The sequence below is a fragment of the Haematobia irritans genome, chromosome 3, assembly GCF_050003625.1.
Source record: "Haematobia irritans isolate KBUSLIRL chromosome 3, ASM5000362v1, whole genome shotgun sequence".
Classification (NCBI taxonomy): domain Eukaryota; kingdom Metazoa; phylum Arthropoda; class Insecta; order Diptera; family Muscidae; genus Haematobia; species Haematobia irritans.
Genome location: NC_134399.1, coordinates 97,258,914 through 97,328,097, shown reverse-complemented (window position 1 = coordinate 97,328,097; position 69,184 = coordinate 97,258,914). Strand labels below are relative to the sequence as shown.

Sequence of the window (69,184 nt, the reverse complement as noted above, 5' to 3'; positions counted from 1 at the left end):
TCTCAATTCAAAAAGAGCGATTTTCTACATGTCTTGTTGACAGTTCCCAAGTGTTGTAAAGCGTGAAATATGACTGTCATAATTGACATGCTAAACTAGTGATGTAGAGTTTTGCACCGCAACAGACAATATGTGCAAAAATTCATTGAAATCGGTTCAGATTTAAATATATCTCCCATATATATGTATCGACCGATTTTCCAAAATTTGGTTATAATAGCCTTATTTATTAACCGATCTTACTCAAGTTTAGCACAAAGTAATATCAAAAAAATCCGCAAAATATCATGTAAATCGGTTCAGATTTAGACATAGCTCTCATATATGTGTATCGTCCGATTTTGAAAATGTTGTCCCTAATAACCCTACTTTGAACCATAGTGGCCTCATTTATTAACCGATATTAGGCAAATTTAACTCAAGTAAATCTTCTTTAATATAAATCAAACAAATACAAAAAACAAAACAAAATATTATCCGCATTGATTTAGATTTAGCTCCCACATATAGGTATCGCCCAATTTTTAAAAATTTACCACTAATAGCCCTATTTTTGACTTTAATAGCCTTATTTATTAACCGATCTTACTTAAGTTTAAGCAAAAATTAACCCTCTTTGGTATCATTTAAACTTACCAAATATTATACTTGCATACACAAGGACGTGGGTTCAATTTCTGCTTCGACCGGACACCAAAAAGTTTTTCAGCGGTAATGCTGATGACATTTCTGAGGGTTTCAAACCTTCTCTAAGTGGTTTTACTGCAATGTGGAACGCCGTTCGGACTCGGCTATAAAAAGGAGGTCCCTTGTCATTGAGCTTAACATGGAATCGGGCAGCACTCAGTGATAAGAGAGAAGTTCACCAATGTGATATCACAATGGGCTGAATAGTCTAAGTGACCCTGATACATCGGGATGCCACCTAACCTAACCTATTATCCAAATAGGTTCAGATTTAGATATAGCTCCCATATATATGCATCGCTCGATTTTTTTTTTTTTTTTTTTTTTGACAATAATACTCTTATTTAACGGGAAACTTCTTCAAAATTAATGAAATTGTTTTTAATTTGTTATCTTTTTACATTCGGACACAAAGCAAAAAAGCGTTCAAAAATAGGAAATGTTTTTAAACACATTATTTTAAAGATGTTTTTTTACTTGAAACATAGCTTAATTTTTACTTCAAATCGTGTAAAAATTTGGAAATTTCGTAAAGGACTTTGATAGCACATGAAGAAAACAGGAGTGAAAACGAATGAATTCAAGTTTGTTTCCTAATATCTAGGACGAAGAAATCTAATTTAAAAGAGAAGTCTGTCTTAAATTTATCATAATCTCCGCTTCTTTGGAATCAATACCAAAATCATTACTGTAAAGACAAAATCTTTGGAACTATACAACCTTTTATTGAGTGTATATTCCAAAATTGAAAATAATAATTTTGTAATTATTTCAATATCTTAGAATTTTTATTTAGCACTTCTGTTTTTCTTTCTCTTTGGTATTGTAAAAATTATATGCCTTACTGGTTCGTGTTTCTCATGTCATCTGAAATTCTTTGACAAATATGTTCTTTGTAAGTCATAATAGTTGAAAAAATGACAAAATTTTTAAAATAAAAAAATATTAGTAATCTTTATAAAAGTAACCTTTCTTTGTGACATTTTACCTCAAAGCATTCAAAATATGTTTTCTTTAGAAAATACAAAGAACAAAATATAATTACAAGAAAATGGAAAATATGTGGTAAAAGATTTTCTGACAATGAAAACGAGGACTGAGCTGTAAATATCGATAGGCAGACACATACATACATACGAGTATGTATATGTATGTACATAATACTCCCAGCCAAAAATGGCGTCGCCAAAAAAGTAGTGAAGCGTTTCTTTTTGGATCCGTAAGTGGTGATAATTTGGCTTGTCACAGGACGGATGTCCACCATTACAACAGCTGTTGCACTTAATTTGCACTACTTCGTAAGATGTAAATTTTGTGATTTTTTGCCAAATAAATAATTTTTATATTTTTTGTGATTTTTAATGCCTACTTACGTTTGTCTGAAACGTTTAACCTAGGATGGATGATTTGTACCATTTTGTTAATTCGTACTCTATTTTCAACTTGTGCTCGAAAAACTCACTGTATCAAATTTCATCAAAATCAATTAATATTTTCGACCAAAATCCTGCGGACAACAAATACATAGACAGACGGACACCGAGGACTAGATCGATTACGAGGTGATTCCGAGTAGATTGGTATATATTTTATGGGGTCTACAATCAATATTTCTGGTATGCAAATTTTTTTGCAGATCAAAATTAACCACTATGTGGTTTAGGGTAAAGTAAGGAAAGTCTAAGGTCGGGCGGGGCCGACTATATTATACCCTGCACCACTTTGTAGATCTAAATTTTCGATACCATATCAGATCCGTCAAATATGTTGGGGACTATATATAAAGGTTCGTCCCAAATACATACATTTAAATATCACTCGATCTGGAAGAATTTCATAGACTTCTACAAAATCTCTAGACTCAAAATTTAAGTCGGCTAATGCACTAGGGTGGAACACAATGTATTTGTATTTTATTGAGTTTGGTTCCTGCACAACAAGACTCAAGGTCCTATAATTTACAGTACAGGCATTTGATTGTATGCGAACAGATTTATATCATAACAAAATTTAATTTAATAAAATTAATTAAACTCAAACGAAATTTAAAATTATGGTTTAGATAAGATAAATGAGTGACACATGAGGTAAAAAGAAATGTTTTTTTACTACGAAAATAAAAAGCATAAATAAATAAAATATCAAAATTGAAAGTTAACTTAAACAGGGTCAATTAATAAACGTTTCTAGAGATTATATGAATCTTATTGCCAATTAAAATAAAATATAATTAATATAATTACACTGAAAAGAAGTGAATGGATAGTGTAGTTTACTTATTATTGTGGAACATGTCAATATTAAAGAAAATATATAAAAAGTTTGCTCTGCTTGTAATTGTCTTTATATTTAGTGCTAACATGTTCCAGAGACGAATCGCATGGATGAAGAATTGCCACTTCGATACAACATATCTGTGGCGTAGTTGGATTAAATTACCGGTTCTACCTGATGCACTAAAGCGTAATCTATTAAATAGATGATCAGGTTCCTTGTCCATAATAATCCTATGTAAAAATACTAAGACACGAATTTTCAGGTAGTTCCCCAATATTCTGGTTGAAAACGGAGTCAGATGGGCATACCTGTTGAGGCCGAAAACGTATATTATAATTGCATTAAAGGAGACATTCAATTTCCGTTTGCTCCTAGCATCACAACTAGAAAAGATTTCGCACCCATACGTCAATACCGGAATTAAGTAGGTCTTCGCCAAGAGCAGTTTGATCCTCAGTGGTAGATATCTCTGTATCTTCCAAAGAGTTCTAAGGGTGGCAAATGTCCTGCCACAGATCATGGTTATATGGTCTGACCACGTTAAAGAATCATGAAACATGATACCAAGATTCCTATACTTTCTGACAATCTCAAAATATGGCAAACATTTAAATCTGAAGCAATTTTAAGGAAACTTCGCAAAAGTTTATTTATGATTTATCGCTCGATATATATGTATTAGAAGTTTAGGAAAATTATAGTCATTTTTACAATTTTTTGACTAAGCAGTGGCGATTTTACAAGGAAAATTTTGGTATTTTGACCATTTTTGTCGAAATCAGAAAAACATATATATGGGAGCTATATCTAAATCTGAACCGATTTCAACCAAATTTGGCACGCATAGCTACAATGCTAATTCTACTCCCTGTGCAAAATTTCAACTACATCGGTGTTAAAAATTGGCCTCTGTGGTCATATGAGTGTAAATCGGGCGAAAGCTATATATGGGGGATATATCTAAGTCTGAACCGATTTCAACCAAATTTGGCACGCATAGCAACAATGCTAATTCTACTCCCTGTGCAAAATTTCAACTAACTCGGGGCAAAAAATTGGCCTCTGTGGTCATATGAGTGTAAATCGGACGAAAACTATATATGGGAGCTATATCTAAATCTGAACCGATTTAAATTTGGCACACATAGGTTAGGTCAGGTTAGGTTAGGTTATGTGGCAGCCCGATGTATCAGGCTCACTTAGACTATTCAGTCCATTGTGATACCACAGTGGTGAACTTACATAGCTATAATGCTAATTCTAATCCCTGCCCAAAATTTCAACTAAATCGGAGTAAAAGATTGGCCACTGTGGTCATATGAACGATATATATGGGAGCTATATCTAAATCTGAACTGATTTCAATAAAATTTGGCACACTTGACTACACTACTAATTGTACTCCTAGTGCAAAATTTCAACCAAATTGGGGTAAAACTCTGGCTTCTGGGACCGTATTAGTCCATATCGGGCGAAAGATATATATGGGAGCTATATCTAAATCTAAAGCGATTTCAATAAAATTTGGCACACTTGAGTATAGTACTAATTGTTCTTCTTGTGCAAAATTTTAAGCAAATTAGGGTAAAACTCTGGCTTCTGGGGCCATATAAGTCCATATCGGGCGTAATATATATATGGGAGCTATATCTAAATCTGAACCGATTTCTTCCAAAATCAATAGGGTTCTATTCTGAGCCAAAACACATACTTTTGCCAAATTTGAAATCGATCGGACTAAAACTGCGCCCTAGACTTTGATTACAAAAATGTGTTCACGGACAGACGGACATGGCTATATCGACTCAGGGCTATAGCGACTGAACATTTTTGCCAAAGACACCATGTGTCTAGCTCGTCTCCTTCTGGGTGTTGAAAACATATGCACTAACTTATAAAACCCTGCTCCACAGTGTGGCGCAGGGTATAAAAAGCCCCAAATGAATAATACACTTGTGTACACTTTAATGGTACTATAAGAAATTACTTTGTGTTAAAATTGAAGATGATTGGTTAGTAAATAAGCGTAATATAAGCCATTTGAAAAATTTATCTGATTTGTTCCAATTTCAAAAGTGATCGTCATTGTGCTCGAAAAACACACTATACCAAATTTTATCAAACTCAATTAACATTTTCGACCAAAATCCTGCGGACAACAAATACATAGACAGACAAACGGACGGACACTAAGGACTAGATCGACTACGAGGTGATTCCGAGTGGATTGGTATATATTTTATGAGGTCTAAAATTAATATTTCTGGTAGGCACATTTTTATCAGATCAAAGTTAACCACTATGTGGTTTAGGGTATAAAAAAGCCCCAAATGAATAATAGCCATAAAATAGATAATTGTTAAATTTCAACAAAATATGTTTTTCTAAAGTAATAATACAAATAAACAATTCCAAAATGCAAGATTGTTCAAACCGAACTGACAAATATGTTATAAATATATTCGAAAACCAACTCAAAGGCCATAAATAATTTGTCAATTTTAAATGTAAAGAGGCCAAACTTGGAAGATTAATAGTTCCATGTCTTTACTTTAAAGAAACGGCATCTATGGCTCGGAATCAATACTAAAATTATTAAGGGAAGCTAAAAAAAATGGATTCTAAAGCAAAAACCTTCTTTCTATGTATTTTTATGTGTTTGTAATCAAAGCATGAAATCGCCTCAGATATATTTAGTTCTTAGCAAATTTGAATGGTTTTGAATTAGAACGAATGTGATTGGCTACAAAGTGGTGAAGCGTATACTATTATCGGCCCCATTCGATTTTCTTCACTTGTTTTGTTATTATAAATTTTTAATAAACTGCCAGACTTGCCCTCGTAAATGCGTACTGATGTGGCCTCCTTCATGTAGCCGAATCACATGTCAAAAGTTAAATAGATCCAGTAGAGTTACCACAGAAACTCACACATATGACATTTGGCTTAATCTAAATATGCTAATTTTAACGAAATATGAAAAAGTTTTAAAACATCACAAACAATATTCATTTTGCTCACAAAGTGTTCTCCAAATGGATGATAGATATTGTAATTGAAATAATAGGTATAGGTTAAAAATATTCACGCTGCGAAGTACAATTGAAAAAAAGCATGTCCGGTTCCAAAGATTTTGTCTTAACGCTAAAAAATTTGGTATTGATTCCAACCCAAAGTAGCGAAGAATACAAGTAAGGATACTTTTAAACCTTTCACTACCACAATAAACTAATATTAAAAACTTTATTTTTATACCCTCCACCATAGGATGGGGGTATATTAACTTTGTCATTCCGTTTGTAACACATCGAAATATTGCTCTAAGACCCCATAAAGTACATATATTCTGGGTCGTGGTGAAATTCTGAGTCGATCTAAGCATGTCCGTCCGTCCGTCTGTTGAAATCACGCTAACTTCCGAACGAAACAAGCTATCTACTTCAAACTTGGCACAAGTAGTTGTTATTGATGTAGGTCGGATGGTATTGAAAATGGGCCATATCGGTCCACTTTTACGTATAGCCCCCATATAAAGGGACCCTCAGATTTGGCTTGTGGAGCCTCTAACAGAAGCATATTTCATCCGATCCGTCTGAAATTTGGTACATGGTGTTGGTATATGATCTCTAATAACCACGCAAAAATTGGTCTACATTGGTCCATAATTATATATAGCCCCCATATAAACCGATCCCCAGATTTGGATTTCGGAGCCTTTAAGAGAAGCAAATTTCATCCGATCCGGCAGAAATTTGGTACATTTTGTTACTATATGGTCTTCAACAACCATGCAAAAATTGGTCCATATCGGTCCATATTTATATATAGCCCCCATATAAACCGATCCCTAGATTTGGTTTGTGGAGCCTCTAACAGAAGCATATTTCATCCGATCCGGCTGAAATTTGGTACATGGTGTTGGTATATGGTCTCTAACAACCACGCAAAAATTGGTCCACATCGGTCCATAATTATATATAGCCCCCATATAAACCGATCCCCAGGTTTGGCTTTCGGAGCCTTTAAGAGAAGCAAATTTCATCCGATCCGGCAGAAATTTGGTACATTTTGTTACTATATGGTCTTCAACAACCATGCAAAAATTGGTCCATATCGGTCTATAATTATATATAGCCCCCATATAAACCAATCCCCAGATTTGGCTTACGGAGCCTCTAAGAGAAGCAAATTTCATCCTATCCGGCTGAAATTTGGTACATAATGTTGGTATATGGTCTCTAACAACCATGCAAAAATTAGTCCACATCGGTCCATAATTATATATAGCCCCCATATAAAACGTTCTCCAGATTTGACCTCCGGAGCCTCTTGTAGGAGCAACAACCATGCCAAAATTGGTCCATATCGGTCTATAGTTATATATAGCCGATCTACAATCACACAAAAATTGGTCCATATCGGTCATAATCATGATTGCCACTCGAGCCAAAAATGATTTACCAAAATTTTATTTCTATAGAAAATTTTGTCAAAATTTTATTTCTACAGAAAATTTTGTTAAAATTTTATTTCCATAGAAAATTTTGTCAACATTTTATTTCTATAGAAAATTTTGTTAAAATTTTATTTCTATAGAAAATTTTGTCAAACTGAATTATATACGTATTTGATCGATCTTTTTTGATTTAATATAACCACGTATGGACTTACATATAATTTAGAAGTCGGTGTTAGGAGGTTTTAAGATACCTTGCAATCGGCAAGCGTTACCGCAACTTAAGTAATTCGATTGTGGATGGCAGTGTTTAGAAGAAATTTCTACGCAATCCATGGTGGAGGGTACATAAGCTTCGGCCTGGCTGAACTTACGGCCGTACATACTTGTTTCTTCTGTTTTTACTTGTACTAACAACATTTAGAACTAAAATTGTCATTTTGAGAACCTACCTCAATTACTTCAAGAGCTATATGAGCTTATTCTGAAAACTTGATTCTTGAATTGTGACCAAATGGCCTTACGAAAATAAGCGCTATTTAGCCTATAATATCTTTCACATTGTGAGAATAAAATACAAAAAAGACCCTAAAAGTATCAACTATAGTTTTTGTATAAATGTCCATTTACTAGAAACATACAGTAGAAAAATTGTATCACAGTTTCGTATTTTTTCGTTTATTGTTAAAGAAGTTAATAAAAATTTATTTTAGTGCTCCCCATTATCGAAAATATTTATAGCTTATTTAGATTAAAGCCTCTACTTTAAAATAACATCAAGAAATATATCGATACTAAGTGGAAAATAGAATTTGGTGTCTTTTACGAATGTCCTTCTAAGTGGACATCGGTAGTGAAAGGGTTAAGACACAATTCTCTTTTAAACTTGAGGTTTAAAAATTTTAATTTTTCGCTTTCTCAGCTTTTTTTCTTCATATGCTATCAAAGTCCTTTAAAAACGAGTTAACGACAACTTTATTTTCCAAATTAAGACTCGACTTCCAGTAGAAATTATGTTATGTTTCAAGTAAAAAACCTCTTTAAAATAAAGATTTGAAAAACATGTCCTATATTTGAACGAATTTTTGCTTTGCAGTCAAGATGCAAAAAGACAACAAATTTAAAGACAATTAAATTTTAAATTATAACCATTTTTAAGTCAAATCACTTAATTATAAAGACAATACGACTTAATTGAAAAGTTTATCGACTTTTGGACAAGGAAAAAAACTTTATATTAGAGAAATGCATCTTCTATGCTAAGCAAAATTTGCATTCGCATTTTAAAGACATGAAATCTTTGACCTCACGACAAACAGATTTACTAAACAAACAAATTTACTAAAAATGCATCTGTGAACTTTACACCTTAAAGAGTTGGCCTACAAGTCAAAGAAAATAACAGGAAGAACATCGAAACATGCTTCTTTTACTTGTACACTTTATACATTTGCTTTCGTCAATTGTTCTAATAACGAACAAGAAATACAGGGACAGACGGATGGACACCAAAGGCTAGATCGACACTGTGTCGATCGGTATATATTTAATAATTATGTTGATTCAAATAAATATTTCATGTATTTTTTATACCCCCCACCATAGGATTGTGGGTATATTAACTTTGTCATTCCTTTTGTAACACATCGAAATATTGCTCTAAGACCCCATAAAGTGTATATATATATATATATAAAAGCAAATGTGATTGTCGTCTAAAATTCAGTATTTATTTCCTGTAACCTGCACTTGGAAAAAAAGTGATTGTCTGAAATCATCTAAAATTAAGTATTTATTTCCTGCAGCCTGCACTTAGAAAAAGGTGAACTCTCTATTTCACTACAGCCAATTTCACTTTATTTTTGGAGAAAGTTTCCTTTACTCCAATAATTTTTTTGCGTACGTTAAAAGCCGAGGAAAAAATTATACACAAATTAAGCAAAAAGATTTACTGATTTCTCACAATATTGTTCGTTATTTCTTAAAGTTGTAAATTTAACTTCAAATGGGTTCATCATGAACTTCGTATGTCACTAAAGATATTCTTGCACTTTTGAACACCAAGTTTTTCCTCCAAACTGCAAAATTTTCTTTAAACAAAAAAAAAAAAGTGAAAAAAGTTAATAATGTCTAATAAATTTTCTTGAATTTGTCGAAAAATATTTATTTATTTTTGTGACATCGGCGTGAAACCAGCGTTTGTAATACTATTTTGTTTAAATTTAAAAATATTCAAAATTTTCTAAAATTAACCGAACTTGTTTTCCTGGTTGGTTTACTGTTTCTTCAGTGTGATAGTGAAGTTAAACCTGATATTAGGATACTATTACTAAAACTTTACTGAGGCGGAAATTTACAGTGAATCAGCCATAATTCACAGTTGAGCGTTCTCGAAAATCGGGACTTATAGGGGAAGATATATAAAAAAATTAATGCTTGACTCCGACAGTGCCAAAGCCATTACAGTGAAGCCAGATTTTGTAGCTTCGTAATGTTTCATTGGGCGAAAATTATGGTGAATATTTTCGTCGATTATTAGTGAAGCAAGTTCCTATAATTTCAAGTTTGCACAAACTCGGTGCTGAGTCAAATTAAGTTGCACATACAAATAATAATATATATACAAAAGGTAGTAAACTGTGTTTTGGACTAAATGGTGTTCTATTTTTGCAATTTCCATGTTGCGTGGTTAAATTAACGAAGTAGAATGGACATTTTCGAAATTTGACTACCATTAACAAATTCTTCCTGCTCAGAAGACAAAAATTAATTGAAAGTGAATATAAAGTCAATAGCGACAGTCATTTCTACTTTCCTAGAGTTATATGAAATGCTTCCTGTAGCTAGCATTGGACTTAGTTGTCATTGACATTTCATAACCAACTTGAATTCATACAACTTATTGTGGCAATCTGTGGAATTAAAAAAAGTAAAAAGTATTTGAAGAATTGAACTGTGAAAATTTCTTAAGGCTCATTCACAGTGTGTTTAAAATCTACTAAAAGCGGATTTGGAATTCCCCTTTTATATGGCGTATGACAGTTGAAATCTAGTTAAAGTGGATTTTGGAAGTGTAAGTTGTATGAGATTTTAAAGACACTTCAAGACTAGATTAAGACGAAGTGATATTGTTGCGGTACACGTAGCTAAAACTTGGAAATTTGTACTGGGCACAATTGGAAGCAACGGTGATACATTAGTGGTCGTATACGGCCAGTCGTTGGGGTTTTAAGTTTTTCTCATTTACTGATATGCAAATACACTGTCCATGATACATGTTAATTTCAAAGTTATTCTTGTAATACCAAACGTTATACACATTTCATTTCTGGATTTCGTGTTTTCTTGATTTCAGAAACATATAATTTAATTTGGAAGAAAAGGAATCAAATAATATTTAAAATAAAATATATAGACTACACTGAGAAAATTGCAACAATTTTGAAATTTTCAAAGGAGGTAATAGAAATTATAATTTATTACCATCGAATTTTTTAGTGAAAATTTCATATGATTTATTCAGAGAAAAAGATGTTTTCTTACATTCGACAATTCTAATGTTTTTATGGTAACGATATCATTTCTGATCACAAGTTCAAACAATAAGTAAAGCTTGTTTTTAAGAAATATTTGTATTCAGTTACGCTAGTCTGATAACGATTTCACAATTAAATAGTACGATACATCTACGCTGTTTATGGAAATATTTTCATACAATTTGTCAACCATATCATTGCTCTTGTATTTCTGAATTTGGATTGAATTTTGTCAAGAACCGTTATATACTTAACGAATTGAGTCGAAGGTGCACTGCATGACTTGTGTACGTATATGTTTGTTTACTGCTATTTTAATTTTCATTGATATTGCTCTCGTGAGTTGTTTCTGTAACAATTTGGATACAATAACACCTTATTTCATTGCGTGAGAGAGGAAAACGCTCTTTAAGTGATATCTTTAAAGAGATTGCCCTACATTAACAAGTTAATTTGTCTGAATTTGTACTCCTTTGGAGTTGAACGTTACTGTAAGGAATTTAAATGTAAAGAATTTCACATTTCTGAGTACTGTAAAAGATTTAACATTCCCGAGTAATCTGAGTTAACATTAACTGTTACGTGATCTGGGTATAAGGCACAAATATTGTCAACTGATTTGATCTGACAATTTCCATTTTTTTACATTTCTGTAAACTTCTTTATACACATTTTACTGCTAAGTGAAAGTGACTTGGAAACCATATCCAACTGTCAGGGTTTATTTGTGTATATTGAATTTTAACAACTTTTCGGGCTTAAACCATGTCATCTCAAAGATTTATTTTCTTTTCGGACCAGCTGGTCACTTTCTGTGCAAACTTTACAACCATCGACGTAGCAGATCACACGAGCTCTAGTCTTCAAGTTGAGCTAGATGATTTAGAACGTCGGTGGATTATTTTGACTCAGGTTTATGAGACCGAAATGACTACAAATGAGAAAATCTCGGCCACTGAAAGGGAGATCCACTCCAAATTCAATGAATCATGTAAGTCGTACAAGGCATGTAAGACCTCTATACTGGACTTAATGGGAATTGAGCGGAGAAAAATGGAAATGTCTTCGCAATCTGTTGAGCGGAGGGAAATATCACCTTCCGAAGAAACTGGGTTTTCCGTGAAGGTTCCTCCTTGCGACACTGAAATTTTCAGCGGCGGATATGACAACTGGCCTAGCTTCAGAGACATGTTCTCTGCTATTTATATGAAACATCCGAAGCTGTCAGCCGCCCAAAAACTATTCCATTTGAGGTCGAAAACTCGCGGTGAGGCTAATCGAATTGTCAAACAGTTTGCCCTTACTGATGATAATTTCAGCCTAGCATGGGATGCACTCCGACATCGTTATGAGAACAAACGGATTCTCATTAACCATCAACTGAGAAGAATTTTTGAGACTGAACGTGTAACATCGGAGAAAGGAAAGGCTTTGCGAAACCTCCAATACACGATAAATAACTGTATTTCGGTTCTAAAGACTTACAATATTTCAGTAATGTCCTGGGATCCTATTTTAGTTTACTGGGTTTCATCAAGACTTCCCGATGAAACATTAACGGCCTGGGAGAATTCACTGACTGACCATAAGAAAATGCCTTCATGGAGTCAATTGGATGAATTTATTTCAAATCGGCTCGATATGTTGGAATCCATTTCCGATATGAGGAAGCCGTCTGGTCCTCAACCTGTTACGCAAAAATCTCAGACTTATTACACTAGAACTGAACAGAAGTATAAACCCTGTAAAGTTTGTAAGCAGAACCACACCATTCGCGCTTGTTCTAAATTTAAGAATTGGTCTTTTCAACAAAAGCGAAAATTCGTAACTGATAATGAACTGTGTGAAAACTGCTTGGGTTATGGTCACCTTTCTGAAGACTGTCAAAGTGATAATGTGTGTCAGAAGTGTAGACAACGGCATCATACATTACTGCATCCTGATTCGGCGCAGGCTCGAAGCCAACAGGCGCCACGAACTAATGTTACAACTTTTCATGTAGAAACTGAATATGAGAATGAGCCCTCTACGTCGGCTGCTGCTTATTCTGAAATGACCCCAAATGTCCAATCAAATTTTCTTAATTCTGGGGAAGGAACAATCTTGCCCACCGCTTTAGTTGACTTGGAGCATTTGGGAATGAATATTACTGTTAGGGTCTTTATAGACCAAGGCTCTCAGGAGTCGTTCATTTCAAACAGATTGGTAAAACAATTTGGAATTCCTACCAAGAAATCCTTTACGAGGATATCTGGCCTTGGCGGCACTACCTTGGAAAATTCTTCAAGAGTTTGCCATATTGTTCTGAAATCTCGCAAAACTGACTTTAAAGTACACACTTCTGCTTTAGTAGTTTCTAACTTGAAACATTTGATGCCAAGTTCACCAACCAACATTTCTAACTGGAATGAATTGAACCGCTTTGATCTAGCTGATCCAAATTTCTATAAACCTGGTCCTATAGATATGCTGTTGGGAAGCGACATTTTTCCTTCCATCATAAAATCTGGTGTAGGGAAAAACGTAGCTGGAAGTCTTTTGGCTCAAAATACTGAATTTGGTTGGATCATAAGTGGGCCCCCAAAACCTCGAACTGTTTCAACATTTGCATCTTGGGTGAACTCCAATGAAACATTAAATGAGGACATTCGAAAGTTTTGGGAATTGGAAGAAGTTCCCACGTCGCGACCACTTTCTGATAATGACAACTGGTGTGAAGACTTCTACGTTAAAACTACCAGTCGTTTACCAAATGGTCGATATGTTGTGAGATTACCATTTCGGCAAGATTTACCTTCTGAAATAGCGCTCGGTTCTTCCAGACGAGCTGCTATGGGTCAATTCCTACGCATGGAAAAAACTTTGCAGAAATCGCCTGAATTATCTGTAGAGTATAACAAAGTTTTGTCTGAGTATCTTGAATTAGATCATATGGAGCCCACTTCAAGTTTTGAAGTCTCTAAGAATTCAAAATACTTTTCATTTTATTTACCACACCATGCTGTAGTGAAACCTGAGCGAGCCTCCACTAAGGTTAGAGTGGTATTTAATGCGTCAAAGAAAACCACTACTGGAGTTTCTTTGAACGATATCCTGCATACTGGACCCATTCTTCAAAACGATCTGATGAATGTTGTTTTACGATGGCGTTTTTTTAGATACGTTTTTAATGGTGACATCCAGAAGATGTACCGCCAAATATACGTTCATCCTGATGATAGACAATTTCAGCGAATATTGTTTAGAAATTTGTCGACTGAAACAATAAGCGATTACTGTTTGAAAACTGTAACCTTTGGAGTAAACTGTGCTCCATATTTAGCGATCAGAACGCTCCTTCAATTGAGCGAAGACGCTAAAGATACTCATCCAACTGCCTCATCCATATTGCAACACCAGATATATGTCGACGATGTTCTCTCTGGTGGTCATTCAATCGCTGAAACAAAATATTACTTGTTACAACTGATCGATTTATTGAATTCAGCTGGGTTTCCTCTTAGAAAAATTACGGCAAATAACCCTGATATTCTGCAACACTTGGCCCCCGAGGATCTTCTAAACGAAGATTTTTTAAAACTAGAGGACACAAGTGATACCAAAACATTGGGCATTCGATGGAATGCAATGACTGATTCGTTTTACTATAAGGTATCGAATATTACTATTCCTCCTGGCCCGCTAACTAAAAGAAAGATCTTGTCAATAGTCGCAAAAATTTTCGATCCTGCAGGTTGGTTATCACCAATAATTGTTGCAGCGAAAATGTTGCTTCAACAATTATGGATCGACGGGACTGACTGGGACGAGGAGATCAAATCCCACTCGTTCGAGAAATGGAACTGCTTTATTCTGAATTTTCCTGATATTGAGTCAATTAAAATTCCACGATGGCTCAATTATTCACCCGACAGACAAATTGAAATGCACGGATTCTGTGATGCTTCTGAGAAAGCATACTGTGCCTGTTTATATATCTGTACCATTTCTTCCGAAAATACCAGAACAACTCATTTGCTTGCTGCGAAAAGCAAAGTTGCCCCTTTAAAAACTGTGAGTTTACCCAGACTTGAATTATGCGCGGCTGCTCTTTTATCGAAACTGCTTAAATCTGTTTGCCAGAATATGAGCTTACGTGTTTCAGACATTTATCTCTGGTCTGACTCAACTATAACATTGGCGTGGTTAGATAAGCCACCTTTTTACTGGAAAACTTTTGTCGCCAATAAAATTACAGAAATTCTTGATAACATTGGGAATGCAACTTGGAGGCATGTCCCAACAAATGAAAATCCTGCCGATCTTGGTACTCGGGGATGTACAGCTTCGGAACTGAGTACAAATTCACTGTGGTGGCATGGCCCTGAATGGCTGTTCAAATCTGCTAAATTCTGGCCAAAATCTACCACGTTCAAAGAACCTGTATTGGAGCGAAAAATAAACAATTTTCATACTGATACACAATTGGAAGATATATTAGATCGTTTTTCATCCTTTCCAAGAGCCTTGCGAGTCTTATGCTTCATTTATCGTTTTATAAACAAATGCAAAAGAAAACCTTGTCCTACTGATTTCATTACTCATGAGGAAATCTTGTCTGTTAAATACAAGCTGGTTCGTTTGGCTCAACAAAAATATTATTCTTCTGAATACCAATCACTGGAAAATAATTTACCAATAAGTTCAAAAAGTCGCTTACTGACATTGAACCCAGCACTGGATGATAATAAACTATTGCGAGTGAATGGTCGGTTGGGTAATTCAGATCTGAGTTATAACGAACGCCATCCGATCATCTTGCCTGAAAAATCACGTTTCTGTAAATTATTTATTGATTTTACACACAAAATGCTGTTACATGCTGAACATCAGGTTATGTTGCGCTCAATTCGGCAGGAGTTCTATGTTATACGTCTAAAAAATGCGATCAGAGGTTGTATAAGACAATGCCGTATCTGTACTATATATAAGCATCGTATAAGAACTCAAATAATGGCATCCCTCCCAACTGAAAGATGTACATTTTCTTTGCCCTTTACGCACACAGGCATAGATTTTGCAGGACCTTTCGAGTTGAAATCCTCAAAACTTAGAAATGCTAAACTGATAAAAGGGTATGCTGCCATATTTGTGTGTCTTTCCACTCGAGCCGTCCACCTGGAAACCTGTTCAGAGTTGACAACTGATGCTTTCTTATCCACCTTTAGTCGTTTTGTTGGTCGCAGAGGATTCCCGAATAAAGTGTTTTCCGACAATGGAACTAATTTTGTGGGTGCTAGTCGGGCATTAACGGCTGAGTTCAAAATATTTCTGAAGAATGTCCAGAAATCTGTCTCTGATAAATATAATTTACATGGTTTCTCGTGGCAATTCATTCCTCCGCATTCCCCACATATGGGGGGCCTGTGGGAAGCAGCAGTAAAGAGCATGAAGACTCATTTACGCAAAGTGGCCTCCAACTTTAAGTTTACGTTTGAAGAATTCTCCACTCTTCTTGTTCGTATCGAAAGTGTTCTGAATTCTCGGCCACTTTCACCAATGAGTGAGAATCCAACTGATTTAGTGCCCATCACTCCTGGTCATTTACTGAGAGGAGCTGCTTTAGTCGCTGCCCCTGAAGAATATTCTGGGAATCTGACATTACTAAATAGATGGCAAAGATTGAAAGCATTGCAAATGCAATTTGCGAAGCGCTGGAAGACTGAATACATTTGTGAGCTCCAAAGGAGATACAAATGGAAATCTGTTCAACAGAATCTGAAGCCTAATGACTTTGTGGTAATCAAAGAAGACAACCTTCCTCCTAACGAATGGTGTTTAGGCAGAGTGATAAAAGTCTTCAAAGGATCAGACAGTAATGTACGCGTTGCCGAAATACGCACTCAAAACGGCATTCTGACACGTCCTTTAATCAAACTGTGCATACTTCCAATTGATCAACCTTAGCTTCTTTCACAACCGTTCACATACCTAATGAATCTTACCATTTCAGCTTAAACTCTAGTACACCAATGTGCCGCATTTGTAAGAAGCGTCACTTTATCAAACACTGCCCGCAGTTTCAAAGGATGTCTGCTGCTGAACGTCGGAATATTATTAGAGAAAAAGGATTCTGCTTTAACTGTCTGTGCACAGCCCATCAAAGGAACTTTTGTCCATCACGGAGCAAATGTTTAGTTTGCAACAAAAACCACCACACGATGGTTCATGTGGATAATACTCAACAACAGACTTCCCAAAACTCTTCTAATGTTTCCCGATCAAGATCCTTGAGAAGTGCTCGAAACCTAACCATGAGTCGCAGATGTAATAACAACAGTATTCGTCCACCAAGAAGTTCCAGTGTACCTCATCGACGTCAAAAGTACCTTCATGAAAGACTGAGCCGCCGCTTATCCTCCCATGTATTTGTACCTACGGCACTTGCTCGCGTTGTCACATCCAAGGGACCATCGAAAGTTCGGCTTCTTATGAGCAGCGGAGAGGCTCAGACTGTTGTCTTGAAAAAATGTGTTACTCGTTTAAATCTAAGTACTACCATTCGAGATCATAAAGAGTACTGTACGATCAACTTGGAATCTTACCACGATCCGCAAGTAAAAATCCAAATTATAGCCTTGGTTAAACCTCAGTTCAACACCACTTTACCAAAACCCACGTCAGAGCCTTCATTGAGGACGATTTTCGATCATATTACCGATCTTGCTGACCCTCACTTTTTCAATCCAACTAACATTGAAATAATCATAGCGAACGATCAACTGTCTGGGATATTAAGACCTGGAATGATTCAAACGTCATCACAGATGCCAATTCTTCAAAGCAGTATTTTTGGCTGGACTGTTTCAGGATCATGTCGTTACTAACATTGCAATCCTGCAAGGCGGGCGGCATGTTAAACCCAGTTTAACAGTTGCGTTTTTTTTGTCCTTTCTATCTAAATGTAGAAATAATTTTATGAATTAATGAATTGAAATCCACTTGTATATTTCTGAATTAACTAACTTTAAGCTTAACGTATTCCTCAATATTAATTTGAATTTGTTCATATTGGCAATGCTGTAAGCCCTTCAACCAAGAAAAGCTTTATTTATTAGTACTATAAGCCTATTTGTCTCGCTTCAACTTTCTTTTTAACTCCCTTTTTTTCTAAACTCTAATGGTTAATTGTACGCTTACATGGTTCTATTCGTTCACTTTGAATTCTGTCCTCCAGCCGGTAAGCAGCTCAACACACCAATAAATTGTACATTATATGAAATCTGAAACCTGCCATTCTTTTCTTTTGTTCTTGTTTCTTTATTGGTATCTTTTACATTTTCCTGAGCTGAACTAAATTACATACAGTCCACTTGCAGAAGGTCGATCAGGAAATTGTACAATATATATATATATATATATATATATATATATATATATATATATATATATATATATATATATATATATATATATATATATATATATATATATATATATATATATATATATATATATATATATATATATATATATATATATATATATATATATATATATATATATATATATATATATATATATATTCTGGGTCGTGGTGAAATTCTGAGTCGATCTAAGCGTGTCCGTCCGTCCGCTTGTTGAAATCATGCTAACTTCCGAACGAAACTTGAAACTTGGCACTAGTAGTTGTTATTGATGTAGGTCGGATGGTATTGCAAATTGCCATATCGGATCACTTTTACGTATAGGCCCCATATAAACGGGCCCCCAGAAATGCCTTGCGGAGCCTATAAGAGAAGCAAATTGCATCCCATCTGGCTGAAATTTAGTACATGGTGTTAGTATATGGTCTCTAACCAACATGCAAAAATTGGTTCATATTGGCCCATAATTATATATAGCACCCATATAAACCGATCCCATGACTTGGCTTGCGGATCCTCTAACAGAATCATATTTCATCCGATCTGGCTGCAATTTGGTACATGGTGTAAGTATATGGTATCCAAAAACTAAGCAAAAATTGGTCCATATAGCCCCCATATAAACCGATCCCCAGATTTAGATTGCGGAGCCTCAAAAAGAAGCAAATTTCATCCTATCCAGCTGATATTTGGTACATGGTGTTGGTATGTGGTCTCTAATTACCATGCAGAAATTGGTCAATATCGGTCCATAATTATATATAGCCCTCATATATACCCATCCCCATATTTGATCTCCGGAGCCTATTGGAGGAGCAAAATTCATCCGATCCGGTTGAAACTTATATATTCTGGGTCGTAGTGAAATTCTGAGTCTATCTGAGCATGTCCGTTCGTCCGTCCGTCTGTTGAAATCACGCTAACTTACGAAAGAAACAATCTATCGACTTGAAACTTGGCACAAGTAGTTGTTATTGATGTAGGTCGGATGGTATTGCAAATGGGCCATATGGGTCCACTTTTACGTATAGCCCCCATATGAACCGATCCCCCGATTTGGCTTGCGGAGCCTCAAAGAGAAGCAAATTTCATCCGATACGGCTGAAATTTGGTACATGGTGTAAATATATGGTCTCTAAAAACCATCCAAAAATTGGTCCACATCGGTCAATAATTATATATAGCCCCGATATAAACCGATCCCCAGATTTGGCTTGCGGATTCTCTAAGAGAGGCAAATTTCATCCGATCCGGTGTTAGTATATGGTCTCTAATGACCATGCAAAAATTGGTCTACATCGGTCCATATTTATATATAGCCCCCATATAAACCGATCACCAGATTTGACCTCCGGAGCCTATTGGAAGACCAAAATTGATCGGATTCGGTTGAAATTTCGTACGTGATGTTAATATATGGTATCCAACACCATGCAGGAATTGGTTCATATCAGTCCATAATTATATATAGCCCCCACATAAACCGATCCCCAGATTTGACCTCCGGTGCCTTTTGGAAAAGCAAAATTCATCCGAAATGGTTGAAATTTGGTACGTGGTGGTAGTATATGATATTTAACTATCATGCCAAAAGTGGTCCATATCAGTCCATAATCATATATAGCCCTCCATATAAACCGATCCCGAGATTTGGTTTTGGAGGCTCTTGGAAGAGCAAATTTAATCCGAGTCAGTTGAAATTTGGTACATTGTGCTAGTATATGGCCGTTAACAATCATGCCTAACTAGGTCCATATCGGTCTATAGTTATATATAGCCCTCAGATAAATCGATCCCCAAAAATTGGTCCATATTAAGCTCGTAATTATAGCCCCCATATAAGCGACCCCCATATCTAAATTCTGGCCCTCTACGTGCCGTGCAAAAAGTCCATATCGATTCGTATTTATTTGTAAACTTAACTATACATAACTTTTTTGTCTAATATATACCACTTATGGACTAACTCACAATTTAGAAAACGACGTTAAGAAATTTTAAGATACCACAATCCAAGTAATTCGATTGTGGTTGACAGTCTTTCGTAAAAGTTTCTACGCAATCCATGGTGGAGGGTACATAAGATTCGGCCTGGTCGAACTTACGGCCGTATATACTTATTTTGTTTAATATATACCCCGTATGGACTAACTTACAATTGAGAACATGGTGTTAAGAAGTTTTAACCCTGGACAGTCATCCTTCGTCAAAATGACGACGCGCAATTTCATTTTCGATTTAAAATGCATTTTAGTCGTTTGGGAAATCATAAATTTAAGTTATACTAATTCAACCATTTTACGAATTTTTGTTTTATACTAATTAAAAACAAATTGAACAAGAAAATAAACACAATTTTGGTTCTCATTTTTGCTTACGATGTAAATTATAGCGTCTTGAAATAAGCCGTAGTCAAAATGACGAAGGATGACGTTAGTGTATAAAAAATAAGGATGACTTTCCAGGGTTAAGATACTTTGCCATCGGCAAGTTTTACCGCAACGCAAGTAGTTCGATTGTGGATGACAGTCTTTAGTACAAGTTTCTGTGCAATCCATGGTGGAGGGTACTTAAGATTCGGCCTGGCCGAACTTACGGCCGAGTATACTTTTTTCAATCAATAAATTAATTAATACAATTAACTTTTTATTCAAGATAGAAACCTTAAGTTAATTATATAATATATATCAAAATTGAAAATTTTTAAATGTTTAATCAAACTCGGAAGACTTAGTCAGTGAAAAAAAAGTGATGGATTTTTTTTTTAATTTTTAAATAAAAATTTATTTCAAACAACACATTTTTTAATTAAACTAAAAACACAAAGTCAGATAAGAAGGCAGTTGAAAATAGTTACGTTTTTAATTCAAAAAATTAATTTCGTTTCGTTTTCAATTAAATTTTTAATTTAACAAATAAAAAATTAATTGAAATTTTCAAATTAAATCAATTCATGTTATAATTACATATTTTTTATTCCCCATTAAAACTGTGATTGATACTATCATTTTCGTGATGGAAGACATATCAACTAAAAAGTTAATTGGATAAATTCATTTCGTGATTGAATTAGAATTGTTTTTGTGTGAATGTTTTAGAGTTTTACGCAATCCATGGTGAAGGGTACGTCAGATTCGGCCTGGCCGAACTTACGGCCGTTCATATACTTGTTCTTATTGTTCCTATACGAGTGCAGTTCGGAAACTTCTTAGCCGAGCACAAAAAGCGCAGAAAAAATTAAGTGTTTTGGAAACTTCCATCTCTGTTATGAACACATGTTAACCCTCTAATGCATAAATTTTTTTGCCAGCTGATTAAATATTCAATGTTTGCGACACAAAAGCAAGAAATCGAAACAAGAAAAATGTATACGGTAAAATTCAGTATATACTGCAAAGCCTCTTGAACAGTTTTAACTAAGTTTTCTTTTTATTTTAAACTTTTTTATTGTCTTAAGACATGTTTTACTAAAAGCTTCCTGATTTAACGAAGCCCGCCTAAAGGCGGGATTGCGCATTAGAGGATTAAATTTTGTTTCGATCAGGCAACTCCTTCATATAGAAGCAGGTGTTCACAAAAGACGCATCCGCAATTTTCTTACAACGGAAAAATTAGAAATGCGTGATGTCATTAAATATTTACATAAAAAAGGTTTATGGGGACAAGAAATTCATAATGATATGGTGAATATATTAGGTGAAAGTGCTCCTTCATATGCAATAGTAAAAAGTTGGGTTGCTGAATTTAAACGTTGTCGTACAAGCATTGAAGATGAACCACGTAGTGGACTTCCAAAAACAGCAACAACAACAGAAATTGTAGCCAAAGTGCATGATATGGTATTAAATGATCGACGAATAAAAGTGCGTGAAATTGCTAATGTCATGGGCATCTCAAATGATCGAGTCCATTTAATTTTGCATGAAGAACTACAGATGAAAAAGCTTTCTGCAAGATGGGTGCCACATTTGTTAACAGTCGATCAAAAACGCATAAGAATGAATATTTCTCAAGCATGTTTGGATCGTTTTAAGCGAAATAAAATGGATTTTAAGCGTCGTTTCATAACTGTTGATGAGACATGGATCCACCACTATACTCCAGAGACAAAAGAACAATCCAAACAATGGACTGAAGCTGGAAAAGTGCCCCAAAAAAGGCAAAAAGGTTATGGCAACGGTTTTTTGGAACTTAAAGGTGTTTTATTGATTGGGAGCCACCGTGGTGCAATGGTTAGCATGCCCGCCTTGCATACACAAAGTCGTGGGTTCGATTCCTGCTTCGACCGAACACCAACAAATTTTTCAGCGGTGGATTATCCCACCTCAGCAATACTGGTGACATTTCTGAGGGTTTCAAAACTTCTCTATGTGGTTTCACTGCAATGTGGAAAGCCGTTCGGACTCGGCTATAAAAAGGTGGTCCGTTGTCATTGAGCTTAACATGGAATCGGGCAGCTCTCAGTGATAAGAGAGAAGTTCACCAATGTGGTATCACAATGGACTGAATAGTCTAAGTGAGCCTGATACATCGGGCTGCCACCTAACCTAACCTATTGATTGACTATCTGCAAAAAGGTAAAACAATAAATTCAGATTAATATTGCAAATTTTTAGATCAATTAAATGTACAAATTCGAGAAAAACGTCCTGGCTTACAACACAAAAAAATAATTTTTCATCGAGACAACGCACTAGCGCACAAGAGGGTTTCAACAATGGCTAAAATCAACGAATTAAAGTACGAGTTGCTTGACCACCCACCTTATTCTTCTGATTCAGTTCCAAGTGGCTTTTACTTGTTCCCAAATCTAAAAAAAATCCTTGCTTGCAAGCGTTTTGCTGCAATTACAGTTGTAAACCACTATTTTGAAGACCTTGAAGAAAACTATTTTAATCAAGGGATAGAATTGCTAGAAAAGCGTTGGACTAGGTGTATTGAAGTTTCAGGAGATTATATTGAAAAATAAAAATATTTTTGAAAAACTAGCTATTCTCTTTCATTGGTAGTCTAAGAAGTTTCCGAACCGCCCTCGTATCTCTTTAAAAAACACTCTTTACCTGTTGTAGTTTGCATATCCCTCCGTTTAGGTTTTCTTTAAAGGTATGCCGGAATAAATAAAGAATTTCAAAATTACGAACAAAGTATTAGAATTTTAAACAAGCATTAATGATTAGATATAATAGTTGATAATTTATTTTTCGTCATTCCAAATACCCAACTACTTTTGACCTAACAAAAACTTAAGCAAAAATTATATATTGTGTGGTGTCCTTTCTGGTTCAAGCATATGAACAATGTCATGAATCCTTATGAAGGTCCATATGATATACAAAGAGAAATTGTTTAAAAATTACTTTCGAGTCACTAAAACGTATTACGACACAACTCATTTCAACTACACATTTGCCTCAACATAAACAACAAAAGAAACACCAACCACCAGTCAGCCAGCATTGAATGAGTTGACAAAACCATTATAGAACAAAAATGAAGAGGATATGTGCTTGTAAGGCGTCTAATGCCCAAGAAAAGATGTATTTGTATAGAACTCCATTGTGTGCGTATGTGTGCGGGTGCACCCCTTGGTGCGTATATTTGCTTGTATTTATATGAAATGTACTCTTTTTTACTCATTGGAAAGTATGCGCTTGTATGGTTTCTTGGCCACATAACTCGGGTGCTCGTGTATATATGCAGAAGGGCAAAAGTGGAAAATGAAATGTCTAAAATATTAAAAATATTTCTCTAAAATAACCTTAGGATATCAACTGACAATAAACTTTCATCTTTTGTCATTTTATTTATTGTTCTTAACATTTGTCGTTAGCTGGCAAAAACTTCAGTGTATACTAAACCAACATGTGAAGATCATAATACATCTTTATAATCATCTTATCATATAAAATGCCGGCATTCAAACAATGACTTTCATCAGTGATGAGCAAAATTGTGCAGCAGGTAAAATTGAATTATTCAATTTTTGACTGAGATCACTTAAAATTAGGTACATTTAAACAACTATTGAAAAGACGAATAAATTCATTTGCTATTTGTTATCACGTCCATTACCACATTGGAACTCCCTATCAACATTCCGTTTGTAACACATCGATTTCCGACTATATAAAATATATTGTTGATCAGGGAGAAATTCTAAGACGATATAACGATGTCCGTCTGTCTGTTGTAACAGCTATCGCCCTGAAATTTGGTACAGATTCCTTTTTTGTATGCAGGCAAGTTAAATTCCATGATAAGACCCACACATAAAATGAACCCCCGACTTGGGTTCTAGAGCATCTCAACATCACAATATTACTTAGTTTTGTAAAAAAATTTTAAATCTAGAAATATTCAAGCCCCATAAGGTGCATCGAATATCAAGTGTGTCGGTCAATGTTTTGGTATAACCCCCATATAGAACGATCTCTCGATTTGACATCTTAAGTTTTACACACCGGAGTTTTTATCCGATCTGCCTGAATTTAAAAATCTAGAGGTATTTTAGGTCCACAAAGACCTATATCGAATTTGCTACATATTGGTCCATGTTTTGTATAGCCGAAATATAGACCGATCTCCCTATTTTATTACTATCAAGTGTGCCTGAAATTAAAAATATTTAGGAAATTTAGGTCTAATAAGTATATACGGCCGTAAGTTCGGCCTGGCCGAATCTTATGTACGAGGGCGGTTCGGAAACTTCTTAGCCTATCAATAAAACAGAATAGTTAGTTTTTCAAAAATATTTTTATTTTTCAATATAATCTCCTGAAACTCCAATACACTTAGTCCAACGCTTTTCTAGCAATTCTATCCCTTGATTAAAATAGTTTTCCCCAAGGTCTTCAACATAGTGGTTTACAACTATAATTGCATCTTCATTTGAGGTAAAACTCTTGCCAGCAGGGATTTTTTTTTAGATTTGGGAATAAGTAAAAGTCACTGGGAGCTAAATCAGAAGAATAAGGTGGGTGGTCAAGCAACTCGTACATTAATTCGTTGATTTTAGCCATTGTTAAAACACTCTTGTGCGCTGGTGCGTTGTCTTGAAGAAATATTTTTTTTGTGTTGTAAGCCAGGACGTTTTTCTCGAATTTGTACATTTAATTGATCCGAAAGGTTGCAATAGTATTCTGAATTTATTGTTTACCATTTTGCAGATAGTCAATCAATAAAATACCTTTGAAGTCCCAAAAAACCGTTGCCATAACCTTACCAGCCGATTGAATTGTTTTTGCCTTCTTTGGGGCACTTCCTCCAGCTTCAGTCCATTGTTTGGATTGGTCTTTTGTCTCTGGAGTATAGTGGTGGATGTATGTCTTATCAACAGTTATGAAACGACGCTTAAAATCCATTTTATTTCACTTAAAACGATCCAAACCAGCTTGAGAAATATTCATTCTTATGCGTTTTTGATCGACTGTTAACAAATGCGGCACCCATCTTGCACAAAGCTGTTTCATCTGTAGTTCTTCATGCAAAATTAAATGGACTCGATCATTTGAGATGCCCATGATATTAGCAATTTCACGCACTTTTATTCGTCGATCATTTAATACCATATCATGCACTTTGGCTATAATTTCTGTTGTTGTTGCTGTTTTTGGACGTCCACTACGTGGTTCATCTTCAATGCTTGTACGACGACGTTTAAATTCAGCAACCCAACTTTTTACTATTGCATATGAAGGAGCACTTTCACCTAACATATTAACCATATGAATTTTTTGTCCCGATAAAACTTTTTTATGAAAATATTTAATGACAGCACGCATTTCTAATTTTTCCATTGTAAAAATCCATTGTAAAAATCCATTGTAAAAATCCATTGTAAAAAAAAATTGCGGATGCGTCTTTTTTGAACACCTGTTTCTATATGAAGGAGTTGCCAGATCGAAACAAAATTTATGATGTGTTCATAACAGAGATGGAAGTTTCCAAAACACTTAACTTTTTGTGCTAGGCTAAGAAGTTTCCGAACTGCCCTCGTACTCTCCACCATGGATTGCGTAGAAACTTTTACTAAAGACGGTCATCCGTAATTAAATTACTTGGGTTGCGGCCCATGGCAAGGCATCTTAAAACTTCTTAACATCATCTTCTAAATTGTATGTTAGTCCATGCGAGATATATAGTAGACAAAAGAAAGGTCGATTAAATATATATTCAGTTCTTGACCGGTGCATATAGGAAAAAAATAACTACCAACCGGTATGAACTTTTGTGCTGTAATTATAGATCCAGAATTGGAATATGGGGGTCGCTTTCTATGGGGGCTATATACAATTTTGAGCACGAGTCTACCAAAAATGGCAGATTTTTACTGTTTGGTAGATTGGTAGAATTCTTGATTTTTTGAAGATTTTGCAAAATATTCCTCTACGCTATGAAATGCTTCATACATTATCTATAGAAATAAAATGTTGACGAAATTTTCTACAGAAATAAATTTTTTACAAAATTTTGTGTAGAATTTATATTTTGACAAAATTTCTTATAGATATAAAATGTTGACAAAATTTTCTAAAGAAATAAAATTTTGACATTTTCTATAGAACTAAAATTTTGAAAATATTTTCTATAGAAATAAAATTTTGGTAGATTATTTTTGGCTCGAATGGCAATCGTGATTTTTCTGTGATTGAGGATAGGTTTGTTTGGGGACTATATAATATAGATCGATACGGACCAATTTTGGCATAGTTGTTATCGGCCATACACTAGCGAGATGTACCAAATTTCAACCGGATCGGATGAATTTTGCTCCTTCAAGAGGCTCCGGAGGTCAAATCTCGGGACCGGTTTATATGGGAGCTATATATAATTATGAACCGATATGGACCAATGTGTGCATGGTTGTTCGAGACCATATACCAACACCATGTACCAAATTTCAGCTGAATCGGATGAAATTTGCTTCTCTTTGAGGCATGGCAAGCCAAATCTGGGGATCGGTATATATGGAGGCTATATATAATTATGGACCGATGTGAACCAATTTTTGCAAGGTTGTTAGATACCATATACCACCACCATGTACCAAATTTCAGCCGGATCGGATGAGACTCCGCAAGCCAAATCTGGGCATAGGTTAATATGGGGGTTATATATAATTATGGACCGATTTGGGGCAATGTTTGCATGGTTGTTAGAGACCACATACCAACATCCTGTACCAAATTTCAGCCGAATCAGATGAAATTTGCTTCTCTTTGAGGCTCCGCAAGCCAAATCTGGGGATCGGTTTATATGGGGCTACATATAATTATGGACCGATGTGGAGCAATTTTTGCATGGTTATTAGAGACCATATACCAAAACCATGTACCAAATTTCAGCCATATCGGAATGTCCTTGGTCTTCGACCGATGTGCTTCTCTGTTCAGGGCTTCAATACTGTCGCAATAGTATTCGGCATTTATTACAACCACATGATCGATGAGTACAACCGCGGAATGACCACCATCCGTTACGTTGCTTTCGTAAAGTAAGCCCATCAGTTTGGTTGGTGCGATAACTGGCAACTTGCGTGGAAGCGAAGCAACTCCTTGGCTTTTCCACTCTAACTTCTTTTGTGTATAGGTGATCTCTTGCACTTTGTAGAACTGTAATGGATTTAGTTCAAACTCATTTTGCCATTCTCGCGATATGTTTTGCTCACGAATAAATTTTAGATCACTGTAGCGTGAATTTATGATCATTTCTGGTATTGTTACCATGTGTTTTCGACCGCTTTGTGGACACGATGCAACGTTACTACACCCTCTGTAATATATACGCAGAGAAGGAATATTATCTCCGCAGACATGTTTCAACAGCAAAACTGTTATTTTTGGACGGACAATATGGAATTTTTTTTAATCCAAAGACATTATATTTATGAAGTCAAATATGAAGCAATCACCCTTGAATCGTATCACGAATAATTTTATTTCTGAATGCAATAGATCAAAATGCTCTTGTAAGCTTGTAAACAAACACATGAACCATCACAGGAATAAAACTGCCTTCAGCCATTAGACGAGAGCCCTAAAAATTATAACAACCAGAAATTGGTTGCTGTACATTGGTAGGTCTAGCAGACGCTTTCCTAAAATATTTTCATTCACTTATAAAATGCATAATATTTTTTTCAAATAATGTCACAAATATTAATTTTCTTCTGTTTGACAAATATCTTTCACAGCTACTGTAGCCAAAGGACAGACGAAACTCTCAAACGTTTGCAGTGGCAAATGTGCTTGCAAACACACTCATTAATATTTGCAAACACATACAAACATATGTTTGAAACGCACAATGTGTGTGTTATACAAATTCTTCTTTAATTAATAACTGAGCAAATAAACATGAAAATATTATGGTTTTATTAGAAAAAGTCAAACAAAAAGTTGTTGTTAGCTTTGATGTTCTAAGCAACCATTATGTACAGGGTAGCTTTTAATAGGGTTGAGTTGTGATATGGTTACAAGTTTTGAATGTTATTTAAAATGAAGACCTGCGTGTTTCACGACCTGAAGGTCTTGTCAGTTTCCGTATTATTGTAATCAAGGTACAGGTCCTATATATAATTCAACCGTTTCGAAATTGGTATGAGTCACATTTTCAGCCAAAGATAAACGCTACTGATTGCAAAAAATAAGTATATATGGCTGTAAGTTCGGCCAGGTTCAATCTTATATAGCCTCCACGAAAATACCATCTAAAATCCTTCAAATTTGTTGTGACCTATATTAAGCTTTATATTTCCATATACATATCTATATTTAAAACTGAACTGAACTCGAGCTAAAAATAATCTACCAAAATTTTACCAAAAACCTACCGAACGAAAAAATCTATGAAACATTTTATCAAAATTTTATTTCTATATAAAATTTTGTCAAATGTTATTTCTATTAAAAATTTTGACAAAATTTTATTTTTATAGAAAATTTTGTCGCCAGAATTACTGAGGTGGAATAATCCACCGCTGAAAAAACTTTTTGATGTTCGGTCGTAGCAGGAATCGAACCCACGACCTTGTGCATGCAAGACGGGCATGCTAACCATTGCACCACGGTGGCTGCCTACTTTATATAGCAAAGACTTTATATAGAAAATTTTGTCAAAATTTTATTTCTACGGAAAATTTTGTCAAAATTTTATTTCTATCTAAAATTTTGTCAAAATTTTATTTCTATATAAAATTTTTCAAAACGTTATTTCTATAGAAGATTTTGTCAAAATTTTATTTCTATAGAAAATTTGGAAATATTTTATTCCTTTAGACAAGTTTATCAATATTTTATTTCTTTTGAAAATTTTGTCAATATTTTATTTCTATAGAAAATTTTGTCAAAATTTTATTTATACAGAAAATGTTGTCAAAATTTTATTTCTATGAAACATTTTATCAAAATTTTAACCCTTGTGTATGTGATAACACCAGAAGCGATACCAGCGTGATAAGGTCCCGTGGGACCTATAATAAAAAACGGATGGTAGAGAGGTTATCCCTACGATATTTTTCGATTATTTACTATAGGTGGAGTCGTCTATGACGCACAAATTGCATATATAGATATTTGTTTGTAAATATAGTTTTCTTTAATTTTTAATAGAATACAGATATTTAAATTTTTAATTAGCATTCCAGAGCCCTGATGTTTGTCACAGGCGAGGTACCTATAAGTATCTGAATGCGTGGCATAAAAGTAGAAAAGAAATAAAAAGGCACTGGTTTAGAAGTTGAACCAAAATATTTGGGCTTTATTTAATCAATTATTGTTCGTCAAACAATATTTACCTTCGTAGAAGCGAGAGAGTCTCAAAAGTGAATGTCAAAAAGCTTGGATGTCGAAAGGCGGGGGTTGATGACATTTGACGTTAGAAAATGTCCTTATTTTCGTACCGAAAAGCAGAAAAAGTATAGACAAATTCTAACGGCGGGATTACACTTGAAAATGATTATATGATTTAACAAAAGCTAAGAAAACGGCATTTGAACTTAAACATTGCCGCCCGCCTTGCAACATCCTGCCATGTTGCAAAATTTAAAGTAATATTAATTATATGTTCAATTTAAATAATGAAAGTATACAGAATGTACATTTCAGTTAATAAAAAAAGGAGCATTTTATTTTAGTTCAATTCTGTTTTTTCTTGTTATGGTTTCCAATTCATGTTTCATTTTTTCAAAAACAAATTCATATTTACAAATGTGCTCGTCAAGCACGCGATCGTAAATGGACTCGTTAAGCCCGATCGATTTTTAAATTTCAAATAAATTTGACTCGGAAGAGCCGGGTGTCGAGGACTCGTTAAGTCGGAAGACAATGGAAGATTGTCTTACACCCAATTATATGTTGCATGGACCCGAAATAACCCACCCAAACATTGTGAGTTGGGCCCATGGGAAACCCGGGCTAGAATATGTTTGTGGCCTCATTATTTTGTGGTAGACCTCTGGACCAAGGACAATCGCTACATGTGAAGCTTGATAAAAATGCGGGTCAGCTAACTGTAGCCCGGCAAAGTGATCCTTTAGGGCAGGATTCACGGACTCCGAAGGAGAAGTTAGGTGGGTCAAATCCACAATTCTTGCCGATACCCCTAATCGTTGCGATGGGTCATGTGATGATGCGACTGAGACCTGACAGAACACTTCTGGACCCACTGCTACAGGACTTAGCCGAAGTTCCTCGGCCAATGACCGACAAATTAAACTAAGACCTGCGCAAGGGTCCAAAAGCGCCCGGACAGGAACTCGCCGATCATTCAACTCTAGCTGAATGACCATTGTCGGCCCGAGCGTAGCAACGGGCTGAATCGCCATTACGGATCGGGGAGCTGATGAAGTTGACGGCTGATAAGATCGGACAGAAGGGTCAGACGTAATATGCGGACGAATAGAGGATCTACCAGGTTTTGGAGGAACTCCGGATTTTTGTCTGGGAGCAGACTTTGTAGCAGGGCGGGACCGATCAGCGCTATTCTTTGCATGATTATGCAGCATGGTGTGATGGTCACCGTTACAGTGCTTACACCTGTGTAGACTGGGACAGTCACGAACAAAGTGTGTGGCGTCAAGGCAATTACCACAACATTTATGAAGCGCTACGGTACGCAGCCTTCGTTCAATGCGCATCGCCCTGAACTCTTTGCAATCACGTAAGTGATGCTTTGCCTTGCATATGACACATTCTCTTCTGCCACGTTGAATATTCGAACCCTGGTTCTTTCGAACTGGTGCCGAAAGGGGTGGCGAAGCCACAGATAATTCTCCTGGAGGAACTCCAGGAGCCGTCGTCAACGGATTTTTATTGGTGGAAAGGTCGGCCAGAGTGGCAGGATCAGCAGTCGTGCTGATGGTGGATACATCGGCCAGAGGTGCGATGGTTGGATCGATTTCCCGTTCCTCATCAGACATGGGGACGTCGTCCTCAAAATCAGGAAGGGTAGAGGCCATCTTTGCTATGTTTTCCATCTATGAAAATATAGAAAGATTTCGATGACGGAACGGAAAATCAAATTAACAAAATGGTCAGAATGACAAGAAACCGTAGGTCGCCTTACAACTTTCCGTCCTATAGCGATTCGAAACGCGGCCATCAAACCTAAGATTTTCACGCTAGCAAAATCCAGTGAGGACGCGAGTACAACGCAAAATGAACTTATTTTACCTCCGTAAGAGGCACAAGTTTAACTACGGGACGCCGTATAACGCCATTTTCGGTTTTAACATCCGCGACGCGGACTCGACCGTCAGTACCCGGATGAATATCAACAATACGACCTAACTTCCACGAAGTGGGGGGTAATTGCTCATGTCGAATGACAACTAAATCGTCCTTCTGCATATCCCGTTGAGGAAATTGCCATTTGTAGCGTTTATGCAAGCTCTTCAGATACTCGTCTTTCCACCGTAAACAGAACTGTTGAGTTAGAGCTTTCATCTTTCTGTATCTGTTAACAATATGCAAAGGCGATTCATCAATAACGGGCTCCGGAGGAGCGAGGATCGACGATCCAACCAAGAAATGACCTGGCGTGAGAGCCACTATATCATGCGGACTATCATTCACCGGACAAAGTGGACGAGAATTAAGGCAGGCCTCAATTCTAGCCAGAATGGTAGAAAGTTCTTCAAACGTGTATTTGAAGCCATTGGCGTGCTTTCGAAAATGAAGCTTAAAGCTCTTTACTGCGGCCTCCCAGAGACCGCCCATATGTGGAGCTCCCGCCGGAATGAATTGCCAAGACAACTGTTGATACAAATGTGCGGAGCACAACTTATCGCGGCTCTCGCGCAGCACAACCTTGAAATCCCGCTCAATTTCCCTAGATGCTCCAACGAAGTTGGTGCCGTTGTCGGAAAATATTGTTCCGGGACAACCACGGCGGGAGACAAATCGATAAAAAGCCGCCAAAAAGGATGTCGTCGACAAATCAGATGTAGCCTCTAAATGAATAGCTTTCGTAGAAAAGCAGACAAATACGCAAACATAACCTTTGGTTACCTTACAAGCGCGACCTGTAAAGGATTTGACCTCAAATGGGCCCGCGAAGTCCACACCAGTAGTGGCAAAAGGTCTAGAAAGTGTAGTACGCTCTGGTGGAAGCGCGGCCATAATCTGGGAGCAAGACCGCTTCCTGTCCAAAAGACAGCGCTTACAACCATTTATGGTCTTTCGTATCAAAGAAGTCAGGCGGGGAACCCAGTACTCAATCCTCAAAATGCGTAGCATCAATTGATTCCCCCCATGTATGGATATCAAATGGACGTACCTGGCCAAAAGAGCAGCAAACCGACTATTGTAGGGTACAATAATCGGATGACGCTCTGAATATGCCAGTGTAGGGGAACGTGCCAAGCGCCCGTTGAGCCTAAGCACGCCTGATTCATCCAAGAATGGATTAAGTGGCAACAAAGAACTTTTCGGACCAATAGGTTCCTTGCGTAACAAGGAAGCGTATTCCTCCGCATAATAAGCCTTTTGAGACAGTATAGCCAGACGTCGTCTCACGTTTTTAAGCTCCAAGCTCGTCAAAGCCGTGCTGCGATAAACGTGGTGACCCCTATGGGCAGGATGGGTCCTATGTAAAAATCGAAAGACATAAGACAGAACTCGTAAAGCCCTGTCCAAGGACGAAAATCTCTCTAACACATCCTCATAATTCGAAAAAAATGTGGTATGAACCTTGACAGCGCGCAACTCAACATCTGTATCAAGGGGGACGGAGTCCCGAATATCCCACTGAGACCGATCCTGGCGTAGCCAGTGTGGCCCATGCCACCAAAGTCGGGATCCAGCCAATTCCGAGGGGGTAACCCCCCGGCTACCCAAGTCAGCGGGATTTTCCTCAGAGCGTACATGACGCCAATTCTCACCACCTGTAATATCCTGAATCTTGCTAACACGATTGGCAACAAACGTAGTCCACGTAGATGGAGGTTTGCCGAGCCAGGAAAGGACGATCGTCGAATCCGTCCAACAAAATATTCCCTGAAGTTGTATATCAATCTCGTCGAGGATACTCTTTAGCAATTCGGAGGCCAAAACTGCTCCACACAACTCTAATCGGGGCAGAGACACAGACTTAAGCGGTGCGACTCTGGTCTTACAAGAAAGCAGATGAGTGCATATATCACCATTCGGAGTCAAAATACGAATGTATACCACCCCCGCGTATGCCTTCTCTGAGGCATCAGAAAAAACATGCAATTCTGCGCCACAATCAGGCGAATAGTTAACCCAACGCGGTATTTGAATCGAATTAACGTCGCGGTAACATTCGACAAACCTTCGCCATTCCCGTTCTGTCGTAGACAGAAGCGCATCATCCCAACCAATCTTGTCAGACCAGATCTGCTGCATTATCACCTTGGCAGTAACTATGATAGGGCCTAACCAACCTAGTGGATCAAACAGTTTCGCAATGGCAGATAAAGTATCGCGTTTCGTAAACCGAGACTTGTCCGGGAGCGGACTCATGTCAAAGTAGAATACGTCCAGCTGGGCGTTCCATCTTATACCAAGAGGCTTAGAACTGCTAGCTTCTACAAACGTGAGAAGCTCAGCATCAATCAAATGGCCCGTAGGGAGGCCCTCGAGAATGGTACGATCATTCGCAGTCCACTTTCGCAGCTCAAACTTGGCAGAAGATAGAGCGGCAATTAGCTGATCCCTAGACCTAATCGCAGTATGCAAATCATGGTAGCCCGTCAATACGTCGTCAACGTACATGCACCTCCGTAGGATGTGCGCAGCAAGAGGAAAGTCATTCTCCGTGTCGTCCGCCAATTGCAACAGTGTCCGTATGGCTAGAAATGGAGCACAATTTACTCCAAATGTTACAGTTTGTAACTCATAGTCCTGGATAATGTTTTGCGGAGAATCCCGAAATAGTATTCTCTGCAGACAGGTCTGAGACGGGTCAACTCGGATTTGGCGATACATCTGTGTGATGTCGCAATTGTACACGAATTTGTACAACCTCCATCTCAAAATGAGGAGGACCAAGTCAGTTTGTAGAGTCGGACCGACATGTAAAATGTCATTCAGGCTATTGCCGGTAGACGTCTTATTCGAGGCGTTGAAAACCACTCGAAGCTTAGTCGTCCTTTTGTCGGGGTTAATCACGGGGTGATGAGGTAGATAACAAACTGGGGCGTCTGTTGGCGTAGCCGAAACTGGCCTCATATGACCCAAATGTAAATATTCTCGTATGACGTCGTCATATACCGTCTTAATTTGTGGTTTTCGCAAGAGGGATGCCTCATTTCGAAGAAATTGTCTTAAGCAACCCGTCCTTGAATTTCCTAAATCGATTTGTCCACAGAAATCAGTTTTGAGCGGAAGTGTAACAATGTATCTTCCCTCAGAATCCCGTCTAGTCGTTCTCTTGTAATTGTCCTCGCAAAACTTATCTGATGCAGATAAGAGAGGGCGTCGGGGAATCTCCTCAAGTTCCCAAAATCGGAGAAGTGTCTCGTCAAGACCGTTTTCCTCGTGGAGGTCCACTGCAGTCGTGAAGACTGAAATATTCGAGGAAGGGATAGGACCCGTGACAACCCAGCCGAAGACTGTGTTTTGTGCTAGTAATGATCCCAAAATATTCGTTCGCGTACCCTCCAACACAATTTTCGGATAAAGATCCGCGCCCAAAAGCAGGTCAACAGGACGACAAACAAATAAATTGGGGTCAGCCAAACGTAGATTTGGCATACTAGACACAATGTCACGATCTAGAGAAAAGGATGGCAGGTTGCCGGAAATGTTCGGAAGAACATACGCTGTAGTCTCCAGTAGGAGCGACTCATCTAGTGGGGTACCAATGCAAAGTGAACAAAGTTCTCTCGACGTGATCGAAACACTTTGATTCACACCAGAAATTGTAGCCGAAGTCGAAGACGTACTCAGTCCAAGTCGGTTCCGCAATCCTTCCGTAATAAAGGATGATTCCGAAGCGGGATCTATTAAGGCCCTAGCAGGATACGTGATACCCTGGTGAACGATATTCACCATTGCAGTTCCTAATAATACATTTCCAGTACGCGAAGTGTGGAATACCTGTCTACTGGACGTCCCTGACACAATGCCTGTCGATGTAGAAGGTTCATTGGCATCCACTGGCACCGGTACGGGATTCCGTGAAACTGGTGCGGGAACGATAGGAGCAGTCCCGGGACCAGTCGATGTTTCCCTATGCAAAAGAGTGTGGTGTCTTCTACCACATTTACCGCAATCATATGCGCTGGGGCAATTAGCTGCAATATGTCTGCGGGACAGACAATTCATGCAGCACTGATGGCTCCTAATAATATTCATCCTCTCACGAACTGAAAGATTATGAAACCTAGAACACGTTCTGAGGTGATGATGTCGTCGACAGAGAACGCATAATCTGTCAGGAGAGGATTGGGAGGAAGGAGGCGTACTTGATGGGGAACGAGTCGTTTTCGCATTCGTGAAATGCGAGCGAATTCTTTTGTTGGCCGGAGGCCTGGCGTCAATGCCGCGGATATCGCGAAGACATGTCAATGTCTGGATTCTTTCCGTGAGAAAGAAGTCCAAATCTGACCAAGAAGACAAAGCAGACTTGTCCTTAATACTCTGTTCCCAAAGTGTAACAGTACATTTCGGCAACCTCTGAAGGCATAAAAAGACGAGGATGGGATCCCAATCGTCAGTGGCCACATCGTAGATGGACATTGTCGAAATGCATGTCGAGATACCACGTTGTAGTTTCTTCAGTCCTGAACTGGTCTCAGACTCCAAGACTGGCAAATCAAATAATAATTTGAGTTGGTGGTTCACCAAGAGGCGGGTATTATCATAAGTACCCTTTAGCGCCTTCCACGCAAGAGCGAAGCTTCTATGCGTGAGCGGAAACTTCGAAACCACATCGCGAGCTTCACCACTGGTTTTCTTGAGTAAATGACACAATTTTTCAATATCGCTAAGTCGGCTATTGTTAATGTATACCGCTGTGAAGAAATCTCTAAATGTCGGCCAATTGAGAAAATCGCCGTCAAAAACATCTATATCACAAGGCGGCAGATTGAGACTGTGGGAGGAACTATTGTCTCCCCTAGAGCTAACGGAAGAACTGTGTGAGTCATCGGACCTATGAGAAACATTCAAAAGTAATGTTTGGTCCTCCAACCGAGACGATTTAGCAGAATGCTTAGATGGTGCACGTAGTTCCTCCAATTTACGTTGAATCGACTCCATGACATTCAGATAACAATTATAAGCCACGTCATATTTGCTGTCAGCAGCGGCGACTGCCTCGGTTGCGTTGCTCTGTGTGGACACAAAGTCAAGACATTCGTCGAATAAGCTCTTAACTTTTTCCCACAAAGACTTAGCCTCGGAACCATGACATTCTAGTCTATAGGCGGTTAAATCATCGTCTCGCAAACTGTGAAACTTCGTTTCAAATCGGACTACTGCGTCAGTTGCTCTTGTGAAAGCAGTCAGTGGTGTAGTAGTCATTATGACCAAGTACTGTCAAAATTAAAGGGCGAAAAAATTGACACGTGATGTCCAAAACTATCGGAAAGAGTATAAATCGATCCAAAAAGCTACTTCGATTTGTCGTCGAACAAATGAAAACGCAGTTATTCCTCTCAGTGTATGCGAAAGTTGTATCGTCAACACACAATATTTTTCGCAGTGTACCGAAAGTACTAAAAATGTGAGTAAGGTAACGTGATTACCACAACAACACAAAAAATGAGATCAGAAAATTTCTCACAGTGTACGGAGTACAACCAATTTTTTACAGTGTATCGTCGATACACCAATTTCCTCACAGTGTATTGGAAATACCAGCTAAAATTAGCTCTGCAAGGTAAATTATAAGTATTTTAACTTTTTGTAAAAATTGGCGAAAAATTTCTCCAAGTGTATGAAAACACGTAAAGTTTCTTCCAGTGTATCGTAAATACAAGAAACCCTTTTTCGCGTGGCGAAATATATGCAAAATCTTTATTTGGAAAATATTACAATATTTTCCCAGTGTACCCTGTGTTCCAAAAGATTTTTGCAAGTGTATCGTGAATACAAAAAATATTTTCAGTGTATCGTAGAATACAAAGAATAATTTTTGCGTGGCGAATTATCGAAAAAATTGAAAACTTTATATATTACGAGAGAGTTTCTCTCAGTGTATATATTATCCAAAATTTCTCCCAGTGTACGTAGATACACAAAATTTGTGCAAGTGTATCGTGAATATCACTTGCCAAATGGAAAAATTACAAGACAATGAAAAGTCGTGAACTATAAATTGTAAAATGTCAACTTGACCGATTGTAGGGTGCACGGACTGTAAGATGCACACTACGAAACAGTAAGGTCCAACAACAACAATAATATATAAATAAAAAAGTTTCGTGGAAACTCAAATATGTCAGTATTACGATAATATAATATATAATAAATACTGTTATTTTATTGTTTGTATCGACCGACCGTAGGGTACACTACCACGTAACACGAACGATAATAGTAAACGACCGATATCCGTAGGAATCAACAATAAATACTTTTCTCAATTGAACCTGCAAAAAATTATTTTTATAATTTCGCGCCGTAAGCGACCCACGCTAATAAACCAACGTGTATGCAGTTCGAACGTATGTTGGATGTAACACCTGTGTGCGTACGTGTGTATAGCAAGTTGAACGGCAACTGTATAACACTTTACTATTGATGCCTATTGGCAAACCAATGCTTACAACCAATGCAATTGTTTTTGTTTTTTCTATGCAGATCGAAGATCAAAAAACCAAAAGAAAAACACAACAATGTATACGCAAACAAATGACAAAATACAGCGAAAATTAAATGCAACTTTGACGTACAATATTTGGACGAAAACAAAGTGGAATTAAACGCACTTTTCAACACTTTAATGACAATGTAACCGGGTATTAAAGACCGACGGATAATTTAATTTTTTCTCGTAGAGATTTAATGTACAACCGATATAATATACGAGTTGTAAAGCGACCGTAGGCGAGTGTTTATTTCTGTTTTATTTATATTTACACCGAAGGATATGCTCACTTTTTAATTATCACTGAAAGTACATACCTTGGTTGTTGATAATAAAAATATTTGTGTAATAAATTGAAAATGCCTCGTAGAGGATGGTGATCGTCGATCGTTTGTTGTTGTTGGTGATTGGCGTAGCCTTTGCCTTCGAAGAAGAAATAAAAAACACCGAATTAATACTTTCCAATAATTATTCGGCTCGAATGGACCAATGAATGCGTGGCATAAAAGTAGAAAAGAAATAAAAAGGCACTGGTTTAGAAGTTGAACCAAAATATTTGGGCTTTATTTAATCAATTATTGTTCGTCAAACAATATTTACCTTCGTAGAAGCGAGAGAGTCTCAAAAGTGAATGTCAAAAAGCTTGGATGTCGAAAGGCGGGGGTTGATGACATTTGACGTTAGAAAATGTCCTTATTTTCGTACCGAAAAGCAGAAAAAGTATAGACAAATTCTAACGGCGGGATTACACTTGAAAATGATTATATGATTTAACAAAAGCTAAGAAAACGGCATTTGAACTTAAACAGTATCCTTATACGTACCAAACAACAATATATTGTTTTGGTAGTTGAATGTTCTGAACAAACTGGTTTTTTGAAGCAAAAACCATACGATTTTTTTAGTGACGCTCGTTTTGTTCGCAGTATTATGTGCATAGTGTGTGCTTCAAACTTGGTCTAAATTGGGGAACATCTTGCCAAATTCCAGGAGCCTATGGGTCTGGAATATATATAGAAATATAAAAACTTAGATCGACCATGATTTGTATGAAGTTCAAATAACTTTTATTCACTATATCTTCAGAAGACATAAATTTATGTACCACTAAGCAACGAAACCAATGGAAACTTCAAAAATGACAAATTCTTCTAAATAGCGGTATTTTCTGAAAGGATGATATTGTTATTAATTATTCCAAATACAAAAATCGCAATATCTTTACACTGCTTTTTAAACTGCGCTGAAACCACTAATGCAATTAGTGGTAGGTCCCGTTGGACCTCATCACGCAGAATCGCACTAAACTTTTTAAAATACCTATAAAAACCGATTTAATGATTCAATCGCATAAAAATTTACAGTTTTCAACTTAAAACACTTTAATACAAGAAGTCATAAACAATCACGCTGCAAATCATGCAAAAGATAAAGTTATGTAGGAATAAAAAACAAAAAGGTCCAGCGGGACCACATCACGCACAGAAGGGTTAATTCTATATAAAATTTTGTCAAACGTTATTTCTATTAAAAATTTTGACAAAATTTTCTTTTTATAGAAAACTTTGTCAAAATTTACTTTTTATCAAAAATTTTGTCAAAATTTTATTTCTATAGAAAATTTTGTTATTTCTACAGAAAATTTTGACAAAATTTTTCATAGAAATAAAATTTTGACAAAATTTTATTTCTGTATAAAATTTTGTCAAAATTTTATTTCTCAGAAAATTTTGTGAAAAATTTTATTTCTATAGACAATTTTGTCAAAATTTTATTTCTATAGAAAATTTTGTCAAAATTTTATTTCTATAGAAAATTTTGTCAAAATTATATTTCCATAGAAAATTTTGTCAAAACTTTATTTCCATAGACAAGTTTGTCAATATTTTATTTCTTTAGACAAGTTTGTCAATATTTTATTTCATTAGACAAGTTTGTCAATATTTTATTTCTATAGAAATAGTTGTCAAAATTAATTTTTATAGAAAATTTTGTCAAAATTAATTTTGATAGAAAATTTTTTCAAAATTTTTTTTTATAGAAAATTTTGTTAAAAATTTTTTTATAGAAAATTTTGTTAAAATTTTTTATAGAAAATTTTGTAATTTTTTTTATAGAAAATTTTGTAAATTTTTTTTTATAGAAAATTTTGTAAACATTTTATTTCTATACCAAAATTTTGTCAAAATTTTATTTCTATAGAAAATTTTGTCAAAATTTTATTTCTATAGGAAATTTGTGAAGTGGCTCTTGGTTGGAGAGGAATATTGTACAAAATCTACCAAAACATCAAGAATTCGACCAATCTACCAAACAATACAAAATCTACCAGTAGTGGTATATTAGAATTCTACCAACTGTGGCAACCTTCATATGGGAGCTAGGTTAGTTTGGGTATAGTGGCAGCCCGATATTTCAGACTCACTTAGACTATTCGGTCCATACCACAGTGGTGAACTTCTCTCTTATCACTGAATTCTGGCCGATTCGATGTTAAGCTCAATGACAAGGGACCTCCTTTTTATAGCCGAGTCCGATGAAACCCTCAGAAATGTCACCAGCATGTGGGATAATCCACCTCTAAAAAACTTTTTGGTGTTTGGTATAAACTGGGTTTGAACCCACGACCCTATGTATGCAAGGCGGGCGTGCTAACCTGTGGCTCCATATATATCAGAGCCAAATCCGAACTGATTTGGATTTAATTCGACAAGCATAAATGAAATGTAAAATCTACTCTCTATGTCGAATACCAAGACAAATTTGTACATTTTGCTATAATATTAATTGTACTATCTCTGTGATAAATTACAGAATTTTGGGATATAAAATGTTTGCCTCTGTGGTCATATGAATTGATATCGGACGAATGATATATATGAAAGCTATACCTAAATCTGAAGATTACTACCAAATCTAGCATGCATAGTTAGAATTCTACTCCAGGTACAAACTTTCACGTAAATCACAAGAGTATACATCGTACGATAGATCTAAATCTCTCCACCGTGATAAAATCGTTAGCATACCATCCAACCTACATCAATAACCACTATTTTTTCCAAGTTTCCAGCCAATAGCTTGTTTCGTTCGGAATTTAGCGTGATTTCTACAGTGATTTTTTGAAAAAGAAAACGAACAAACAACTTTTACTTAAACTCTAAAAAAACAAAAAAAGTGCACACATATAAGGAAATAATTATAACTTAAGAAAGGACAAAAAAAAAACACAACAACATCGCCCAAAATGCATATTTTCCTTGGGCATTTCTCTCCGTTTGGTGTATTCATTCGTAGAAACGTGGTAGGTAAAAGATTCAATATGGCCAACCTCGTGCTAATAGGCGTCTATGGTCATTCAGTTTATTGTTGCCAATAATCCCAATAGAGTTCTAACTGTCCATCAATCATATATTGATCAATGGTTTCTTATAATTGGAGACCACATAGATTCCTATGTGAATGCTCCAATTTTACAGAACAACTCTACAATAAATACACATGAAAATTTTGCTACTTCACGTCATAAACAATAGAGGCACAGAAGCATTTTCTTGGAATTAAGAGCAGATGATATGGCATGTACATGAACACATGTCCACGTAAAACTAGAACACTCCTAGATAATAGGAAACTAACAAACTAATATCAAAAAGTTGTCAGGAAAAAACACAAACGAAATGCCAAGAAAATCTGAAAGGCCGCACGAAACGAAACGATGCGAAAGAGGATTCTCATAACGGAGAATAGAACTAGACAAAGAGTCATCAATGAAGCACCAACCACCACCTACACTCAAAAAAACAAAAAAATAAATACAAACAAGTATATACGGATTGCGTAGAAACTTCTACGAAAGACTGTCATCCACAATCGAATTACTTGGGTTGTGGTATCTTAAAACTTCTTAACATCGTTTTCTAAATTGTGAGTTAGTCCATACGTGTTATATATTAGACAAAAAAGGTATGTATAGGTAAGTCTACAAATAATTACGAATCGATATGGACTTTTGCACGGTACATAGAGAGCCCGAATTGAAATATGGGGTTCGCTTATATGGGGGCCATATACAATTATGAACTTGATATGGACCAATTTTTGTGTGATTGGGGATGTTAATGGTTGTTAACGGCTATATACTAGCACAACGTACCAAATTTCAACTGACTCGGATGAAATTTGCTCCTCCAAGAGGCTCCAAAACCAAATCTGGGGATCGGTTTATATGCGGGCTATATATGATTATGGACTGATATGGACCACTTTTGGCATGGTTGTTATCATATCATACACAAACACCACGTACCAAATTTCAACCAGATCGGATGAATTTTGCTTCTCCAAAAGGCACCGCAGGTCAAATCTGGGGATCGGTTTATATGGGGGCTATATATAATTATGGACTGATATGAACCAATTCCTGCATAGTTGTTGGATACCATATACTAACATCACGTACCAAATTTCAACCGAATCGGATGAATTTTGCTCTTCCAAGGGGCTCCGGAGGTCAAATCTAGTGATCGGTTTGTATGGGGGCTATATATAATTATGGACCGATGTGGACCAATTTTTGCATGGCCATTAGATACCATATACTAACACCATGTACCAAATTTCAGCCGGATCGGATGAAATTTGCTTCCTTTAGCGGCTCCGCAAGCCAAATCGAGGGATCGGTTTATATGGGGGCTATATATAATTATTTACCGATATGGACCAATTTTTGCATAGTTGTTAGAGACCATATACTTACACCATGTACAAAATTTCAGCCGGATCGTATGAAATGAGCTTCTCTTAGAGGCTCCGCAAGCCAAATTCGGGGGTCCGTTTATATGGGGGCTATACGTAAACGTGGTCCGATATAGCCCATTTGCAATACCATCCGTTCTACATCAATAACAACTACTTGTGTCAAGTTTCAAGTCGATAACTTATGACGTTCGGAAGTTAGCGTGATTTCAACAGACGGACGGGCGGACATGCTCAGATCGACTCCGAATTTCGCCACGACCCAGAATATATATTCTTTATGGGGTCTTAGAGCAATATTTCAAAGTGTTACAAACGGAATGACAAAGTTAATATACCCCCATCCTGTGGTGGAAGGTATAATAATAAAAGATTACTGGCATCCAAAAATTTCGGACTTCATTTAAGAATTTTTTTCTTTTAATTAACATTTCATTTTTTTTTAAGAAATTTAACTTTATTAAATATTGTGTAAATTGCGTATGCTAAAATTTTTGTTGTACAATTTTTCATATTAGATCAATAGTTTTTTTCAGTGTAGGGAGCATTCAACCAAATACTCAGCTGTAGTTGCAGGCGTCTGTCTATTGAATGCTGCCACAAAATATGCATATGCAGCAGGACAAAACTAACCAAGTTAAAATTAAACTGAATTGAATTCGAGTATCTTTTTTCCCAAATGGAGCGTGAGTTAGTTAGGTGCTCTATGCATTTTCAAATCGGTACTGGCTTGTCTGTTCCTCCCTATAGTGTGTGGGTTTGAATTATAAATGGTACAAGGTTTCCATGCGATTTAGCTACGTGTTGGTGCATTTAATTTGATTTTTGTTTAACGTATCCGCAAAGGGTATTCGGATAGTGAACATTAGAATTAAAAACTCTAAAGCAATTTAGCATGTTATCATATGGATAGCAATGGCATTTAAGGGCATGATTCTTAACTGTGATACTTACAAGTCATGAGTATGTGGGAGTGAAATTTCTGTGAGATCAGGCTATAAAATGTGGGTGCTATTTTCAACATATTTACCCGAATCGATCGTGCATACATATATGCACTGAAAAAAATATTGTCGTGAGGTCAAAGATTTCATGTCTTTAAAATACAAATACAAATTTTGCTTAGCATAGAAGACGCATTTCTCTAAAATAAAGTTATTTTCCTTGTCTAAAATACGATAAACATTTCCAAGATGTCGTATTGTCCTTATAATTAAGTGATTTGACTTAAAAATGGGTATCTTAACATGAAAGAAAAAATTTATAGGCTAAGGTCAACTTGACTTTAATAATTTAGAAAAATTCTTTAAATTTAATGAAATTGTCTTTAAATTTGTTGTCTTTTTGCATCTTGACTACAAAGCAAAAAATCGTTCAAATATAGGACATGTTTTTCAAAACTTTATTTTAAAGAAGTTTTTTACTTCAAACATAGCATAATTTCTACTGGAAGTCGAGTCCTAATTTGGAAAATAAAGTTGCCGTTAACTCATTTTTAAAGGACTTTGATAGCATATGAAGAAAAAAAGCTGAGAAAGCGAAAAATTAAAATTTTCTTCCTAGAAGCAAGTACACAAAACCTAAATTTAAAAGAGAATTGTGTCTTAAAAGTATCCTTACTTGTATTCTCCGCTTCTTTGGCTCGGAATCAATACCAAATTTTTTAAAGTAAAGACAAATTCTTTGGAACCGAGTATGCTTTTTTTTCAGTGTGTGTGGGAAGTGTATGTAACTTTGAACCCAAACAGAAAACATTTTCAGATTCAAATATGAAATTAATTGTTCCATTTAATTATACCCTAAACCACATAGTGGTCAGGCCATAATAACTTTAATCTGCCGAAAAAAGATATTTCATCAACTTATTGTATCCTAAAATCCAGTAAAACGTCAACTTGCAAGAGAATATAAATAGATTTGTATAATCTTTATGGTCCTAGATTTAGGTCGCTAAAAATTTCTTTATTTTAAAGAAGCCGCATCGTTGGTTCGGAATCAATACAAAAATCCTTAAAGGAATGTCAAAATCTTTGGTTCCAAGTAAACTTTTTTTGAGTGTGGGGTTGAATCCATGACCAAGGAGGGCCATTGCGCAACGGTGGCTCCTACGTAAGGAGCACTGTGATGAATTCTCAAATTGAAGAATTTCCCTTTTGAGCGACATTTTGCATATTTAAAAAAGTTGCATTTGGTCAGAAAGTTTGCAAAATACGACTAAAGTCTCACAACGGTAACGATCTAGCCCTTGGTGTCCGTCCGTATGTCCATGTTCGCAGGATTCCCGTCACAATCATAAAAATTTCATATTTTTATGAAATTTGGTACATAGCATTCTTATAATACAAAGACTAATGCGAATGAATTTGGAAAAAATTGGATCAAATTTAGATATAGCTCCCATATATACGTATCGCTCGATTTTCCCAAATTTGGCCATAAGACCCTTATTTATTAACCAATCTTACTCAAATTTATCACAACATAACCTTCTGTAGTATAAATCAAACTCGCGGAATATCATCCAAATCGCTTGAGATTTATATATAGCTTCCATATATATGAATCGCTCGATTTTGCCAAATTTGGCTATAAACCTCATATTTATTGGTCGATTTATCTCAAAATTAGCAAAATCAAATATTCTATAGTACTTAAGTTAGGTTAGGTTAGGTGGGTGCCCTATGTATCCGACTCACTTAGACTATTCAGTCCATTGTGATACCACAGTGGTGAACTTCTCTCTCGTATAACGGCGTTCCACGTTACAGTGAAACAACTTGAGAAACTTGGAAACACTCAGAAATGTCACCAGCATTACTCAGGTGGGATAATCCACCGCTGAAAAACTTTTTGGTATTCGGTCGAAGCAGGAACCCAACCTACGACCTTGTGGCGGGCATGCTAACCATAGCATCACGGTGACTCATTTCTATAGTACTTAATATATCTGTAAAGAATCATCGAAATCGTTTCAAATTTAGCTATAATTTCCATATATACCGATCGTACTCATAATACTAACTATATGAGCGCAAAATCATGGAAATCGGTTCAGATTCAGATATAGCTCCCATATATATGCATTGCTCGATTTTATATAATGTGATCATAATATCCTTATTTAACCTTCTTTAGTATCAACCAAACCTGCAAAATATAATTCGAATCGGTTCAAAGGTAGATAAGCTCCCATATATATTAGAGGTGTGCACGTGACACGAAATTGTCGTGACTCACGAAAATTTTCGTGATTCGTGCGTGAGTCGTGAGTCACGCTCATGACAACAGCGTGAGTGTGTGTGAGGATGATTAACAAACCAAATTGTCGAGCGTGAGTCACGAAAATAATATCTTCGTGAGTGTGCGTGAGTAACGAATTACACTCACAAAAATATTCCTGCTCACCAATATAAAACGCTTAAGAGTTAAATTCAAGTACAATTTTTGTGACACCTGGGATGTTAAGAGTTTAATAACACCCTCGATTTTAAAAATGCTCATGTTTTGAGACACTTCGGTAAGGTAAATTAATCATAAAATTATTCGTGAGTCACGATATTTCTCGTGAGTCACGACGTTTTCGTGCGTGAGTACAAATTTTCTTCACGTGAGTGTGCGTGAGTCCTACCAAAAAATATCGTGCATGAGTGTGCGTGAGTATGATTTTTCAGTCATGAGTGTGCGTGAGCGTGAGTAAACTATTACTCACGTACACACCTCTAATATATATGTATCGCCCGATTTTCAAAAAACTCAACCTAATAACCCTATTTTTTACCATAATAGCCTTTTTTATCCAATCTTACTCAAATTTAGCACTAGGTAACCTTCTCTGATATCAAATAAAACCTGCAAAATATTATCAAAATTTGTTCCGATTTAGATATAGTTCCCGTATATATGCATCGCTCGATTTTCTCAAATTTGGCCTTAATTTGGTCATTTGGTTAAGATGTGTTTGCCGACCGTATTTAGACTTGTAACAGGTTGGCTAATAAGTCCCCGGTCTGACACATAGATGGCGTCGCTAGTATGAAATGCATATCATTTTTATATAGTACCAACCTTTAAATGATTCGTGTCAAAATTTGACGTCTGCAAGTCAATTAGTCTGTGAGATAGAGCGTCTTTTGTGATGCAACTTTTGTTATTGTGAAAAAAAATGGAAAAAAAGGAATTTCGTGTTTTGATAAAATACTGTTTTCTGAAGGGAAAAAATGCGGTGGAAGCAAAAACTTGGCTTGATAATGAGTTTCCGGACTCTGTCCCAGGGAAATCCACAATAATTGATTGGTATGCAAAATTCAAGCGTGGTGAAATGAGCACGGAGGACGGTGAACGCAGTGGACGCCCGAAAGAGGTGGTTACCGACGAAAACATCAAAAAATCCACAAAATGATTTTGAATGACCGTAAAATGAAGTTGATTGAGATAGCTGAGGCCTTAAAGATATCAAAGGAACGTGTTGGTCATATCATTCATCAATATTTGGATACGCGGAAGCTTTGTGTAAAATGGGTGCCGCGCGAGCTCACATTTGACCAAAAACAACAACGTGTTGATGATTCTGAGCGGTGTTTGCAGCTGTTAACTCGTAATACACCCGAGTTATTCCGTCGATATGTGACAATGGATGAAACATGGCTCCATCACTACACTCCTGAGTCCAATCGACAGTCGGCTGAATGGACAGCGACCGGTGAACCGTCTCCGGAACGTGGAAAGACTCAAAAGTCCGCTGGCAAATTAATGACCTATGTATTTTGGGATGCGGATGGAATAAGTTTTATCGATTATCTTGAGAAGGGAAAAACCATCAACAGTGAAGGTCGAAATCGCGGCAAAATGGCCCCATATGAAGAGGAAAAAAGTGTTGTTCCACCAAGACAACGCACCGTGCCACAAGTCATTGAGAACGATGGCAAAAATTCATGAATTGGGCTTCGAATTGCTTCTCCACCCACCGTATTCTCCAGATCTGGCCCCCAGCGACTTTTTCTTGTTCTCAGACCTCAAAAGGATGCTAGCAGGGAAAAAATTTGGCTGCAATGAAGAGGAGATCGCCAAAACTTAGGCCTATTTTGAGGCAAAACCGAAGGAGTACTACCAAAATGGTATCAAAAAATTGGAAGGTCGTTATAATCGTTGTATCGCTCTTGAAGGGAACTATGTTGAATAATAAAAACGAATTTTGACAAAAAAAAAATGTGTTTTTCTTTGTTAGACCGGGGACTTATCAGCCAACCTGTTATGTAGCGCTTACATATATATATTTTCACAAATTTGTGTTTATTAACCAAACTAATTGAGAGGAAATTTCAAATCTAAGTCCAACTCCTAGCAATAAAATTCTAAATCGAAACATCTCATGCCTAAAAGTGCACTTTCGATTAGTCACATCTTTCATATTTTACATGAAAATTTATTACGTTTGTTTTCTTTCGTTATTCTAGTTTTCCTATTCTTAAAATGTTCATTGGATTTTTTGCATATTTTACGTGATTTTATGCATTTTTAATAAGGGTTCGAAGGATTTTCACCACTACACTGTTTTTGTTCGTTTTGCTACTATTGTCGGAAATGGTAAATCCAGTTAACAGTTTCCTTTTTATTCGTATCTATTTTCCATTCGTATCCAGGCACACCAAGAATCTTGGAACATACTAACTACATATCACAAGTTCGGTCGAGCCGAATCTTAAATACCCACCACCATGGTACCCATACAAGAAATCCTCATGAAATAAGCTCCTTAAATCTTAAGGAGATGTTTACATATAAAAAATTACGTCGTTTGCGAATAAAAAATTATGGGTATGTAGGGACTTTGGGTTGGACATTTAAGGCAAAAAATTTAATATAAAGAATTCCATGTGAATTTGATGGAACTTACCCATCCCTCAATATAATCGGTTAATATTGTACGGTTTCTGAAGTTACATTTGAAATTGGTAATATTAGATCGCTTCCCTCCCTACAGCGGGAAAATCCTTTCACTCGAGTGTACAAATTTAGTATATTTATGATTCCTTTGATTCCTTTTCCCCTTTTTTACTTCAAAAAAATTATTAAAGTCAAGGAAAATTTCTCAAAACATAATAACGAACTAAAACATAAAATTTAACTAAAATAGAATTAAAAAGGCTTTAGTACCATACAGGTTTCCCGTTTGTTTGTTTGTTTTTTTTTTTTTTTTTTTGAGTGTAGGGTTATTGTGTCCTATATATGAACGTTTCTCAGTTATTAACTTAACTCTTAAGATTATAAACAGCGCACATTGAAGAAATAAAGATGTACCAAAATGAGGGTATTGGTAGTTTCTATGACAAGATCTCAACATTAACAAATTAATTGAATTAAAATTTATTTTCAGATATTGAGGGGAATATTCGCCTGCAAATGTGGAACAATTTTTTACTTATACCAATTTAATAAAAAAAAAGAGAATAATCGACTTCATGTACTACTGTATCTAATCATACCCACATGGTATCTTTAGCAATAATGCTCGGAGCCGGCCCGTGAGCATGATTGCTACTCGTGTCAAAAATAATCTCCCAAAATGTTAAGAAAATTTTGCCAAAAATCTAACAAATAAAAAACTTATTATTTTGGTTTTTAGTTACTACGTCTACAAAAAGGGAGTACTTACTCACAATGGACTTTAATAGTATGACCTAACACGAAAATTAAAACTTTAAAATATTGAATTTATAGAAAATTTTGTCAAAATTTTGTTTCTATTGAAAATTTTGTCCAAATTTTATTTCTTTAGAAAATGTTGTCAAAATTTGTTTTCTTTATAAAATTTTATTTTTTTAAGAAAATTTTGCCAAAATTTTATTTCTATAGAAAATTTTGTGAACATTTTATTTCTATAGAAAATTTTATCACAATTTTATTTCTTTAGAACATTTTGGCAAAATTGTATTTATTTAGAAATTTTTGTCGAAATTTTATTTCTATAGAAATTTTGTCAAAATGTTATTTCTATAGAAAATTCTGTCAAAATTTTATTTCTATAGAAAATTTTGTCGAAATTTTATTTCTATAGAAATTTTGTCAAAATGTTATTTCTATAGAAAATTCTGTCAAAATTTTATTTCTATAGAAAATTTTGGCAAAATTTTATTTCTATAGAATTCTATTTCTATAGAAAATTTTGTCGAAATTTTATTACTATAGAAATTTTGTCAAAATGTTATTTCTATAGAAAATTTTGTCAAAATTTTATTTCTATAGACAATTTTATTTCTATATAAAATTTTGAAGAAATTTTATTTCTCTAAAAAAAATTATTTCTGTATAAAATTTTGTAAAAATTTTATTTCTATAGAAAATTTTGTCAAAACTTTATTTATATAAAAAATTTTGTCAAAATTTTATTTCTATAGAAAATTTTGTCAAAATTTTATTTCTATAGAAAATTGTGTCACCATTTTATTTCTATAGAAAGTTTTTGCAAATTTTATTTTCATAGAAAATTTTTTAAATTTTTATTTGTATTGAAAATTGTGTCAAAATTATATTTCTATAGAAAATTTTGTCAAAATTTTATGTCTATAGAAAATTTTGACAAAATTTTTTCTACAGAAAATTTTGTCAAAATTTTATTTTTATTGAAAATTTTGTAAAAATTTTGTTTCTATTGATATTTGTGTCAAAATGTTATTTCTATAGAAAATTTTGTCAAAATTTAATTTCTACAGAAAATTTTGTCAAAATTGTGTACTATAAAAAATTTTATTTCTATAGGAAATTTTTCCAAATTTTATTTCTATAGAAAATTTTGTCAAAATTTTATTTCTATAGAAAGTTTTTTTCAAATTTTATTTCTATAGAAAATTTTGTCAACATTTTATTTCTATAGAAAATTTTGTCAAAATTTTATTTCTATAGAAAATGTTGTCAAAATGTAATTTCTATAGAAAATTCTCTCAAAATTTTATTTATATAGAAAATGTTGTCAAAATTTTATTTCTATAGAAAATTTTGGCAAAATTGCATTTCTTCAGAAAATTTTGTCAAAATTTTATTTCTATAGAAAATTTTAAACTTATAATTGTTTTTTATTTTTTTTTTTTTTTGAGTGCTCGGGAATTTTATATGGGAATTATAGAGAAATAATTTGCATAGTTCCAGATATTACATTACAAATTGGATGGACATTGCGGCTTCTCTGCCCTCAATGGAGCCACGGTGGTGCAGTGTTTAGAAATCCTGCTTTCCATATAAAGGGTCATGGGCGCAAGTACGGTTTCGACCAAGCACCAAAAAGATTTTCAGCAGGGGATTGTCCTCTCTCAGTAAGGCTGCTGACATTTCTGTTTTGCAGCCTCTCTGAATGGTATCACAGTAATGGGAAACGTCTAGGCTATAAATAGAGATGCTCAACCCTATCACTATGGACTGAATAGTTCAAGTGAGCCGTAAAATAACAGGCTATCACAATACCGGCCCTCAAAACATTAAATCGGCAGATCGATGTATATTGGGGCTATATGAAAACATGCACCAATTCCAATTCAGGACATCTCTTTACTGACCTAAATACTTCTATACTTCGAATTTCAGGCAAATCGTATGAAAGTTTTCGTTTCCATGCTCTGAAGAAATAAAATTGGTGATGGCTATATGAAAATATAGACCTATATACATAAAATTTAGCATATCTCATTGCGGACGTATAATAACTCTAGATTTCCAAAATTTGGGAAAATCTGGCAAAAATAACAACGTCTAAATGTGGTCTATATCGAAACATTGGCCGATATAGCCCATCTATATGCTCTAGAAGGTGATCATATTCTTTCTCTGGGTATTCGAACTTGACCAACTCAATCTACTTTATGTGGTCGCAAATCAACATTTCGATGCGTCACCAATGGAATGAAAATATTATTATACCACCATCATATGATGGTGAGTATAAAAACGTGGTTGTGGACCAGACAGAAGAACATGTTTCATTGTTTGCTCGTTATTTTATCAATTATGCTTGAACGCGCGCGTCTAGCTTGTTGCTTGCACACACCAATTCCACTTAGATGTGGTTCTCATCCACTTCACTCGGCAACTCTTAGCGATTTTAGGTTAAGACACAAAATGTCCTTTACTAATGGTTTTTGCCTATTAGATTTAATTAAGTAAATTAAATTTTAGCACTGCACGAACATAATTAAATATGCTCTCCAACCAATAACAAATCAAAAATTACAACAAAGAAGTCAGCCAGGCACCACTACTTCAACCAACAAAAAACCATGTCGTAATGGGCAACCAAAGTGAGATTGGAAATTTGTATAGAAAAAAGCCCAAGACGTTTTTTATTTTCCTAAGTACATTCAAATGACGAACGCACACCCTTAGACCAAACAAGGAGTCATTAGGAAAGCTTTCAATGCCAATTTTCATTAAGTGTAAAGTTTACTTGGAACAGAGGACGCTACTAATGCTACACGTGCTCTCCTTGTACAACAACGTTCAATGGTGATTAGTGGAGTCATCTAATTTTTCATTTACCTGTGAGATACATTTTTAAATTACTCTAATAGATTTTCTAATCAGAATATTTAGGCGCTTTATTATTAGGAAATCAAGAGCCATAATAGTCTCCTGTTAAATCCGTCTTGAATACGGCAGGGAAGGCAACATTCAATAAAGTAAAAGTTAAACTATAAGACGATGTGATTAGGTAAGACTGCACGGACAAAAACTTATGTTTCTGCAATGTTCCAGTGTGAAAACTATGTGCTTGGAACTTTATGGTTAATGCAATATTTTTAAGGTTCACAAATTTGTAGAAAATGTTTGGGACACATAAATTAATAAAGGGTGAGTTTTTAATCCTTTCACTACCGAAGTCCATTTACGAGGACATTCGAAAACGACACCAAACTCTATTTCCTCACTTAGTTTCGATTTAGACTTTAATCTAAATAAGCTATAAATATTTTCCATATTGGTGAGCACTAAAATGTATTTTTATAAACATCCCAGCAAACAAATTAAGAAGTTCTTCTAAATGCACAACTTTAAAAGCACATCCCATAATGTCCTCCCACAGATGTTCTTTACTTTAACTACACGCCAAAAAAAAGTTCTTTCCTCCCAAACGAAATTTTAGACAAATAAAGATCGCTTCTCATTTGCTTTTCGATATGGATATGCCACTTTTTTGTGACTTTTTCAAAATTTACAACGGTAACACTGTCAGGAGGTGATTCTGAGTCGACGGGTCTATATTTTATGGGGTCTTAGATCAACATATGTCGTGGGCACATTTTTTGGCAGATTAAAGTTATTTTACCCTGACCACTATATGGTTTAGGGTATAATTAAATGGAAAAATTAATTTCATATTTGTATCTGAAAAATGTTTTCTGTTTGGGTTCAGAGTTACCCAGTGGTGTTTGTCTACAAGACATCCTAAACGAATTGTGCACGACCATTTTAAATCCTTGAAAACATACTGTGGACACTTCACACAAATCGTTGGCGACATTTTCAGACAAATGTCGCAAAATTCCAGCATGACTTTCTAAGCGACAATGTTAACGACCATGTCAATGGCGTCAATACCGCTTATAGTTTTGTCTACTTTGTCGTTAATGATAAGCTGGGAGACGAAGTCTTCCACGGTTTCGTCGAATACACAGTCAAAAACATTTTCGTTGATGACAAAATTAACGACAATTTCTACACGCACAAAATAGTTCTTTCCTCCCAAACGAAATTTTAGACAAACAAAGTTCGTTTCTCATTTGCTATTCGCTGTAAGGAAGTTTATTTGGAAAAAAAAGTATATACTTTTTGTGATAAACGTTTATTCTTTTCCAGGATGTAATTTCATAAAGACTAACTCAAAAAACAATTTTTTTCTGGCTAATTGCATTTTCCCTTACATATTTCTTACTTCTACGAGGTTTTTTAGTTTTTATCGCCTTTTTCAGTAATACAAACAATGTAGAAGAAATTATTCGATTTTATAATTTTTTTTAAATTTTACCTTTCGTCTGGACGGAGAATCTAATTTGTAAGCGAACACAGTATCCACTGAGCTATGTAACATAGCTGTTATTGTCATCAATAGGCAATTATCCATAAAAATTATATTTATATAGCATAGCTTGCGGCGCCCACGAGCCTATTAAACAAACTTTATTTAACAGAAATATACATTTAGTTGGGCACCATGGAGCAGTGGTTGCTACGTCCGTCTTGCATGCCAAGGGTCGTGGGTTCGATACTTGCCTCGACCGAACACCAAAAATTTTTTTGTTTGTTTTTTTTTTGTACATATATTCCAGATATGTTCGGAAGATTCCGAAAAGATGTTCAACATTACATACTACTATATTAAATTTTTACTATGAACTGTAAAATGTGTCTTATTAAAGATTTAAAGTCAGAGTACTTGACATAAACGAAATGGACTGTGTTGTCGGTTCAAAAATAAATTTTTTTATTGAAAAAATAAAAATTTTGTAACAAACGAATTTTTTTGGTGATACAATTTTCGAAGCAATTCAAAAAACTCTAACAAAAGAAACCCTTTTTCGGTACACGCTTTCCAATTTTTTTTTTTTATTTTGCGTGTACACCGGAATTTGTTTTAATTCAATTTTTTATAACTCGCTTGTTTCATATTTTTAGTGGATAATATTAACTTTTTATATCCGCCACCATAGAATGGTGATGGGGGCATAATGAGTTTGTCATTCCGTTTGTAACACATCGAAATTTTGATTTCCGACAATATTAATATATAAGTATATATATATATATATATATATATATATATATATATATATATATATATATATATATATATATATATATATATATATATATATATATATATATATATATATATATATATATATATATATATATATATATATATATATATATATATATATATATATATATATATATATATATATATATATATATATATATATATATATATATATATATATATATATATATATATATATATATATATATATATATATATATATATATATATATATATATATATATATATATATATATATATATATATATATATATATATATATATATATATATATATATATATTCTTATTTCTATAGAACATTTTGTCAAAATTTTATTTCTATAAAAAATTTAGTAAACATTTTATTTCTATAGAAAATTTTTTCAAACTGAATTATATAAGTATTTAATCGGCCTGTTTTGCTTAGCTTACAATTTGGAAGACAGTGTTAAGAAGTTTTAAAATACCTTGCATCGGCAAGTGTTACCGCAACCCAAGTAATTCGATTATGGGTGACAGTCTTTAGTTGAAGTTTCCATGCAATCCATACACTGAAAAAAAGCATACTCGGTTCCAAAGATTTTGTCTTTACTTTAAAAAATTTGGTATTGATTCCGAGCCAAAGAAGCGGAGAATACAAGTAAGGATACTTTTAAGACACAATTCTCTTTTAAATTTAGGTTTTGTTTACTTGCTTCTAGGAAGCAAATTTTAATTTTTCGCTTTCTCAGCTTTTTTTCTTCATATGCTATCAAAGTCCTTTAAAAAAGAGTTAACGGCAACTTTATTTTCCAAATTAGGACTCGACTTCCAGTAGAAATTATGCTATGTTTGAAGTAACAAACTTCTTTAAAATAAAGTTTTGAAAAACATGTCCTATATTTGAACGATTTTTTGCTTTGTAGTCAAGATGCAAAAAAGACAACAAATTTAAAGACAATTTCATTAAATTGGAAGAATTTTTCTGAATTATTAAAGTCAAGTTGACCTTATTCTGAATTTTTTTCTTTCATGTTAAGATACCCATTTTTAAGTCAAATCACTTAATTATAAGGACAATACGACTTCATTGAAAAGTTTATCGACTTTTGGACAAGGGAAATAACTTTATTTTAGATAAAAACGTCTTCTATGCTAAGCAAAATTTGTATTCGTATTTCTTTGACCTCACGACAATATTTTTTTCAGTGTATAGACCAAATAGCGCTTATCAATCAAGTTTATAGAACTCATATTGCTCCTGAAGAAATTGAGGTAGGTCCTCGCAACTAAAATTTTTTTCTACATGCTGTTAGTACAAGTAAAAATAGAAGAAAAATTCAATTTTTTACCATTAGGTATATTTCGGTAGTGAAGGATTTAAGTGCTATAGGGTTTTTTTTCAAGTCATCGAAAGGATAACCTGGAGACGTCTAAAGGAGATTGGTTTTGGCACCTACGTTGTTGGAAAAATTCTCCAAATTTCCAAAAATAAGGCTAAACGTTTAGAGTTAGTAAAAACAAGTATATACGGCCGTAAGTTCGGCCAGGCCGAAGCTTATGTACCCTCCACCATGGATTGCATAGAAACTTCTACCGAAGACTGTCATCCACAATCGAATTACTTGGGTTGCGGTAACTTTTGCCGATGACAAGGTATCTTAAAACTTCCTAATACCGTAATATATACCACGTAGTCCATACGTGGTACATATTAAACTTAAAATGGCCGATTAAATACGTATATAATTAAGTTTGACAAAATTTTCTATAGAAATAAAATTTTGACAACATTTTTTATAGAAGTAAAATTTGGAAAAAGTTTCCTATAGAAATAAAATTTGGAAAAAATTTTCTATAGAAATAACATTTTGACAATGTTTTCCATAAAAATAAAATTTTGGTAGATTACTTTTGGCTCGAGTGGCATGAATATGAACCGATATGGACCAATTTTTGTGTGATTGGGGATCGGCTATATAACACTATAGACCGATATGGACCAACTTTGGCATGGATATTAGCGGCCTTATACTAACACCACGTTGCAAATTTCGACCGGATCGGATGAATTTTGCTCCTCCAAGAGGCTCCGGAGATCAAATCTGGGGAACGGTTTATATGGGGGCTATATATAATTATGGACCGATATGGACCAATTCTTGCGTGTTTGTTATAGACCACATTCTAACACCATGTTCCAAATTTCAACCGGATCGGATGAATTTTGCTCCTCCAAGAGGCTCCGGAGGACAAATCTGGGAATCGATTTATATGGGGGCCATTAGCGTAGCTAGACAATCTTCCTAGGGGGGGGGGGGGCTATAGCCCCCCTAACTAAAAATTTATAGACTGAACTTATAACTTCAATTAATGTTTTATTTCATAAAAATTAATAAAAAATTAGACATCAAAATAACTCGACAATTAATTTATAATAAAGCAACTTAAAGTAGTTCCACACTTTAACCAGCAAAAAAAAATGGAATGCATTGAAAATTATAAAAAATATAAAAATTATTTAGCTGGGAAAATATAAATTTTTGAATTCACATTCAAAACACTGAATTCGGATCACACCTTAAAAAGTGATGCAAATCAATTGCAACGGCTGTTCGATGGATATCCCTCCTATGACAAATTCATATTACATTCATCGCTTCTACGTCAATTTTGCACCACTCCCGGACCCAAAACGAACATTTTCGCTTCATTTTGGCGGTGCTTTTTTGCAGCATTATTAAGATATTGATTTATGAAAGAATAGTCTTATTATCAATTACTATTTTTTTAATTAAATTGACTAAATCAGATTAACAAAATAATAAATAATAAACTAAATTACAACCAAAGCTTTATTTCATAAATATCACACTTCAAACATTGCCATCGGCAACTGCTACCACAACCCAAGTAATTCGGTTGTGCATGAAAGTCTTTAGCGTAACTTTGTGCGGTTGTATATACTTGTTTAATTTTTATAAAAATGGAAAATCGTAAATAGGTTTTCAAATTCTGGGGGGCTAAACTTTTTCTGGGGGGTCTAAGCCCCCTCCCCAGAGGCCTTCCTACGCTTATGATGGGGGCTATATATAACTATTGACCGATATGGACCAATTTTTGCATGGTCATTAGAGAACATATACCAACGCCATGTACCAAATTTCAGCCGGATCGGATGAAATTTTCGTTTCCTAGAGGCTCCAAATCGGGGGATCGGTTTATATGGGGGCTATATATAATTATGGACCGATGTGGACCAATTTTTGCATGGTCATTAGAGAACATATGCCAATACAATGTACCAAATTTCAGCCGGATCGGATGAAATTTGCTTCTCTTAGAGGCCAAATGGGGGAATCGGTTTATATGGGGGTTATATATAATTATGGACCGATGTGGACCAATTTTTGCATGGTCATTAGAGAACATATGCATATGTACCAAATTTCAGCCGGATCGGATGAAATTTGGTTCTCTTAGAGGCTCCGCAAGCCAAATTGGGGGATCGGTTTATATGGGGGCTATATGTAATTATGGACCGATATCGACAAATTTTTGCATGGTTGTTAGAGACCATATACTAACACCATGTATTAAATTTCAGCTGGATCGGATGAAATTTGTTTCTCTTAGAGCAATCGCAAGCCAAATCTGTGGGTCCGTTTATATGGGGGCTATACGTAAAAGTGGACCGATATGGCCCATTTGCAATACCATCCGACCTACATCAATAACAACTACTTGTGCCAAGTTTCAAGTCGATAGCTTGATTCGTTCAGAAGTTTGCGTGATTTCAACAGACGGACGGACATGCTCAGATCGACTCAGAATTTCACCACGACCCAGAATATATATAATTTATGGGGTCTTAGAGCAATATTTCGATGTGTTACAAACGGAATGACAAAGTTAATATACCCCCCATCCTATGGTGGAGGGTATAACAAGTACGCAAAGTTGAAAGTCTGTCGGGACCGACTATATCATACCCTAAACCACCCTTAGTGAATTAGTAAACCTAAGAATTTTTAAGGAGTATGTAAACATTTTGACGAAATTTATAACACTCTTTGTCAACAAATGAATTTCTGTGTTACGCCCTAAAAGTCGTATGTATTAAAAGAAAAACCCCTTATAAAAGAAGCACAATTTTATTATTTTATTATTACTCAATTAAATATTGAATCTTTGGATTAGTGATTTAAAAGAGTATTCACATATATGTTTATTTAAAGATGTTGCATCCTTCATGCAAAAACACTTTTACTTTGATTTTATCTGTTCGAGAAGAGCTGTGCTTATGTATTCCAAAATAACTCGATAATGAGTTCTGTAGAATTCTATATATTCCCCATATCCCCATGTTCTGGTTTACGAATTCATAAAACTCAAAATTTTCCTCAACCTCTATTTTCTGAACCATAATGATATATAATATGAAACTTTTTATAGAGTTTTAATGGATAAGACATTTAATTGGAAGAAATTTCATGGCAAAACATGGAATGATTCAAAAGTTATTGACAAATCAAAATTTTGCGTTTTGCGAATTTGTAAATCAGAACATGGGAGATAGTCGGCTTTGCCTTCATTGATTTGTTACGTCTTGTTTTCAGAAAAGGAATAATCCACCGATCTATCACAATTGAAAGCGGCCTTTATATTTTGCTCTTCAAATTCACCACATACACAAAATATTTTACCAAATCTCAAATATCTGCTAAATCAACAAATCCGATTTAAATATTAATCCAACAAGATGCTAAATAAAATAAATCCATAATAACTTTAACGGTTTCACACCAAAAACAAAAAAAAAAAAACTTAAAATCGAACTGTATTGCTTCCGGCTAAGCTTATGCCATCTTCAGACACATAATTCATTTCAACAACGATGGCGATGGTGATTACGCCAATGATTCAATAAAGAAAGAAAACTTTCGTTTTTCTTTCATTGCCTTGGAAAAATACACAATAAGACAACGACTGTTCAATCATAAATCATTTTATGTGCTCATAATAGTCTTATATAGGAAATACAATTTATGATAGAGGCCAATATTTGATACAGGACCATGGAGACAGGAAGCCAGAGCAACAGTAATAGTAAAAGAAAAGCATAAATTCAAACGATAGCCGTCATATGGATGAATATAATACTCACGATGCCTATTCACTTACAAGCTTGAGAAATCAATCAATGAAGTTCATTTCAGTTTCATCCCTATTATAGTGTCAGTATTCACATCATCCCCCACTCTTATGGGAATAACATGCGTCAGTGCAATCAATACAATGGACAAGATTACTTACATACAATGAAATATATACAGATGATCCTCGATGGAAGCGTAATAACTAGAATAGAATTATTTGCATACGAAGCTAGTATCTTTTTTATACCCTCCACCATAGGATGGGGGTATATTAACTTTGTCATTCCGTTTGTAACACATCGAAATATTGCTCTAAGACCTTATAAAGTATATATATTCTGGGTCGTGGTGAAATTCTGAGCATGTCCGTCCGTCCGTCCGTCTGTTGAAATCATGATAACTTCCGAACGAAACAAGCTATCGACTTGAAACTTGGCACAAGTAGTTGTTATTGATGTAGGTTGTATGGCATTGCAAATGGGTCATATCGGTCCACTTTTACGTATAGCCCCCATATAAACGGACCCCCAAATTTGGCTTGCGATTGCTCTAAGAGAAGCAAAATTTCATCCGATCCGGCTGAAATTTGGAACATGGTGTTAGTATATGATCTCTAACAACCATGCAAAAATTGGTCCACATCGGTCAATAATTACATATAGCCCCCATATAAACCGATCCCCCTATTTGGCTTGCGAAGCCTCTAAGAGAACCAAATTTCATCCGATCCGGCTGAAATTTGGTACATGGTGTTAGTATATGGTCTCTAACAACCATGTAAAAATTGGTCCACATCGGTCTTTAATTATATATAGCCCCCATATAAACCGATCCCCCGATTTGGCATTCGGAGCCTCTAAGAGAAGCAAATTTCATCCGATCCGGCTGAAATTTGGTACATGGTGTTAGTATATGGTATCTAATGACCATGCAAAAATTGGTCCACATCGGTCAATAATTATATATAGCCCCCCTATAAACCGATCCCCCGATTTGACCTCCGGAGCCTCTTGGAAGGCCAAAATTCGTCTGATTCAGTTGAAATTTGGTACGTGGTGTTAATATATGGCCTCAAACACCCATGCAAAAATTGGTCGAAATCGGTCAATAATTATATATAGTCCCCATATAAACCGATCCCCAGATTTGACCTCCGCAGCCCCTTGGAAGAGCAAAATTCATCCGATTCGGTTGAAATTTGGTAAGTGATGTTAGTATATGGTATCCAACAACCATGCAGGTTCATATCAGTCCATAATTATATATAGTCCCCATATAAACCGATCCCCAGATTTGACCTCCGGAGCCCATTGGAAGAGCAAAATTCATCCGATCTGGTTGAAATTTGGTACGTGGTGGTAGTATATATATGAATATCATAATATTTAACAACCATGCCAAAAGTGGTCCATATCAGTCCATAATCATATATAGCCCCCATATAAACCGATGCCCAGATTTGGTTTTGGAGCCTCTTGGAGGAGCAAATTTCATCCGAGTCAGTTGAAATTTGGTACATTGTGCTAGTATGTGGCCGTACACAACCATGCCTAACTACGTCCATATCGGTCTATAGTTATATATATCCCTCAGATAAATCGCTCCCCAATCACATACAAATTGGTCCATATCAGGTTCATAATTCTATATAGCCCCAATATAAGCGACCCCCATATTTCAATTCTGGCTCTCTACGTACCATGCAAAAGTCCATGTCGATTCGTAATTATTTATTTTTTTTTACACAGTTAAAATGTTTTGTTAAAATGTTCTACAATAACCTTCCTGGTGGGTTCCGTTTCAGTTATTTGCGCCTTTTCAAAAAATATTCCATCTTAACAACATTTACTTTTAGAGCACTTTTTAAATTAATTTTAAACAAGCATATACAGCAGTAAGTTCGGCCGGGCCGAATTTTAAATACCCACCACCATGAATCAAATATTATACCCCCATGTTCCGATATTCGGAATCGAAAGAATTTATTTTTCTTGTACTGAAAAAATGGAGTTACTCTCGGACTCCAAAACAATTTCAATTCGAACTTCTCATTATAGAGAAATATATATTACCAAGATTTAAGTTTATAAGTTTCAGGGTTAAGAAATTATGGCCAAAGGAAAATTTTGCGATTTGCGATTCCGAATTTCGGAACATAGGGGATAGTTTCCTTTCGGATTTCAGGTGGGTTTGGTGACAGACAATCTCCCAAGCAAAGCAGTTCAACCAGTATTCTGGATTTATAAGAACCATTTTTGTTTGAATATTAGAGGATTCATTAACATCGGGAGATCGATCTATATGGGAGCTATATCAAAACATGGTCCGATAATCACCATTTTCGGCACACCTCCTTATGGTCCTAGAATACCTCTAGATTTCCAATTTCAGGCAAATTGGGTAAAAACTACGGATTCTAGAACAGAGTTGGCCTGTCACAAACTGTGACTTTTGCGACGGTATAATACGTATGTCGCAAAAGTCGTAAACCTATTGTAGAAAACCTAATTTTGAATTGAAGAAATCCTGAACATTTTTTAATTTAGTTTGATAGTATTCGCTGTGAGTTTCTGTAGAAATTTGTGAAAGTTTTCCCACGGTAAAGCCTATTTTCTTAGGTGGTATCGAAATTCCCGTTGGCGAGTGTGCAAAATACCTTGGGGTTATATTGGACAGGAGACTGAACTTAAAGCTAAGAAAGGACGAGAAAATTCACGTTTACCCTGTACTCGTGCAAAAGGCAATAGCGAAAATGTGGGGACTGAAACCGAAATTTGTGAACATTCCTAAAAATTGAAACTTCTTCGCACATACCATCGTCTTGCATATCGTCGAATTCGCTGCCTAGCTGACGCGACTAAAGTATTTTGAGTTTGCGACTTTTGTTACTTTTTCTACATTTACGACGTGTATGTGACGTTTACAACTTTGCGACAGTCACAAACCTAAAAAGTTTGATACTGACCACCTCTGTTCTAGAAGCCGTGGAAGTAAAATCGGGAGATCGGTCTATATGGGAGCAATATCAAAACATGGACCTGTACTCACCATTTTCGGCACACCTCTTTATGGTCCCATAATACCGCTAGATTTCCAATTGGATAAAAACTGCTTATACCTAAAGGGCGGTACTCTATCCGGTTTTCGCGTTGAAACTCCATACAAAAGCAAAAAATGTGAAAAACTAGCGAAATTTTTTCCATTTGTGGTACTTTGTTTTTTTTTTTTCGAGTTGAAAAACTAACGTTTATAGCATGGCGCCATGTGCAATGTGAATTAAGAAATAATTTATTTATTAAAACTATTTGTGTGGGTTTATAACGCAAACACGGATCATATTTTTATTCCGAAAATATACAAAGGATCAAAGAAGTAACAGATCAATATGTGCAAATTTGGTAAAAATCGGTTCAGATTTAGACAAAGCCCCCAATAATATCATTTTCCGATTTGAGTAAAAACCACTACTAACTTGAAAACTTATCAAAATGATCGAAATTTTTTGTACCTTCCACCATAGGATGGGGGGTATATTAACATTGTCATTCCATTTGTAACACATCGAAATATTGCTCTAAGACCCCATAAAGTATATATATTTTGGGTCGTGGTGAAATTCTGAGTCGATCTGAGCATGTCCGTCCGTCCGTCTGTTGAAATCACGCTAACTTCCGAACGAAACAAGCTATCGACTTAAAACTTGGTACAAGTAGTTTTTATTGATGTCGGTCGGATGGTATTGCAAATGGGCCATATCGGTCCACTTTTACGTATAGCCCCCATATAAACGGATCCCCAAATTTGGCTTGCGATCGCTCTAAGAGAAGCAAATTTCATCCGATCCGGCTGAAATTTGGTACCATGCAAAAATTGGTCCACATCGGTCCATAATTATATATAGTCCCCATATGAACCGATCCCCCGATTTGGCTTGCGAGGCCTCTAAGAGAAGCAAATTTCATCCGATCCGGCTGAAATTTGGTACATGGTGTTAGTATATGGTCTCTAATAACCATGCAAAAATTGGTTCATATCGGTCTAATATTATATATAGCCCCCATATAAACAGATCCCCCGATATGGCTTGCGAGGCATCTAAGAGAAGCAAATTTCATCCCATCCGGCTGAAATTTGGTACATGATGTCAGTATTTGGTCTCTAACAACCACACAAAAATTGGTCCACATCGGTCCATAATTATATATAGCCTCCATATAAACCGATCTCCAGATTTGGTTTGCGTAGCCTCTAAGAGAAGCAAATTTCATCCGATCCGTTTGAAATTAGGTACATGGTGTCAGCATATGATCTCTAACAATCTGCAAAAATTTGTCCACATCGGTTCATAATTATATATAGCCCCCATATACACCGATCCCCCGATTTGGCTTGCGGAGCCTCTAAGAGAAGCAAATTTCTTCCGATCGGGCTGAAAGTTGGTACATGGTGTTAGTATATGGTCTCTAAAAACCATGCAAAAATTGGTCCAAATCGGTCCATAATTATATATAGCCCCCATATAAACCGATCCCCAGATTTGACCTCCGGAGCCTCGTGGAAGAGCAAAATTCAACCGATTCGGTTGAAATTTGGTGAAATGTGTTAATATATAGCCTCAAACACCCATGCACAAATTGTTCGAAATCGGTCCATAATTATATATAACCCCCATATAAACCGATCTCCAGATTTGACCTCCGGAGCCCCTTGGAAGAGCAAAATTCATCCGATTCGGTTCAAATTTGGTACGTGATGTTAGTATATGATATTTAACAACCCTGCCAAAATTGGTCCATATCAGTCCATAATCATATATAGCCCCCATATAAACCGATCCCGAGATTTGGTTTTGGAGCCACTTGGAGGAGCAAATTTCATTCGAGTCAGTTGAAATTTGGTACATTGTACTAGTGTATGGCCGTTAACAACCATGCCTAACTAGGTCTATATCGGTCTATAGTTATAGTAAGATACCATAACCCAATTAATTCGATTGTGGATGACAGTAGAAGTTTCTACGCAATCTATGGTGGAGGGTACATAAGATTCGGTCTGGCCGAATTTAAGGCCGTATATACTTGTTTTTTTACTAACATTGTGTTCCACCCTATTGCATTAGCCGACTTAAATTTTGAGTCTATAGATTTTGTAGAAGTCTATCAAATTCTGTCCAGATTGAGTGATATTTAAATGTATGTATTTGGGACAAACCTTTATATATAGCCCCCAACACATTTGACGGATGTGATATGGTATCGAAAATTTAGATCTACAAAGTGGTGCAGGGTATAATATAGTCGGCCGCGTCCGACTTTAGACTTTCCTTACTTGTTTTTACTAACATTGTGTTCCACCATAGGGCGTTAACCAACATAAATTTAAGTCTATAGATTTTGTAGAAGTCTCTCAAAGGTTCTCGAAATCGGTATATAGCACCCAATACATTCGATGGATTTGATATGGTATCGAAAATGTGGATTTACAAAGTGGGCCAGACTTTAGACTTTCCCTACTTATTTTTCTTATACGAAACATGGTGTTTCGATAAAATGTTCCTATATGTGTTTTCTTTTCTTATTTGAGATGTTCTTATATCCCATTATATATAATTAGATATAATGCATTTGGACGTCAATTGCCTGTTTCATTATCAGGCTAACATGAAATATAATGTTCTTATATCCGTTACCTATTGAAAACGAACTTCTTTGTGCTATCAATATTTTAATGTGTATATCGGCCTTAAATGTAGTGTTTGCCGAGGTTATCTGTATTCATACATAGAAGTTTGCTTATTGAATTATTATTAAAAGAATGATTCATAATTCAGTTAATTTGCAATTTCCATGCCTTTTCATGGGGACAGAGTGTAAGGCTATCAAAAAATGCTTAACGAAGCACAGTGCTATCTCATAATGATGTTTATATTATGTATGTTTGTATACGCAGCGATTGGATGACTTTCATTGAACGATAAAAAATGATCGTTAGTCAAAATTGGATATATTTTCATTAATAAAAGAAAATATATATTTCAATATAAGTCAAAGTTAATGAATATTGTACATATATGGAGGAAAGTCATGGATATTTGAGTTAATTTTTATACCAACAGAAAGAAAATCAAAATCGTAATAGTGTTTCGAAGTACATATGCCAAAATTACATAGCGTATGAAATATCCCAATTCTACAATGGTTACATTACAATCGCTCTACAGCCTTCAGTATTACACGCAAAAATATAAATATTGTCATAAGCACAAATATTTCATGTCCTTACCATCGCAGTTGCCACTCATGCCAAAACTAATCTACCAAAATTTGAAGAAAATTTTACCAAAAATCTACCAACTATAAAAAAAAAAATTTTTTGAAGTTTATTATCTAATTTTTCAGGTTAGTATGAAAATTATTTTTTCTTCAAAAGAAATGTTTTATTATTTTATTTAACAAGTTCATTTATTATATATTTTGATCTCTCTTACTAGCGGCAATTTTTTGCGTGTATAAATATTCCTTCAATTATAAATGTGTCTGATATTAAATGTTATAAGGATTTTAGCTTGCGCCGTCAAAGGAAAGTTACTACTTCTACAAACAAGGAGAAGTTATAATTAATTTTGATAGTATGATCTAACACGACTAATCTTAAAGATATTGAATTTATAGAAAATTTTGACCAATTTTTTTTTCTATACAATTTTTTTTTTAACTTCTTTAGAAAATTTTGTCAAAAATCTTACATCTACAGAAAATGTTGTAAATTTTTTTTATAGAACATTATGTCAAAATTTTATTTCTGTAGAAAATTTTCTCAAAATTTTATTACTATAGAAAATTTTCTCAAATTTTTATTACTATAAAAAATTTAAGTGCATTTTAGTTGTGGAAGAATACGAGGGCAGTTCGGAAACTTCTTAGCCTAGCACAAAAAGCGCGGTATAAACAGAAACAAGAATATACGGCCGTAAGTTCGGCCAGGCTGAATCTTATGTACCCTCCACCATGGATTGCATAGAAACTTGTACTAAAGACTGTCATCCACAATCGAATTACTTGGGTTGCGGTAACACTTGCCGATGGCAAGGTATCTTAAAACTTCTTAATACCATGTTCTCAATTGTAAGTTAGTCCATACGGGGCATATATTAAAGAAAAAAGGCCGATTAAATATGTAAATAATTCAGTTTGACAAAATTTTCTATAGAAATAAAATGTTGACAAAACTTTCTATTGAAATAAAATTTTGACAAAATTTTCTATAGAAATAAAATCTTGACAAAATTTTCTATAGTAATAAAATTTTGACAAAACTTTCTATAGAAATAAAATTTTGGTAGATTATTTTTGGGGATCGGCTATATAATTATAGATCGATATGGACCAATTTTGGCATGGTTGTTAGCGGTCATATACTAGCGCAATGTACCAAATTTCACCACGTACCAAAATTCTACAGGGTCGGATGAATTTTGCTCCTCCAATAGCTCCGGAGCTCTGGGGATCAGTTTAAATGGGGCTTATATATAATTAAGACCGGTATGGACCATTTTTTGCATGGTTGTTAGAGACCATATACTAGGTTAGATTAGGTTAGGTTAGTTTAGGTGGCAGCGCGATGTATCAGGCTCACTTAGACTATTCAGTCCATTGTGAACTTCTCTCTTATCATGGACCGATGTGTACCAAATTTCAGCACGTACCAAATTTCAACCAGGTCGGATGAATTTTGCTTCTCCAATAGCTCCGAAGGTCAAATCTGGGAACCCGTTTAAATCGGTATGGGGACCAGTATAATTAAGACCGGTATGGACCAATTTTTCCATGGTTGTTAGAGACCTTCGGTTTTGCCTCGAAATAGGCCTCAGTTTCGGCGATCACCTCTTCCATTGCAGCCAAATTTTTTCCCTGCAAGCATCCTTTTGAGGTTTGAGAACAAGAAAAAGTCGCTGGGGGCCAGACCTGGAGAATACGGTGGGTGGGGAAGCTATTCGAAGCCCAATTCATGAATTTTTGCCATCGTTCTCAATGACTTGTGGCACGGTGCGTTGTCTTGGTGGAACAACACTTTTTTCTTCTTCATATGGGGCTGTTTTGCCGCGATTTCGACCTTCAAACGCTCCAATAACGCCATAAATTAGTCACAGTTTTGATGGTTTTTTCCCTTCTCAAGATAATCGATAAAAATTATTCCATGCGCATCCCAAAAAACAGAGGCCATTACTTTGCCAGCGGACTTTTGAGTCTTTCCACGCTTCGGAGACGGTTCACCGGTCGCTGTCCACTCAGCCGACTATCGATTGGACTCAGGGGTGTAGTGATGGAGCCATGTTTCATCCATTGTCACATATCGACGGAAAACTCGGGTGTATTACGAGTTAACAGCTGCAAACACCGCTCAGAATCATCAACACGTTGTTGTTTTTGGTCAAATGTGAGCTCGCGCGGCACCCATTTTGCACAGAGCTTCCGCATATCCAAATATTGATGAATGATATGACCAACACATTCCTTTGATATCTTTAAGGCCTCTGCTATCTCGATCAACTTCATTTTACGGTCACTCAAAATCATTTTGTGGATTTTTTTGATGATTTCGTCGGTAACCACCTCGTTCGGGCGTCCACTGCGTTCACCGTCCTCCGTGCTCATTTCACCACGCTTGAATTTGGCATACCGATTAATTATTGTTGATTTCCCTGGGGCAGAGTCCGGAAACTCATTATCAAGCCAAGTTTTTGCTTCCACCGTATTTTTTCCCTTCAGAAAACAGTATTTCATCAAAACACGAACTTCCTTTTTTCCATTTTTTTTTCATAATAACAAGAGTTGCTTCACAAAAGACG

The 69,184-nt window shown here is 35.5% G+C and overlaps 3 protein-coding genes across 3 annotated transcripts; 1 reads left to right on the top strand and 2 right to left on the bottom strand.

The window, feature by feature from the left end:
* The first annotated feature begins 11,721 nt into the window (after positions 1-11,721).
* Positions 11,722-16,902, top strand: LOC142231087 (uncharacterized). Its single transcript, XM_075301705.1, has one exon. The coding sequence runs from the start codon at positions 11,722-11,724 to the stop codon at positions 16,900-16,902; it is 5,181 nt and encodes a 1,726-aa protein (XP_075157820.1).
* A 13,188-nt stretch (positions 16,903-30,090) lies between these two features.
* LOC142229699 (uncharacterized) lies at positions 30,091-39,440 on the bottom strand. The gene is made up of 2 exons (XM_075300273.1): positions 38,957-39,440; positions 30,091-31,836 (listed from the first exon to the last, which is right to left on the bottom strand). The coding sequence occupies exon 2, from the start codon at positions 31,834-31,836 to the stop codon at positions 30,709-30,711; it is 1,128 nt and encodes a 375-aa protein (XP_075156388.1). The 5' UTR covers positions 38,957-39,440; the 3' UTR covers positions 30,091-30,708.
* LOC142231086 (uncharacterized) lies at positions 32,024-37,351 on the bottom strand. The gene has a single exon (XM_075301704.1). The coding sequence runs from the start codon at positions 37,349-37,351 to the stop codon at positions 32,024-32,026; it is 5,328 nt and encodes a 1,775-aa protein (XP_075157819.1).
* Positions 39,441-69,184: the final 29,744 nt, after the last annotated feature.

Coding starts and splice junctions, on each gene's coding strand:
- LOC142229699 (XM_075300273.1), bottom strand. CDS start 31,836: ATGGAAAACATAGCAAAGATGGCCTCTACCCTTCCTGATTTTGAGGAC.
- LOC142231086 (XM_075301704.1), bottom strand. CDS start 37,351: ATGACTACTACACCACTGACTGCTTTCACAAGAGCAACTGACGCAGTA.
- LOC142231087 (XM_075301705.1), top strand. CDS start 11,722: ATGTCATCTCAAAGATTTATTTTCTTTTCGGACCAGCTGGTCACTTTC.